The sequence below is a fragment of the Chiloscyllium plagiosum genome, unplaced genomic scaffold, assembly GCF_037043375.1.
Source record: "Chiloscyllium plagiosum isolate Xiang-an unplaced genomic scaffold, Cpla_swu_hap1 HiC_scaffold_21, whole genome shotgun sequence".
NCBI classification, from domain to species: Eukaryota; Metazoa; Chordata; class Chondrichthyes; order Orectolobiformes; family Hemiscylliidae; genus Chiloscyllium; species Chiloscyllium plagiosum.
The window spans coordinates 89,692,389-89,764,477 of NW_028270159.1; the positions used below are offsets into that span (position 1 = coordinate 89,692,389).

The 72,089-nt window shown below is 46.2% G+C and overlaps 1 long non-coding RNA gene across 3 annotated transcripts; it reads right to left on the minus strand.

The window, feature by feature from the left end:
• Nucleotides 1-6,039: 6,039 nt before the first annotated feature.
• LOC148146491 (uncharacterized) lies at nucleotides 6,040-49,861 on the minus strand. 3 transcript variants are annotated; one of them, XR_015760839.1, is made up of 8 exons: nucleotides 49,754-49,861; nucleotides 46,969-47,051; nucleotides 45,154-45,245; nucleotides 44,165-44,251; nucleotides 40,327-40,431; nucleotides 30,269-30,367; nucleotides 26,628-26,736; nucleotides 6,040-6,771 (listed from the first exon to the last, which is right to left on the minus strand). It is a non-coding gene; the product is annotated as an uncharacterized LOC148146491 (long non-coding RNA). The 3 variants fall into 3 exon arrangements; XR_015760841.1 differs by lacking the exon at nucleotides 6,040-6,771 and adding an exon at nucleotides 13,518-13,566; XR_015760840.1 differs by lacking the exons at nucleotides 40,327-40,431; nucleotides 44,165-44,251.
• Between the last annotated feature and the right edge of the window lie 22,228 nt (nucleotides 49,862-72,089).

Consider the following 72,089-nt stretch of genomic DNA (forward strand, 5'->3'; position numbering starts at 1 on the left):
GCTGCAGCTCTATGGATCAGTGGTGAGATTACACTTAGAATATTGTGTTCGGTTCTGGTCACCTCATTATATATAGGATGCGGAAGCCTTAGAGAAGGTGCAGATGAGATTTATCAAGATGTTGCCTGGACTGGAAGGCATGTCTTCTGAAGAAATATTGAGGGAGCTGGGGCTTTGCTCATTGCAGTGAAAGAGGGTGAGAGCTTACTTGATAGCTTTGTGTAAGATGATGAGAGGCATAGATAGAGTGGATGATGAAAGACTTTTCCCAACAAAGTGGCATAATTTTAAGGTGAATTGGGAAAGTTGTGTGGAGATGTCAGAGATAGTTTCTTTATAGATAGTGGTGGGTGTGTGGAATGTACTGCCAGTGGTGGTAGTAGATTCAGATCCATCAGGGACATCTAAGCGACTCTTGGATAGGCACATGGATGATAGTAACTGAAGGGCATGTTGGTTCGTTTGATCTTAGAGTAGGATAAAGGATCGGAACAACATCGTGGCCAAAGGGCCTGTACTGTGCTGTATTGTTCTATATTCTATGGACTGAAATGAACAATTATTACATATTAGCAACATATAGATTTTCAAAACTCTATTAGCATACTTAAGAATAATGATAAATTTCATCTTGCTATTTGACTGTGCTATCTGCAAAAATGACCAGGAATTATTGTAGGGAAAAGTAATTAGGCTTTTCTAAATTTATAAGGCTGGGATTACACAGATCATTCAAATGAGCAAAAGTCATATTTTTAACAGTGCGAGTTGCAGCAGAAATAATGGATTCTTTTGTAGGTGCATTGATTGGAAATAAAATTGATTTTTATATTACTGTATAGGTACTGGGGAATATTGGATTAAATTCAGATATAAACTTCACTGCTGTGTTAGCAAGACTAAACTAAAGCATATAATAATTATTATCATGCAAATGCCTTAATAATTACTGTTAGAATTCTGGAAAAAAGATATATTGCACCATTTTTCAAACAGTCAATAAATTAAATTGTGAATCTCAGTATACTTGTTACCCAGACCAATTATTATGCAAATTATTGTAATGGTAATGACTTAATAACTAATGCTAAATCCTAAACAGATACATTGGTTCAATAATTTGTCAGCCTGTTGCTCTGAAATTGATTGTATATTTATTAAGATCCGTAAACTGAGGGACAAAATATAATAGCTCACTTGATAGAATTGAGGGAAAAAATGAGACAGTGTTTATTGAAAAGGATTGTTTTTGTTTAAAAATGCAGTTGATGCAAGAATAATATATTTTCCTCCATTGGTTTTCTTGTAGAGACATGGGTTTTTTTTAATTGTCATGATTCAATGTTGAGACACTTGTGTCAGAGTCTGCAAAGGGGAGAGTGAGAGAGAAAGAAATTTTAAAAAAGCAGAAAGGAAAGGAACTGGCGAGCAGAGGAGCTCCAAATGTAGTGTCTCACCCTGCTATCATCTTATTGGGTGAGCTGGAATGCAGACTAGTCAAGGAACAACCTGACACAGTCATACGCTCAGAATGTTAGCTTACAATGTCCTAGACACCACCGTCAACATCCCTGCATGTCCTGTCCCACCGGCAGGACATGGATGTAACTGAAATGCTGGGACATGCAGGGTTATGGACTAAGATTGGCAGAATGTGATCAGTGTGATTTATTTAACATTTCTCCAGAATATTAAACTCCAGTACAATTTGAAAAGTTATTAGCGTCATCAGACTTGAACTACAAATGTCAGAAAAAAATTATCAGGAAGTTAAAGCACAGATCGAGGCCACTTGGCCCATCCCATATGTGTTGACTGTAATAGAACTCCCTAGGCTTTACAGCTTTTTGTACTCACCATTGAAAGCAACAATTTCAGACTGTGAACTCTGCCAAATATGCTTTTATAATCTGTTTTATAAATGTATTTCTTTGACAGCTGCACACCTTGTTTCCTTGTTTCTTTCCCAGCCCTTACTCCATTCCCTTGGCCTTGCGGGACGACCATTTCTGCTGTTTAATCTCTCCTGCATTCCCCCGTGTGACAGACTGCCTTTTTGTCCTTGTCTCACTCCCACCTTGCTCGCAACTTGTGACATTTCTGATGGTTCCCAGACCTCTGTAACTATCACTGCGCCCCCTGGGTCAATGGCGCGAGTTTTCAATTCTCTTCCTCCTGAGATAATCAGAAATCTTTCCGGTTGCAGTTTCCGCCAGATTTTATTTTGAAAAGCAGAGCATTTGTGTCAGAGTCAAGTATTTGTGAGCCTTCATCCACAATTCCCAGCATTTGGATGTAATTTGTGACCCTCCCACAGATGTGTAACGTTACTGGATTGGCCATGCTGACATGGCCGCAGTGTGCAATTTAGGTGGGTTGGGCTAGCCATTGTTAATGTGGGGTTATGGGGGTAGGGTGGGTGAGCAGGTCATTATGGACTCGATGGGCCAAATAGACTCTTTCTGCACCCACTGGATTCTGTGATTCTAACTAGTTGTGATTGTTGTCATATTTTCCTCATGCCAGGTTCATTCAACTCAGATACATATGATTCTGTGGGTGCTCACTCACTCCTTCCCTTCAGTTTTACATCAATTTCACACTGAATGTGAGGGTGGGAATGGGTGTGTAAATATAAATACTCCAACCGAAACCCCTCACAGGTCAGGACCTGTTTCTGCTACTTTCATCACTCACAAGGAACAGGAAAATAAAGGTTCAGTCACAAATCTTACAGGAACATAGCTGTTATAATGACCAGGAAAGGCTGAACAGCTGAAAACGCTTTTTGCAAGAAAAGGGGAGGCTCAGAGACAGCCTGGTACAAGTAGAAAGCTTTGTGTCTGTGTTTTCAGAGATTTGTGGTTGAAATCATTGGGTTGGAAGCATGTTTCATTGCCCCAGATCATCAAAGGTGCTATCTAAATGTGCATCTTTCTTTCTATCTGTCTGAGTTAACAATCAGATGGACAGGTCAATGTCTGAGTGTCTTACCAAATCCCTGATTGAATGTCTCCCCCCACAAACTCAGGTGCCTCACCACTCACTGGGTCATGGGGAAACTCTGCCGTTACAATGAGAACTGTTTTTGCTGTCGCCTCTCCTCGTGCTTCCGCCTAACCCCGACTTCCCTTCATTAAATCCCAGCTGCCTCTAGCCCACCCACATGGACATGTTGTCGAGCATGACAGGAGATTGGGTTGAAACCGAGAGTTCAATAGCCAGAATGAAATAGAAAGAAGAAAATAAAAGATGATTGTGGATCCCAGGGGATACAGACTCCAGGATTAGTCCTTGTGGGAATTCCTGCAGTAATACAAGACAGCATTCCATGATGAGTTAAACCTGGGTTGCAAGACAGGGAGACACTGAACATGGGCAGGTTTAGTTCAAACACAGGAGGTTTGTTCAGTCAGTAACAGTGTGTTCGACATGGATGTGAAGTGAACAGTGAGGGGAAATGTTACCACAAGCTGCCGATGGATAACTTGCATTGGAACAGGAGGAGGCCATTCAGCCCCTCAACCCTGCTCTGCCATTCATGATGATCATAGCTGATGTGTGACCTAACGTACAACTTTCAAAACCCTCTAATTTCATCAATAAACTCTTCTGCAACACACAAGATGAGTATTGTAAAACTAAACATCTGCAAATGCTGGGACATCAGAAACAAAATCAGAAATTGCTGGAAAAATTCAGTAGTTCTGGCAGCATCGGTGGAGAGTGAACCGTTCGTGTCCAGTGACCAGTCCGGTGACCAGCTACAGCTGTCCATTCTGCTGTTTCTGTAACACTGGAACAGGTTCTGGTGCGAGGGAAATGAGATTGTCAATAACAACTGAGAAAACAAGAGGACGTACTCAATCAGAATTAGGAATTCACTTACCCCTCCCAGTGGGACACACACCGACAAAGTCACACTGCGGAGAGGCCGTTCACCTGCCCCACGTATGGGAAGGGATTTACTCCATCTTACAATCTGCTGAAGCACCAGAGATGACACAGTGGATTTAGACCCGTCACCTCCTCCATGTGTGAGAAAGGATTCATTCAAATCTCTCACCAGCGGAGACATTAGTGCATTCCCACTGGGTAGAGGCCATTCACCTGCTCAGTCCTCTGACCTGCTTAAACACCAGTGAGCTCACACTGGGGAAAGGTCATTCACTTGTTCCCTGTGTGGGGGGAGATTCACTCAAATGCAGCACCTGCGGAGTCCCCAGTGAGCCCACACAGGGGGAGAGGCCATTCAGATGATCAGTGTGTGAGAGAGGATTCAGTGATTCATCCCCCCCCCCCGAGACCCCAGCGATCCCACAAAGGGGGAGGGGCCATTCAGATGGTCAGTGTCTGAGAGGGGATTCAGTAATTCATCCTGCCCCACTGAGAACCCAGTGAGCCCAAACCGCGGGAGAGCTCATTCAGATGCTCAGTATGGGAGAAGCGATTCAGTGATTCATTGCTCCTGCTGAGACTCCCAAGGAGCCCACACCAAGGAGAGGCCATTCAGTTGCTTAGTGTGGGAGAAGGGATTCAGTGATTCATCGCTCCTGCTGAGACTCCAAGGAGCCCATACTGAGGAGAGGCCATTCAGATGCTTAGTGTGGGAGAAGGGATTCAGTGATTATTCCTGCCCCAGAGACTCCAGCGGGTTTACTCTGGGTAGGAGCTGTTCACCCCTCTGTGTGACAAGGGATTTGCTGCATCTTCAACACGATTGAGAGACCAGTGAGTGCTCACAGGGAAGTGGTCATACACCCCTACACCGTGTTGACTGCAGGATTCTCATTCTGATGTTACTGTCCATCAGAGTCAGGAGTGGACCTTGTACATGATGACACTATTGGAGTATTGATGTTGTTGTTGTTAACCACATTAACTGGGCTGGAATTGACTGAACTTACATTGCCACTTTCTGAACCTCAGGATGCCTCTCTGGGAAGTAAGTCTCCACAAACAGCAATGTGACAAGGAGCAGGGATCATCTGTTTTGATTTAAATTGTGATTGCAGCACAGGTGCTTCACAGCATCAGGTACAAGGTTGGAGTCCAGTCTTGGTCAATAGCCTGTGTGGAGTTCCCACATTCTCCCCATGATAGTGTGGGTCCCCTCCAGCTGCTCTGGTTTCCTCCCACAGTCCAAAGATGTGCAGGTTAGATGGATCAGTCGTGCTAAATTGTCCACAGTATCCTGGATTGTGCAGACGAGGTGGATCAGCCATGGGAAATGCAGTGTTACAGTGATAGAGTGCTCTGGGCGTGATGTTCTTCGGATGGTCAGTGGGGTTTGATGGGCCAATGCTCTCCTTCCACACTGTCGGGATTCTATTCTATGATTGAGGATAAAGGCTACACAGCACGGTGTCCTTGGAGAAGGAACATGTGGTGTGTATCAGTGCTCTCGATGCCTTCAGATAGAGGTGGGCATCTCAGGGGATACAGTGCTTTATCTCCACCATTGCCCTCCTCCCCACAACTCTACCTTGATTTTGTCCCTTCTCATTCTGTCACTTGTAATGGTTTGCTTGTCCCGTAATTGGCTTTGTTTATAAATATTCAATTGGTAACACAAATGGTTTACTGCTGGTGTTTTTCTGTCTAGATTAGAGTGGTGCTGGAAAAGCACAGCAGGTCAGGCAGGATCCGAGGAGCCAGAAAATCAATGTCTTGGCAAAAGCCCTTTTCCAGCACCACTCTAACCTAGGCTCTGGTTTCCAGCATCTGCAGTCCTCACTTTTGCACTGCTGGTGATTATATGTTAGCCAAAAGCAAAATGGCGTAATGATGATTTTGATGGTGGGAAGGTTGCTGTGATCACATTTCTGGGTCAGAGAAATGGGGAAAAAGAACGCTTCACAGCTCACTGAACGAGAACTGAAAAGCTTTTAAATCAAACCTCAGACAGGGAGGCAATATTTCCCTGGAGTTTGAGTAACTGGAAAGTGATGGTGTCTGGGAATAGACAGGATTTTGTTTTACAGGAGGTTGAAAGTTTTAAAACTGTTATATTCAGACATTTCAATTTATTTTCTTTAATTTTATTTGCTGTGCAAAAAACTTTTACAACATTTTAAAGCCAAAATGTACAAACCTTGTGTTAAAGATAAATGTTAAATAAAATCCATCAAACCATCCCTCACTGAAAACTGTTGTGGAGGTGCAATCTCCTGGAGAATCCCTGCTCACTTCTTCCTACCCGGGTTTCATGACTACATACATACCTGGGAGATAGCAGCAGGAGGCCATTCAGCCTTTTAATCCTGCTCCACCATTCAATGGGAAACAGCTGACCATCCAGCTCAGTCTCCTGCTCCTGCTGTGCTCCAATCCCCTTTCATGACTTTACCTCGAAGAACTATATCGAAGTCCTCCTTTGGCTTCACTGTCTTTTGTTCCAGTGATGTTGCTGTGTTACTGTGTGGGTGTAGGCAGGGGTAATGTGATTGTGCTGCCTCCTGGAGGATGTACTCAGCATCCCTCATCATCCTGCAGTAACATCAACCGGGGTTCAGCAACGAGAGATAGAGACCATTTCCAGGATATGGGCATCACTGACTCAGCCAGCATTTATTCCTCATCTCTAGTTACCCTTGAGAACACGGTAGTGAGCTGCTGTCTTGAACCACTCGCAGTCCATTTGGTGCAGAGAGACCGACAATGCTGGGAGGGAGAGGGTTGCAGGATTTTGGCCCAGTGATTCTCTATCTTTGGTTCTTCAAATATTGTTAAATTTAATCACCAGTCTGCAAATCTTCACCATCTCGCACCCTGTATAAAGGAATATGTACAGATTAGAAATTCAGAACAGATAATTCTAATTTCTCTGGTATATTTTTCCCCTTTGTTCCCCCAAAGCTGTAACCGTCCAGCCCACTTACTCTCTCCCACCATTCTGACTCTGCTGTCCCCTAATGTACACCCTCCCCATTCTCATGGAGTAACTGATAAACAGATCCATGCCACCACTTTCCGTCCCTGGTTAGACTCTGCACCCTTTCTGGGTTCACTTCCTTTCCCTTCAGTTGCTGCAAGTGAATAATGTAACAGCAGAATGAAACAAAAGGAAACAGACAGGGAGGTGGCAGATCCTGGACAGAAGAGGAATCTTTAGTCTGGGAGAATGGGTCAGATCCTTCTTTGTTTCTCAGATGTCGATTCCCAGCATTACAACAAGTTGGGGATGGAACTTGGTTCCACGTGAGTGTGATGGCACTTTGACCCCACACCCCCTCCAACTGATGAATACTATAAGCAGATGTGCCCCTTCTCCACCCAATCAGTGTGAATGCTTTCTGCTGGTTACCCAAAACACATGCTCCAAAACCCATCCACATTCTGTACATGTACAGTACCAGGTTTCCCTGCACACATGTGATCCCTGCCTCAGGGATTGTGGGAGTTATAGTCCCCATGAAGCCTCTGGAGACCTGTTGCTGGAAAGTGAATGAAAAGTGTGGGGTGGAGGGTGTTGTGTATCCGATCCCCATTCAGACACACAGGACATGTGGGTTGTCACTGGGTTTTACTGAGACATCCGCTTAGAAAACTCGATTTCTGATGTAAGGAATATACATTCAGCCAATTGCGGGGTGGGGAGGTTAATAAGAGGCAGCAAATTTTAAGAGAGGTGGCTCAGTGGCTAGCACTGCTGCCTCACAGCGTCAGAGACCCGGGTTTGATTCCAGCCTTAGACAACTGTGTGGAGTTTACACATTCTCCCTATGTCTGCGTGGGTTCTCTCTGGGTGTTCCGGTTTCTTTCCACAGTCCTTAGATGTGCAAGTTTGATGGATTGGCCATGCTAAATTGCCTACAGGGTCCACGCATGTGCCAGTTAGACAATTAACAACAGGAAATGCAGGGTTACAGGGAATGGATGGGTCTGAATGGGATGCTCACTATAGGGTTGGCGTGGACTCGATGGATGAATACCCTGTTTCTGCACTATAGGAATTCTATTCTATTCTCATGAAGAAGAATGTACCTATCTCAACGTGTTCTGAATTTGTGGAATTCCCTATTCAAAATGCAGTGGATGCCAGGGCAATGAGCAAACTTAATGAAAAGATACAGATGTTTAATTTGCAATGAGTTGAAGGGTGAGAGCGCGCAGGCGGGAAAATCCAGCTGAGAGCAAGGTGAGCTCAATCATCACCGTATTAAATGGTGGAGATGGTTCGAAGGGCTGCATTGACTCTCCTGTGCCCAGTGCTTATCTTCTTACGGTAATAATTGGAAAGCTGAATCCAAACATCACCACCTTCAGAAAATGCAGGATACTCAGATGGATTAGCATTCCAAACTTAGATAGTGAGGAAGCGAGTAGGAGATAATGATTTTGCAATTTTACACTGAGGGGACACAGTGATTTATGGTTTTCGACTGTGTAAGACATTCACACCGTCCAGAATACTCTGTTGTGAATATCTATCCTGTACTTTACTACAAAGCCAAGGTCTCTGACAATGAAACCCAAAACACCGCCTCCCCACGTAATCTGATAAAAGACTTGAGAAGTCTGGTTGAATTTAGAACACAGATGGAAAACGGGAAGATTAAATCCAATCCCAAGATCCTGTGCTTAAACAAAGGAGACGACAATAGGATGAGGCAGGATTTGGCTAATATAGACTGGAAGCAAAGACTTTAGGGTGGGACAGTTGACAGACAGTGGAGGAATATCAAAGAATTTTTCAAACTGCTCAGCGAAAACATATATCAGTGAAAAGGAAGGACTGTAGGAAAAGGAGTAATCTGCCGTGGGTGGGTAAGGAAATAATGGAGTCTGTCAAATTGAAATAGAAGGCATACAAATTGGTAAAAACCAAGGAGAAACCAGGCGATTAGAAAAACTTCAAAGATCAACAGAAAGCTTGATGGGATTCGGGATAAAATGTAATGAGTAGCTATCTCCAGGGACAGAATAGCAGTTTACACTGCTGGAGGGGAACCTATTGTTTGGGGAACATATGACCTCTGTAATTGTTGAAGCACTTAACTGTTACCATAGAGATAATCCTGATCAAGTTAAAAATCACAGCACACTCCAAAAACTTGTATTTACAAATAAACCTGTTGGACTATAACCTAGTGTTGTGTGGTTTTTAACTTTGTTGATCCCACCTCAACCCCGGCTCCTCCAAATCAGAATCCTGATAGACAGCCCCACTGAAACTGAAGCGCCTGTCAGGCACTTGAGGGAGCCAAAGGGGCGTGGGGGGAGGGGTATGTGGTTTAACCACAAAGTGCTGAACAGAACTAGACTTTTTAAACTGCTGTTGCCATGGAGAGATAGTCTCTATTCAAAGTCACAAACCACAAAGGTAGAAGAATGGGAGCCGTACACCGGACAGGCGGGGAGTTACCTGATGCTGTCTGGAGGCATTTTGCACGTAAAATATCCAGGTAACTACCATGTCTCATCAATAAAGACTCAAAGAAGACCTCTCAGAGTTCTGTGCCTATTTATTCCTACTCAGCAGGGTTCAGGAATATGAGGACACAGCAGTCAGACTTCACAGTGGAGGATATGAAGAACATGCCAGGAATTGGCATGAATAAGGAGACTGAGGAAGGTGAGGACCTATAAATAACCGTTATCATGAAAGAGTTAGAGCTGGGCAACCTAATAGAGCTAAAGGTAGTCAAGTCTCTTTGCCCTGATGGAATACATCCCAAGATACCAACAGAGTTAGGGGGAGAAATAGCAAATGCACTTAGTCATAGAATCCTACAGCATAGACAGGCACTTTGGCCCAAACTGGCCCATGCCGATCAGAATGTCCATCCACGCTAACCCTATTTCCATGCACTTAGCTCATCTGCTTCTGAAACTTTCCTATCCATGTATTTGTCCAAATGCCCTTTAGATGTTGTTAACAGACCCGCCTCAACGACTTCCACTGGCAGTTCATTCCATATACATACCACCCTCTGTGTAGAACAGTTGCCCCTCAGGGTACCCTTTTAGTCTTTCTCCTCTAACCTTAAACTGATACCCTTCAGTCCTTATTCCCTGGGAAAAAGACTGAGTGCATTCACCTTACCCATGCCTCTCATGATCTTATACACATCGTTAATGTATTCCCCCTCGGTTTCCTCTGCTCTAAACAAAAAAGTCCTCGCTTGTCTAACCTCTCCCTGTAACTCAGACGCCTGAGATCTGGCATCATCCTTGTAAATTTCTTCTGCACCCTTCCAGTTTCATAACTGAAACCTACACTGCATCCATCACATTTCCAGTGTTTCCCCATGGCACTGGAACCGACGTGACAACACCAATGGATTATAATCCATGATCGATAATTAACTCCGTTACAACAATTCCATTTTCACAGCTTTTTCCATGATGCAGGAATCCTTTTGTCTTTCTGGTTTCATGGTAAATTGTCCTCATACAAAACCAATCTGGGGCTTAACTGTTCCTGGGAAATGTGCCATGATTTTTTAGACTTTCAAAAACCAAATGAAATTTCTCTCCACAGTCCCCACGCTAACATGGACTTCGCTGTCTCAGTACTTTTTCCAGTCACGCTGACATTTGTGCTATTCGTCCACAGGCAGAATGCACACCTTTCGTTCCAGATGAAAAGGCCAATGATATCCAGATCGGCACGGATCAAGTAATTATCAAAACTGAACATGAAATTCAATGTGAATTTCTCAACTACAAATTCCCCCTTTCAGTACTCTACAACAGAGAAAACAAAAAGTGCTGGAGATACTCAGCAGGTCTGGCAGCATCTGAAATGGTGACAGATGCAGGAAACATTGCAGCCTGGAAGAAGTGTTTAGATGATCACACCAGGCATGTGTGCTTGATGACCGGTATGGAGAAGATGGGGGCATTGTGATGAACAGTTTTATACCAGAGACTCTGACCCCATTTTATTCCGTGTTTCTCTGAGATTCCCTCTTTTCAGAAGCAGGTAGGAGTGGGAAGCAGTGGAGAATGTAAATGATGTGTGACCTTCCTAGTGAGAGGATTCGAGTACCGGAGCAGGGATCCCTTTCTGGAAGAGCCTTGGCGAGACCACACCTGGAGTACTGTGTGTACCTTTGTTCCCCTTTCCCAAGGAGAGCTATCCTGGTTACTGAGAGAGAGTAAAGGAGGGTCACCAGCCTGAGTCCTGGGAAGTGGAGATAGTTAAGGGCTGCAGATGCTGGAAGTCAGAGTTTATACAATGTTGATCTGGGGAAGTGCAGCAGGTCAGGCAGCATCAGAGGGGCAGGAAAGTTGATGCTTTGGGTCAGGACAGTTTGTCAGTCCGGATGACTAGTCCTGACCCGAAACATCAATTTTCCAGCCCCATCGTATCCATGCTGGTCATCAAACGCCTATTTATTCTAGTCCCACGTTCTTGCACTCAGTGTAACATCTTGGTGTGATCATCTAAACACTTCTTCAAGGCTGCAATGTTTCCTGCATCTGTCACCATTTCAGATGCTGACAGACTTGCTGAGGATGTCCAGCAATTTATGTTCTTATTGCAGATTTCCACCATTTTGCTGAAGCACATAGAGTCATAGACATGTATACAGCTCCATATTTTGTTAACTCACATTTCTGAGATGGCAGGACTGATGGCTGAAGAGGGACTCAATCCTCGTTTAATCCTCCTTTTCTTTGGCTTTCTGAGCTGCTGACTACATCACTAATATTCTACCTCCCATTCCCTGACCTGAATCTGACCCATCTAAGCCGACACTTTAGTTCCCAACCCCCTGCCAGACTAGTTAAAACCTCACCAATGGAACTGCAAAAGCCCCCATCAGATTTGTCTCAGCTCTGCCCAGGGGTAACCGGTCAGGCTGGTATAGGACCCACCCAGAAACAGTCCCAGTGCCTGAAGAATCTAAACCTTTCTCTGGTACACCATTTCCCCAGCCACATATCCAGCGGATCTACCCTCTTATTCCTGCTCTCACGAGCACATGGCACTGGGAGTAAGTCTGACCTTATTACATTTCAGGATCTACATTTTAATGCATCTCTGCTCTCCCTATATCTAGCTTTCCGGCCCTCATCCCCCTGTTTAGCGATGTCGTTGGTATCTGTGTGTTCCACCACCATGGGCTGTTTAACTCCAGCTCCAGAAAGTCCTGCAGCCGCCCCATGATATTGCGGATCCTAGCTTTATGGAGGTAACATACCATCCTGGATTCATGTCTGTGGTCACAGCAGTGCCCGCCCTAACCCTGAGCATTGAATCCCCTGTCACTATAGCCGTGTTTCCTCTCTTTCCTCCCACTCTGTGCAGCGGAGCTCTCTGTGGTGGCATGACCCTGACTGGTGCTGATTTCCCGAGAAGCTACCCCACCCATTCCCACCCTTACAGAATCCCAAGCGGGATACAGTATCTGTATGAGAAGGGGATGACCACTGGGGACTCGTGCACCCCCTTCCTGAGCCTTTTACTTGATCTGATGGTCACCCATTCCCTTTCTGCTTGTGTAGCCCTCACCTGCAGTGTGACTAACTCACTAAACATGCTGTCCATAACATTCTCAGATTCTCCGCAGTGAGTCCACTCACAGCTCCAGGTCTGAAAAGCAGTTTCCCAGTAACTGCAGATGAACACACTTGCAGCACACATAGCCGTCAGGGACACTGGAAGCGTCCCTTATTTCCCACACTGTACAAGAGGACCACACCACGGGTCTGAGGTGCCCTATCACAACATCTCTCTACATTCATCTCGTTACTCCCATTAAGAAAATTTAAATGAGTGAGCAACCTTCCTTCACTTCAAACATGTACATTATAATAAAAAAAATCTTCACTTCAGCAGATATGTCATACTTTAAAAACTTAAATACTCCACAGGTATCACTGAGAAATTGGCTGTTCCCATTGGGACCACGTGAATTACTGAACGGCCTGGACTAAACTTGAGTTTCAGCTTCACCTTCTCCCAGTCTCACCTCACTCTGTTTACACCCAACTCCAAAACACTCTCATTGAGCCAAGCAGCACTCTCAGTACAGCCTTGTCATTTTCAATATCTGCTCATACCTACACTGCCCTCAGCCTCCTGTACTGTTCTAATGCATCTCAATGGGAGCTCAGGAACAGCATCTCATCTTTCAGTTCAGCCCTTTGTAACCCCAGAGTCAACATGGACTTCAGCAGTTTCTGGATGAACAGACAGTTGTCAGAATCTGGAATGTTCCACCTGAAATGGTGCTGGAATTTGAGTCCACAAGGAAATTCAATGAGAAGCTTGCAGGGAATTGGAAGTAGAGGGTTTACAGGTTAACATCATGAAATGGGTGACTGGGACTAAAACTGGCATTTGGATAAATCTGTGCTCTCTCTCAGGCCAATATCTCCTTCCACAGCTGCAGGGCCAAGAATTGAACACATACCCAAAGGGTGATCTGACCATGAACTTGAACATCTTTCTGCTTTTTGCTTGACAAAACTATTGGTGATATTTTCCCAGACTGAACAAACCTTTCTCGTTCCACAGTTATATGCCAATGATATTCAGATCGTGATGACTCCGTGGACTGTAGAAACTTGTTTTTGAGATCCCAGTCTCAATTATTCTCAATTAATATCCTATAAAATGAATTCGCAAAACAAAGCTCACAATCAGTGCAAGATGAATAGTGAAGGCGAACACTTCTCTTGGAATGTGTTTGATGTGTAAACACTCCTCTTGAAATCACCCCGCCCCCCAAAAAGAGGACATGTGCATGCGCCTTGCTGTACCTTGCCCCAAATAAAGATGGCGACCATAACCCAGGACCTCTCACTGCCTGAGGCCCACAGCTGTTTTCCCCTTTGCTGCAAATGTGGGACCAAGATTTTCTAATTCAGATTAACAACCTGCACAGAGTATGACTAAACCCTCCCAGTCTACATGGATACATCTCATCCGGTTTCTGCTCCCACTCTCCCCTTTCTGCCTCCTGCAAACACCAAGGGTCATCACGGGTTCTGTGACCCTTCATTAGAACCGAAAACAGCTGGGAAAAGTAGAATCCCTATAGCGTGGAAACGGGCTCTTCGGCCCAACAATTACACACCCACCTTCCGAAGTTCATTTCACCCAGACCCATTCCCCTCCCTATTACTCTCCATTTCCCCAGACTAATGCACATCCCTGAACACTACGGGAAATTTAGCTGGGCCAATTCACTGAACCTGCACATCTTTGGACTACAGGAGATAGGGGTTAAAGAGTAAATAATAGGTGGGGACAGAGTGCAAAGAGAGACAGGAACATTTGTAAAGACAAAGGAGTGAATAACGATCTGGTGGGAGGGTGGAAAGCTGTTAGTGGAGGAGACAGGAACCTGGTAGCATCTGAGTGGCGGTGGTGGAAATGGTGACTGAGGAGTTACATTGTGCCTGCAAAAAGGTCCCGGAGCTTCAAGTTGCCTGTCACTTTAACACACAAGACTGTTCCCTGTCCAACATCTCTGTCTCATGCTTACTGCGGTGTTCCAGTGAAGCTTGATACAAGCTGGCAGAACACTCCAGAACATACCAAATGGCCTCCTATTTCAAGGACTGCAATTTCCCCTCCCATGTGGTCAACAATGCCCTCCAGTGTATCTCCTCCCCTTCCCACACCACTGCCCTTGAACCCCACCCTTCCAACCCCAACAAGGATGGGATCCCCCCACTCCTCACCTTCCACCCAGATACAACACATCATCCTCTGCCATTTCCACCACCTACAATCAGACCCCACTAGAGATAGGTTTCCCTCCCCTCCCCTTTCAGCATTCCACAGAGACCATTCCCTCTGTGACTTCCTCGTTAGGTCCACGCTCCCCAGAACCCATCCTCCACACCCAGCACCTTCGCTTGCCACTGCAAGTAGTGTAAAACCTGTGCCCACACCTCCCCCTCACCTCCATCCAAGGCACCAAAGGATACTCCCACATCCAGCAGAGAATTCCCTGCCCACCCAAACACCTCAACTATGGTGTCCTTTGCTCTCAACGTGGTCTCCTCTACACTGGGGAGTCAGGACCCCAACTTGTGGAATATTTCAGGGAATATTTCTGGGGCACATGCACCAACCAACCCCACCACCTTGTGGCCGACCACTTCAGCTACATCCCCTCCGCCGCCACACTGCCAAGGACATGCAAGTCCTGGGTGTCCTCCACCCCCAAATCCAAGCCACCCCACGCCTGGAGGAAGAACACCTCATCCTCGACCTTGGAACCTTTCAACCACACGGCATCAAGGTTTCCTCATCTCCTCTCCCCCACCTTATCACAGATTCAACCCTCCAACTCGGCACTGGCCTCCTGAACTGTCCCACCTGTCCATCTTCCTTCCCAATTATCCATTCCACCCTCTCACCACTACCCCATCTACATCTACCTAGTCTCTTCGTAGCTCCCTTCCCCCCCAACCCCAAACACCCCTCCCTATTTATCTCTCAGCCCTCTTCTCCCACCTCCCACATTTCTGATGAAGTGCTTACATGCCCAATATGTCAATTCTCCTGCTCCTTGGATGCTGCCTGACCTGCTGTGCTTTTCCAGCACCACAAGCTGGAAGAACAACACCTCATCTCGCAGTCGGGGACCCTACAATCCTCTGGTTTCAACATCAAATTCAATAATTTTAGGTCCTGAACTCTCCCACGTCCTAGTGTCTTTGCCCCTTACTCCACACACCAGGCCTTGTTATTACATAGCCTGGCATTACACACTACCTATGGTTAGCCACTAACAGTCCCCATAAACAGCTATTCACCCTCCCCCTCAGATCGTTATCCACTCTTTTTGTCCAATTGTTCTTATCTCTCTCTTTGGACTCTATTCCCCCCCTATATTTACTCCTTAACCCCTTCTGCATAAAAAACAACATTTTTTCTCAGTAGCATCAGTTCCTGAGGATGTGTCACCGAATCCAAATTGCGAACAGATTTCAATTCACAGATGCTGCCAGATCTGCTGAGCTTTTCCAGTACTTTCAGTTGTTGTGTGTGATTTACAGCATCCACAGTTCTTTCAATTTACCCGGAGTATCTAATTCAGGTCTAGCAGACTGAAACAGTGTTTATCAACCTTCCCAGTCCACACCACCTCCATCTCTCTCCCAGTCTCTGCTGTCTCTCCCACTCCTTCACATTCAGTTCCCCCTCACAGTGACACTGCGCCTGCAAAGCTGATGGTCATGTGTTGGCCTGCTGGACCCACCCCTCATTCACTCCCATTGGCTGGAGGATCACGCCAACTCTCCTATTGGTCTGAAGCTGTGTCAATCAGCCAGGCCCCATTGTGACCTGAGTGGTGGGATCCTCCCAGGTGCATCAGAGGCTGAGGGGTGACCTCACAGAGGTTTATAAAATCAGGAGGGGCATGGGTAGGATAAATAGACAAGGTCGTTTCCCTGGGGTGGGTGAGTCCAGAATGAGAGGGCATGGGTTTAAGATGAGAGGGGAAGAATTTAAAATGGATCAGAGGGGCAATTTTTTTTCCCACCGAGGTTGGTGCGTGTATGGAATCTTCTGTCGGGAAGTGGAGGATGTTGGTACAATTATACCATTTGGCATCTGGATGGGTATATGAATAGGAAGGGTGTATGTGCCAAGTGCTGGCAAATGGGACTTAGATTAGGTTGGGATATCTGGTCAGCATGGACCAGTTTAACCAAAGGGTGTATTTTCATGCTGTACATCTCTACGGCTCTGCCCTGTGATGAGCTTCATCATTCACAGTGAATGAGGCAGTATCACAGAGCACAGGGGCTGGGAGCTATTCAGCCCATTGGGGCTGTACTCTCTCCCTCTGGAGATAGTGCCAGTCAGTTCCAACTCACCTCCCATTTGGACATAGCCTTCCAAATCCTTCCTTAAAAAGTTAAATTTCAAATTTGTTTTGACAATAGCTACTGAATCTGCATTCAGCTGTCTTTCAAACTGTTCCAGATGCTCAGAACTTAGTGAGTAAAATAATCTTCACATCGTTAACCTGCATTATTTGCCAGTTACCTGAAAGTAGTTACTAAAAATTGTGACGTTAAAAATTTCTCACTCTGTCTCTCTATAAATGAAATATCCTGGAAACAAATCAACTCCTGGTCAAAATCACTGCTTAACCTTCTCAGCTCCAAGGAGAATTGTCTGACCTTCTGCTAACGCTCCATAAAAGAGAAACCCATCTTAATTTTAATTTATTAGTGTCGAAGAGATGGACAACACAGAAACAAACCCTTCAGTCCAAATTGTCCATGCCGACCAGATATCCTAAATTAATCTCGTCCCATATGCCAGTACTTGGCCCATAACCTTCTAAACCTTTCCCAATCACATATCCAATGAGATGCCTTTTAAATGTTGGAACTATACCAGCCTCCACACTTTCTCTGGCAGCTTATTCCATACACGTATCACGTTCAGCTTGAAACTTTGCCCCTAATATCCCTTTTCAATCTTTTCCCTCACGCCTGTGCTTTCTAGTTTTGGACTCACTTAAACAGGAATAAGACCCGAGCTGTTTACCTTATCCATGCCCCTCACGATTTTATCAACCTCTATGGTCACCCCTCAGCATCCGATTCTCCAGTGAAAACAGCCTCAGCCTATTCAGCCTCTCCCTATAGCTCAATCCCTCAACCCTGGAAACATCTTTGCACATCTTTTCTGAATCCTTTCAAGTTTCACAATATCATTCCGATAGTGGGGAGACCAGGACTGAAAGCAGAATTCCAGAAGTGACTGAATCAATGTCCTGTACAGCCGCAAAATGACATCACAACTCCTGTACTCAATGCACTGACCGATAAAGGCAAGAATACTAAACACTTCTTCACTACCCTGCCTATGATTCCACTTTCAAGGAACTATGAACCTGCACTCCAAGATCTCTTAGTTCAGCAACACTGCCCAGGACCTTCCCATTAAGTGTAGAAGTCCGGCCCTGATTTGCTTTTCCAAAATGCAGAACCTCACATTTATCAAAATTAAACTTCATTTGCCACTCCTCAGCCCATTTGATCGGAGTCTCATTGTACTCTGAGGTACTTTACTGTCCACTGCACCTCATATTTTGGTGTCTACTGTAAACCTACTAACCATAGCTCCTATATTCACATGGAAATCATTGATATAAATGACAAAAAGCAATGGACCCAACACCCAGCCTGACAGCATTTTGCTCACCACAGGCTTCCAGTCCTAAAAGCACCCTCCACCAAGACACTGACTGCTCAGCAAGGTTAGAGCTCATGGAATACAGGGAGAACTAGCCAATTGGGATCCAGAACTCGCTCAAAGGCAGAAGACAGAGGGTGGTGGTGGAAGGTTGTTTTTCAGACTGGAGGCCTGTGACCAGTGGAGTGCCACAAGGGTCGGTGCTGGATCCACTACTTTTCGTCATTTATATGAATGACTTGGATGTGAACATAGCAGGCATAGTTAGTGAGATGACACCAAAGTTGGAGATGTAGTGGACAGTGAAAACAATCACCTCAGAGTACAACGGGATCTTGATCAGATGAGTGAATGAGCTGAGGAGTGGCATTTGGGGAAATCAAATCTTAGCAGGACTTATACACTTAATGGTAAGGTCCTGAGGAGTGTTACTGAACAAAGAGACCTTGGAGTGCGGGTTCATCGCTCCTTGAAAGTGTAGCCACAGGTAGATAGGATAGTGAAGGCGGCATATGGTTAGAACATTAAGTACAGGAGTTGGGAGGTCATGTTGTGGCTGTACAGGGCATTGGTGAGGCCACTATTGGAATATTGCGTACAAATCTGGTCTCCTTCCTATCGGAAGGATGTTGTGAAACTTGAAAGGGTTCAGAAAAGATTTACAAGAAAGTTACCAGGATTGGAGGATTTCAGCATAGCTGGGGGTTGAATAGATTTTGAATAGACTGGGGCTATTTTCCCTGGAGCGTCGGAAGCTGAGAGGTGAGTTTATAGAGGTATATAAAATCATGAGGGGCATGGATAGGATAAATAGACAAAGTCTCTTCCCTGGGGTGGTGGAGCCCAGCACTAGAGGGCATAGGTTTAGGGTGAGAGGGGAAAGACTTTAAAGAGACTTGTGGGGCAACGTTTTCACAGAGGGTGGTACGTGTATGGAATGAGCTGCCAGAGGAAGTGGTGGAGGTTGGACGAATGCAACATTTATAAGGCATCTTATTGGGTATATGAATAGGAAGGATATGGGCCGGGTGCAGGCAGGTGGGTCTACATTGCGTTGGGATATCTGGTCAGCATGTACTGGTTGGACCGAAGGGTCTCTGCTTCTGTGTTGTACATCTATGACTCTTTGATCTTCCAAACAATTTTGTATCCAAATAGCTAGTTCCGCCTGTATTCTATGGTGTTGAACTTGCTAACCAGCCTGTTATGTGGAACTTTGTGTCTTTCTCAAGTCCAAGTTAATGACTTCCATGCACAAAGCCATGCTGACTATCCCTAATCTTTTCTTGCCTTTCCAATGACATGTAAATCCTGTCCCTGAGAATCCCTTCCAACAACTTGCCTGCCACTGACTTCAGGCTCACCGGTCTATAGTTCCCTGGCTTTTCCTTACTACCTTTCTCAAATAATGATTTGGAGATGCCAGTGTTGGACTGGGGTGTACAAAGTTAGAAATCACACAACACCAGGTTATAGTCCAAACGGTTTAAATGGAAGCACACTTCCAAATAAACCTGTTTGACTATAACCTGGTGTGTGATTTTTAACTTTCTCAAATAATGGCACCCATCTTCCAGCACCTTGTCTGTGGCAATTGATGATACAAATATCTCAGCGAGGGGCCCAGCAATCACTTCCCTGGCTTCCCACAAAGTTCTGGGATACGCCTGCTCAGATTCCTGGGATTTATCCACCTTTCTGCTTTTTAAGACATCCAGTAGCTCCTCCACTGTAATATGAACAATTGCCAAATTATCACTATTTATTTCTCCAAACTCTCTAGCTTCCATATCATTTTTCAGTAAAAACTGATGTGAAATACTTACAGAATCTCTCCCACCGCCTGCGGTTCCATAGACAGCCTTACTGATTTTTGAGGGTTGCTATTCTCTGCCTGGTTACTCTTTTGTCCAGCCATCCCTTTCCCTGGAAATAACCTCCCGCAAACAAATTTTGCAAGTTCTTACTTACCTTGTGCCATCGAAATTGTCCAATTTAGAAGGCTACCTATTAGATCTGGTCTATTATTTTCTGTAACTATTTTAAAGCTAGTAGAATTATCAGAGAATCCAGACAGCGTGGAAGCGGGCCATTCAGCCCATCACATCCACACTGAACATCAGAGCCTTCTACCCTACCCCTATAACGTTGCAATTCCAATGAGCAATCCACCTGGCCAGCACATCCCTGAACACTATGGGCAATTCAGCCTGGATAACCCACCCATCCTACACATCTTTGGGAGGAAACCAGAGCAACCAGACGAAACCCAAGCAGACAACCACAACAAGGTGATCATCCCTTTCTTATTTCCCAATTCTATCCAAGTAACTTCACTGGAAATACTCCCAATATCCTCCCTGAGCACAACTATAAAGGTATCCCTAATCCAAAACGCCATTCTGCCTCCTCTCGTCCCCCTTTCTATCCTTCCCATTGCACCCTAGAACATTAAGCTGCCAGTCCTATCCATCACTGAGCCACGTTTCTGTAATATCCATGATATCCCCGTCCCATGTTCAAAACCATATCCTCAGCTCATCTGCCTTCCCTGACGGGCCTCTTGCACTGAAATAAATGCAGTGAAACTGCTCTGTCCCACCTCGTTCTGTGCCTTGCCCTTGCCTGCCTTGACTGTCTAACTTCTCAACTGTATCAGCCTCAGACATACCTCTTCTCTCACTATCTCTTTAGGTTTACCCCCCACTCCCTCACTGGTTTAATGCCTCCTGAGTAGCACTAGCAAATCTCCCTTCCTGGGTATTAGACACCTTCGAATTCAGGTACAATCCATCCTTCTTATGCACGTCAATTCTACCCCAGCAGAGATTCCAATGATCCAAACATGGCAATCCTTCTCCCCTGCACCAGATCCTTACCCACACATTCATCTGCTCTATCCTGCTGTTCCTACTCTCACTAGCATGCGGCACAAAGAGTAATCCAGATATTACTACCCACGAAGACCTACTTTTTATCCTCCAGGATAATTTGCTATATTCTCTCGTCAGAACCTCATCCTTTCCTCTTCCGATGTCATTGGTACTAATGTATAATGAGCTCCCACTGATCATACTCCCTTTTGAGAATACTCTGCTCCCTCTCCGAGACATCCTTGTCCCTGGCACCAGGGAGGTACCACCCATTCTGATGTCTCACTGTCAGCTGCAGAAACGGCAGTCTGTGCCTTATACCAGAAAATCTCCTATCACCATCGATCACCAGGAACCTCATATACCTCACATTACATTGGAGCCAGTCTCTGTACCAGTACCTTGCTTGTCAGTGCGATATGCCCCTGAGAGGGTGACCTCCGACGCTTTCCGAAACAGTGTACTTGTTTGAGATCAATCAGCCGGGCCCCATTGTGAGGTAAGTGGTGGGATCCTCTCTCTCTCTGCCCTGTGATGAGCTTCATCATTCACAGTGAATGGGGCAGTATCACAGAGCACAGGGGCTGGGGGCTATTCAGCCCATTGGGACTGCACTCTCTCCCTCTGGAGATGCTGCAAATCTGTCCCAACTCCCCTCTCACTTGCCCAAAGCCCACTAAGTCCTTCCTTAAAAAGTAAAATTATAAATCTGTTTGCGAACACCTGCTGAATCTGTGTCCAGCTGCCGTTCAGCCTATTCCAGGTGCGCAGAACTTACTGAGTGAAATAATGTTCCCATTTTCACTCTGCATTATTTGCCAGTTACCTGAAAGTAGTTACGAAAAATTGTGATCGTGCTAACAATTCCTCTCTCTCTGCAAATTAATTGTTTGGAAACAAATCTGCACCTGGTCCAAATCACTGCTTAACCGTCTCAGCTCCAAGGACAATTATCTGTGCTTCTGCTCGCTCTCCACAAAAGAGGAACACATCTTAATTTATTAGTGTCATAGAGATGGACAGCACAGAAACAGACCTTCGGTCCAATTCGTTCATGCCAACTCGGGATCCTAAACTACTGGAGTCCCATTTGCCAGCTATTGGGCCCTATCCCTCAAAACCCATCCCATTCATGGATGCCTTTCAAATGTTGTAATGGTATCAGTCTCCACTACTTCATCTGGCAGCTCATTCCACACACACACACCACACCACTTGCCCCTTAGATCCCTTTTAAATCTTTGCCCTCTCAACTTAAGCCCATGTGCTCTTGTTTTGGGCCCACCTCACCTGGGGGGGAAAGACCCCGGCTGTTCACCGTATCCATGCCCCTCATGATTTATAAATCTCCATAAAGTCACCTCTGTCTTTGACTCTTCAGGGAAAATAGCCCCAGTCTCTCCCTGTAGCCCAAATCCTTCAACCCTGGCAATGTTTTTGCAAATCTTGTCTGACTCCTTTCAAATTTCATAACATCCTTCCCAGAACAGGGATATTCGAACTGAAAGCAGAATTCCTGAAATGGCTTAATCAATGTCCTGTGAAGCCACAATATGACGTCCCAGCTTCCATATTCAATGCATTGACTAATAAATATAAGCATACCATACACCACCTTCACTAGTCTGCCTACCTGCGACTCTACTTTCAAGGAACAATGAACCTGAACTCCAAGGTCTCTTTGTTCAGCAACACTCCCCAGGACTTTACCATTAAGTGCATAAGTCCTGTCCTGATTTGCCTTTCCAAAATACAACAGCTCACATTTATCTAAATTGAACTCAGTCTACCACTTTTCGTTCCAATGGCCCATCTGATCAAGATCCTGTTGTATTCTGAACTAACTTTCTACACTGCCCACTACCCATCCAATTTTGGTGCCTTCTGACCATATCTCATATATTCACATCCAAGTCATTTATTGAAGGCCCCAATATCCATTGCTGCAGCACACTGCTGCTCACAGGCCTCCAGTCCACAAAACAACCCTACATCACCACTCTCTGTCTCCTACCTTCAAGCCAGTTTTGTATCCAAATGGCTCGTTCTCCCAGCATTCCATGTTATCTAACCTTGCTAACCAGTCTGCTTTGTGGAACCTTGTTCAATGCCCATGGAGACAACGTTCACAGGCTGCCATCATCAATCATCTTTGTCACTTCTTCAAGAAAAAAAAATACTCAAGTTAGTGAGACACGATTTTGCACAAACAAAGCCACTTTAACTCTTCCTAATCATTTCCAAATACACGTATATCCTGTCCCTCAGAATTCCTTCCAACAACCTTGCCTGCCACTGACTTCAGGCTCACTGTTCTCTTGTTCCATGGCCTTTCCTTACCACCTTTTTAAAAATAATGGCACCTCACCTGTCGCTATCAATGATACAAATATCTCAGGAGAGGCCCAACAATCTTAAAGGAGGACAGAGGGGGTTAGGGAGGATATTCCAGAGGTTTGTGTCCTTGGCAGCTCCAATTGTGGAGTGATGGAGGTGGGGGATAGCTGTCAACGGAGACAATTAGTGGTTAATCGTGGGTAGTGTGTAATGGCAGGCAATGTGATAACAATGTGTGTGAGTTAAGGGTTGGAGGGGTGGGGTTCAAGGGCAGTGGTGTCGGAAGTGGAGGAGATACACTGGAGGGCATTGGGGTTGACCACATGAGAGGGGAAATTGCAGTCCTTGAAATATGGTCCATTTGGGATGTTCTGGAGTGTTCTGCCAGCTTGCATCAAGCTTCACTGGAACACTGCACCTAAGCATGAGACAGATGTTGGCCAGGGAACACGCTCGTGTGTTAAAGTGGAAGGCAACCGGGAGCTCAGGGTCTTTTTTGGCCTGAGAGGGAGCACAGATTGATCCAAATTGCACTTCATTTCTTTGTAGGAACTGTCAGATTTAGTTCCAATCACCCAATTCATAATGTTAACATGTAAACTCCTTATGGACTCAAATCCTAGCAGCTTTTCAGGTGGAATGTTCCAGATTCTGATAACTCTGTTCATTGAGAAAAAGATGCCTTAAGATCCCTTTTAAATCTTTTCCCTCTCATCTTAAGCCTGTGTCCTCTAGTTCTGAACCCACAGAACCTGGGAAAAAGTCCCTGACTGCTCACCTTATCCAGATCCATCATGATTTTATAAACATTTATAAGGTCACCTCTCAGTCTCTAACTCTCCAGGAAAATAGTCCCAGCCTATTCAGCATTTCCCAATAGCTCAACCCGTCCAACCCTGGCAAAGTCCTTGCAAACCTTTTCTGAAACCTTTGAAGTTTCACAACATCATTCCGAGAACAGGGAGATTGGAACTGAAAACAGAATCGCAGAAGAGCATTAATCAATGTCCTATACAACCACAATATGACGTCACAACAGCTGCATTCAATGCATTGACCAATAACGGGGAGTGTACCAAACACTGCATTCACTACCCCGCCTACCTGTGACTCGACTTTCAAGGAACTATGAACCTGGACTCCAAGGTCTCTTTATTCAGCAATGCTCCCCAGACTTTACCATTAAGTGCACAAGTCCTGCCCTGATTTGCCTTTCCGAAATCCAACAGCTCACATTTATCTAAATTGTACTCCGTCTGCCATTCCTTGCTCCATTGGCCCATCTGGTCAAGATCCTGTTGAATTCTGAACTAACCTTCTTCACTGTCCACTACACCTCCAATTTTGGTGCCATCTGTAAACCTACTGACCATACCTTACACATTCACATCCAAGTCAATTATTTAAGGACCCAATATCGTTCCTTGTAACACATTGCTGCCCACAGGCCTCCAGTCCGCAAAGCAACCCTCCATCATTCTCTGTCTCCTACCTTCAAGGCAGTTTTGTAATGGCTTGCTCTCCCTGCATTCCATGTTATCTAACCCTGCTAACCAGTCTGCTTTGTGGAACCTTGTTGAATGTCCATATAAACAACATTCACCGCCTGGATTAATCAATTTTCTTTGTCACTTCAAAACATTCAGTCACGTTAGTGAGACACAATTGGGCACGTACAAAGCCACATTGACTCTCCCTGATCATTCATTCCTTACCTTTCCTAATAGATGGATATCCTGTCCCTCAGAATCCCTTCCAACAACTTGCCTGCCACTGACTTCAGGCTCACTGTTCTCTTGTTCCATGGCCTCTCCTTACCATCTTTTTAAAATAATGGCACCTCACCTGTCGCTATCAACGATACAATTACCTGGGGAGAGGCCCAACAATCACTTCTCAATTTCCAGAAAGTTCTGGGATACACCTGATCAGGTCCCAGGACTTTATCAACCTTGATGCCATTTAAGACATCCAGTACCACCTCCTCTGTAACATGGACACTTTTCAAGTTATCTCTGTTTATTTCTCCAAACTCTCGAGTTTCCATATCCTTCTCCAGTAAAAAATGACATGAAATATTTGCATACCTTTCCCACTCCCTGTGGTTCCATAGACAGCCTTGTTGATCTTTAAGGGGTCCTATTCTCTGGTCCAGTTAATCTTTTGTCTGTGATATATTTGTTTAATGTCTTTGGATTCTACTTAAACCAGTGCCTGAAGCTATTTCATGTCTTTTTTTTGCTCTCCTGATTTCCCTCAAGTATAAAAGCGTGATCCTGTACTCCCAATTCCTCTGCTTCTGCCATATCTGCTCCCAGGAGGAGCAATTCCACCCCAGGACATCCCAGAAATGCCTCCTACTTCAAGGACCACAATTTCCCTCTCACTTGATCAACAATGCCCTCCAATGCGTACCCTCCACTTCCTGCACCTTTATCCCACCTCTTCAACCACAAAAGATTATAACCCTGCAATCTTCACCTTCCACCCCACTAATCTCCAGATACAGTGCATTAACCTCTGTTATTTATGCTACCTAAAGTTGGATCCCACCACCACAGACATATCTCCCTCTTCACCCCTATCTGCGTTCCACAGAGACCATTCCCTCGGCAACACCCTTGTTAGGTCCACTCCCTACCACCAACCCATGCTCCACACCCTTGACCCTCCCTTGCCGCCACGGGAGATATAAAACATGCGGTCACACCTCCCTCTGACCTCTGTCCAAGACCTGAAAAGGATCTTTTCACATCAGGCAGAGATTTCTCTGCACATCCCAAAACCTCATCTACTGCATCTGGACACTATGGGAAATTTAACATGGTTCATCCAACTAACCTACACATCTTTGGACTGTGGGAGCAAACTGGAACACCCGAAGGAAACCCTCACAGACACTGGGGAGAACGTGCCAACTCCAACACAGAGTCGCCCGAGGCTGGAATCAAACCCAGGTCCCTGGTGCTAAGGAAGCAGCGCTAACCACTAAGCCACAAGATCTTTGGTGCTGATGTGCTGCCCCACTGATAACTCAGTCACTCACCCTGCCTCATTTTCGAAGTGGCAGTGATGAGGGAGTGAAATTATCGCTAGACTGTTAATCCCGAGAACCAGATAACGCTCTGGGGACGTGGGTTTGAATCCCATCACGGCAGATTTTGGAACGTGAATTCAATAAATATCTGGAAAAATTAATTTTGTGACGACAATGAATCCATTGTCAATTGTTGGGAATCCCATCTGGTTCACTCATGACCTGTAGGGAAGGAAAATGCCATCCTTACCTGGTCTGGTCTGCATGTGACTCCAGACCTATAGCAACGTGGTTGATTCTTAACTGCCCTCTGGTTAAACGAAGCAATAAATGCTGGCCGAGCCAGTGACAGCCTCATCCTGTGAATGAATAAAGAAAACAGGTCAAGTTTTGTTCCTTCTCTAGTAGTACATCCTACAAACTGAATCTGAAACGTTCTCGTACACACTGAACAAATACCTTTTCATCCAAGCCCTTAACACTACCAACATGGCCTCGGAGTGCTGTAAAGTTAAAACCCCTTATCATTGCATCCATATTATTCTTACAGATAACTGAGGTCTCCTGGTAAAATTGTGTCTCAATTCCCCGCTGACTATTGGGAGAGAGTCTATAATACAATCCCAGTAAGACGGTCATCCCTTCCTTATTTCTCAGTACCACCCAAGTAACTTGCCTGGATGTACTCTCAGGAATATCCTCCCGAAGCCCAGCTGTAATGTTATCCCTAATCAAAGACGCCACTCCCCCTGTACTGTTGCCCCCTTTCTATCGCATCTACACCCTGGAATATTAAGCTGCTAGTCCTATCCATCCCTGAGTGATGCCTCTGTAATTGCTATAATATCCCAGTGCCATGTTCAAAACCATACCCTGAGCCCATCAGCCTGACCTGTCAGGCCTCTTGTACTGAAATGAATTCAGTGTAATTGGTCCGTCCCGCTTTGTTCTGTGGCTTGCTCTTGCCTGCCTTGACAGTCTAATCTGAACAGTACCAGCCTCGGACATACCTCTTTTCTCACTATCTCTTTAGGTTTACCCCAACTCCCTCCCGAGTGGAACTAGCAAATCTCCCTGCTCATCAGGACCCCATGCTTTCCCCTTCCTATGCCATTGGTACCAATGTACAATGTCCTCCCACTGGCTATTCTCCCCTTTGAGAATATTCTGCACCCTCTCCGAGGCATCACTGACCCTAGCATCAGGGAGGCACCACCCCATTCTGATGTCTCACTGTCAGCTGCAGAAATGGCAGACTGTGCCCCTGACTAGAGTGTCCCCTATCACCATCGTTTGCGTGGAACTGGATATACCTTACATTATGTTAGAGCCAGTCTCAGTTGCAGTAACTTGGCAGTCAGTGCTATATTCCCCTGAAAATCTATTACCCCCTACATTTTCCAAAACAGTACACTTGTTTGAGCTGGGGATAACCACTCAGGGGATATTCCTGCAGTACTTGCCTACCCCTCCTAGCTTTCCTGGAGGTAACCCACCTACCTGACTGTATCTGCAGTATCCTGCAATCCTGAGACTGCCACCTCTCACACCCCTGACCCCTGTCAATTCCTCACTGCCTTTAATCACTCCTTCACCAATCCATGTGATTTGATAGGATTTGCAAAGACACTTCCTGCAGACACAATCATCAGGATCATTGAAACTCTCTCTAGACTCCAACATCCGACAGGAACAGCACACCACTCTACAACAGGCCATCTCTCCGCCTTAACAATCTACAGACCAAGACAAAGGCACAGTCTTACTGCTCGAAAAATACTGCCTGAGAATAACTTAATGCTTACGCTTTATATTTTAAACATTTTAACAACAGACCGAAAGACATGAAAAAGAAACCCTCACCTTTCTCACTATTAATATAATAAAACCGTCTAAAATTGATGTTTCAAGAGACTGAAACCCACTGAGCTGATCCCGGCTGTGAGCAGCTCACAGAGCGAGGTCTCTCTGAAGGCAGCTGTGAAATGTCACTGTTTGTTTCTCTTTTCTCCAAGCTGCATTTCCAGAGAGGTTCATACCTTCACAAGAAGTCAGCTGGGAGAGGTCACTGCTCGGTTTTATTCACTGGAGGTTGTCTTTGCTGCCCAGACCAGAATTTATTGGCCACCTTTATGTGTCTTGGAGAAATGGTGGTGAACGGCCTCCGTGAAATGTTGCAGTCCATGTACACCACAGTGATGTTTGGACAACAATCCCCCACTAGACCCACATCCCTCCCTGTCTCTGTAATCCCCCTCCAGCTTCAGAAATTGCGTGTGTGTAATTTTACCTCAAATTGTACACGGAGAATGATGGAGCTTTTTTTAAAAAATACATTGCTAAAAAGGGAGGCAAAGGCCAGATGATATTCTTGCTAGACGAGTAATATGAGCAATCTTCCGAGGATTACGGTTAGATGGTAGCATCATGGCTGATGGTGGCATCTGATATCAGTAAATTCTCTAATGAAAAGGCTCATGATGACCATGAAACTATTGTCGACTGTTAGGAAAAAACCCATCTGGTTCACTAATGCCCTTTAGGGAAGCAAACTGTCATCCTCACCCGGTCTGGCCAACATGTGACTCCAGACCCACAGCAATGTGGTTAGATCTCAACTGCCCTCAGGGTAAACATCCACATCTGAGTGAATAAACAAAAAGAGATTTATATTTAAATCGCAGAGGAAAGCTTTTTTAAAAACAAAATTGTGTTTTCAAACTTTAAAAAAAATCACCTTGGTCAGATGGCACTATAGACGCTGCAATAATCAGGGAGAATATAAGGAACAAATATACAGAGAGATCTCCGGTATACAGTCACAACAATAAGGTTATAGTAGTAGGTGATTACGATAGTGTGAAAGGTTTGGTTGGTAAAGAATGTGTTAAATGAGTTCAAGAAATGTTCTTTATCAATATTTAAATGTTCCTAACAGGAAGCAAGCAACACCTGACCTTTTCTTGTCTGATCAGACAGGGCAAGTGACGGAAGTGATAGGACGGGAACAGTTTGGGTGAGAGGTAATTGTGGGCACCATGGAGAAATATTTGTATAATCGATAACTACAGGTGAGCTGCCTGATGACTGGAGAGTGGCTAATGTTGTACCTTTGTTAATGAAGGGGTATAAGGAGCAGCCCAGGAACTGTAGACCTCAGTGGTGGGTAAGCCGTAGGAGGCGATTCAGAAGGATAGGATTTGCATGTATTTGGAGAGTTAAGGAATGATTATGGACACTCAACATGGTTACTTAACAGGGTGTCTCACAGACCTGATTGAGATTTTTAAGGTAGTCACCAAGAAGATCGATGAGGGCAGAGCGGCAGACATTGTTTATTTGGACTTTAGTAAAGCCTTTAAAAAGGTTGTGCAGGGGAGACGAAGTTGTAAAGTTCGATCCCATGGGATTCAGCAAGAGCTTGCCAACTGGATACAAAATTAGCTTAACAATAGGAGACAGTAATAGTGGAGGGTTGTTTTTCACACTGGAGGCCCGTGACCAGCAGTGTTCTCCAGGAATCGGTGCTGGGTCCATTTTTGTTTGTCATGTGTGTAGATGGTTTGAATTAGAATATACAAAGCATGGTTTGTTGTGGGTGACATCAAAAACTGTTAAGGTAGACAGTAACAAAAGGTTATCCATGAATACAGAGGGATCCTGATCAATTGGGTGAATGGGCTGAAATGTGGCAGATGGAATTTAATTTGAATAAATGTAAGATATTATATTTAATAAAACAAACATCTCCTTTAGCCTTATTAATTAATTACACTAATTAAAAGTAAGGCCTTGAGTAGTGATGTGGAACAAAGAGACCGAGGGGTTCAGGTCTTTGCAGTTTGTGTCACATGTAGACAGGGTGGTTAAGTGGGTGTTTAGCACGCTTACCTTCATTGCTCAGACCTTTAGGTATAGGAGTTGGGACACTGTCATGAGGTTATACATGATGTTGGTGAGGCCTCTTCACTGTGTTCAGTTCTGGTCCCCCTGTTAGAGGAAGGATGTTATTAAATTGGAGAAGGTTCAGAAGATGTTTCCCAGGATGTTGCCATGAATGCAGGGATTGTTTTAGAAGGAGAGGATGGATAGGCTGGGATGTCTGTCACTGGAGATTAGGAGGTTGAGGGGTGACCTTTTTTGAGGTTTATAAAAGCATGGAGTGTGTAGATAAGATGAATGGCTGCATGGGAGGGAGATTCAAGACACCGGTGCATACAGTTTGAGAAGAGATGACAAAGATTTTAAAAAGACATGAGTTTTTCTATTTTTGCACTTATGGGTTGAACTTCCAGAGGAAGTGGTAGCTGTGAATACAATTACAATACTTAAAAAGATATTTGGATAAGTACATAAATAGGAAATATTTGGAGGGATATAGGCCAAGCAGAGGCAGGTGTGATTAGTTTAGGTGGAATTATAGTCGACATGGATTGGTTAGACCACAGGGTCCGTTTCCATGATATATACCTTTCAAACTCTAACTCTCGGTGTCTTCGTGTTCACAACTCTCCCTATCACTGTCACCTCATGAAGCTTCACAACTCTTCCTTATCTCTGCTATCATAAGCATCTCTGTAACATCCTCCAATCACACAATCCTCCCTATCTCTGTAATCTCGATCCCCACAAATCTCTCTGCTAAGTGCCTTTCTGTAATTCCAGCCTTGAGGATAGCCCATTTTTAACTCAGATTCCTGCACCCTGAGCTCCAGAATTTCCTACTAAACCTCTCTGCTCATTTGCCTTCCCAAAACATTAACCAATCATCTATCATCTATTCTAATATCAAAAAGGTATTAGATGATCGCAGCGGGCATGTGTGCTTGATGACCAATATGGAGAAGATGGGGGCATTGTGTTCAACAGTTTAATATCAGAGACTCTGACCCCATTTTATTCCGTGTTTCTAGTGATTCCCTTTTTTTGAAGCAGACATGAGTGAGAAGCAGTGGAGAATGTAAATGATACACAGTCTGCATCGTGAGAGGATTCCACCACCACTGGCTGTTTACCCTCCAGCTCCACAATGTCCAATAACCAATCCATGCTATCACGGATCCTGGCACCAGGGAGGTAACATACTATCCTGGATTCATGTCTGTGGCCACAGAAGTGCCTGTCTGTACCCCTGACTATTGAATCCCCGTCACTCTCTTTCCTCCTGTTCTTTGCAGAATCCGAAGCTGGATACAGTATCTGTTTGATAACGGGATGATCACTGGGAACTCCTGCATTTCCTTCCTGAGCCTTTTACTTGATCTGATAGTCATCCATTCCCTTTCCTAACTCACTGAACGTGGTGTCCATAACATCCTCAGTATTGCAGATGAGCTACAGTGAGTCCACTCGCAGCTTCAGATCTGAAAAGCAGTTTCCCAGTAACTGCAGATGGGCACACTTCCTGCACATATTGTCGCCAGGGACACTGGAAGCATCCCTTATTTCCCACATTGTACAAGAGAAGAATACCGTGGATATGAGGTCTCCTGTAACAATGTCTCTCTAGATTCAGCTAGTTCTCCCATCGCGAGAACTTAAATGAGCTAGCAACCTTTCTTCACTTCAAGCATGTCCATTATAATCTAAATCCCCGACCGTTACTTAAGCTGACATGTTATACTTTAAAATCTGTTACAAAATATTCAGCAGGTATCTCATAAAAATTGGCTATTCCCATTGGGGCCATGTGAATTTCTGAATGGCCTGAACTAAACCTGAGTTTCAGCTTCACCTTCTCCCTGTCTCATCTCATTGTTTTCACCCAACTCCAAAACACACTCACTGAGCCAAGCAGCATTCTCAGTACAGCCCTGTCATTTTCAGTTGTCAGAATCTGGAACATTCCACCTGAAAAGATGCTGGAATTTTAGTCCATAGGAATTTTAATGGGTAGTTTGCAGAGAACTGAAAATAAAGAATTTACAGGTTAACATTACGAAGTGGGTGATTGGGGACTAAATCTGACAGTTCCTGCAAAGAGATGAGGTGCAATTTGGATAAATCTGTGCTCCCTTTCAGGGCAATATCCCCTTCCTCAGCTGCAGGGCCCAGAACAGAGCACACACCCAAAGGGTGATCCAGCCACAAATTTGTCCATTTCTCTGATTTTTGCTTTACAAAAGTATTGAAGATTAGATTTAGATTACTTTACAGTGTGGAAACAGGCCCTTCTGCCCAACAAGTCCACACCGACCCGCCGAAGTGAAACCCACCCATACCCCTACATTTACCCCTTACCTAACACTACGGGCAATTTAGTATGGCCAATTCACCTGACACTACACATCTTTGGACTGTGGGAGGAAACCGGAGCACCCGGAGGGAACCCACGCAGACACGGGGAGAACGTGCAAACTCCACACAGTCAGTCGCCTGAGGCAGGAATTGAACCCAGGTCTCAGGCACTGTGAGGCAGCAGTGCTAACCACTGTGCCACCGTGCCGCCCACTAAATGATATTTTCTCACAGACAGAACAGAACAGAAAAACCTTTCTGTTTCCACAGTTAAATGCCAATTATATTCAGGTCCTGATGTCTCTGCCGACTGTAAAAACCTGTTTTTGAGATCCCAGTCTCAATTAATATCCCATAAAATGAATTCACACAACAAAACTCACAGTCAGTGCAGGATGAATAGTAAAGACAAATATTTATCTTGCATCTAACCTACACGTCTCTGAAAACTATGGGCAATTTAGCTCCCAGTGCAATGGCAAAGGAGATAGGGGTTAAAGAGTGAATAATAGGTGGGGACAGAGCCCAAAGGAACATTTGGAAAGAAAAAGGACTGGATAGCGATTTGGCTGGGAGAGTGCATAGCTGTTAATGGAGGGAACAGGAACTGGTGTCTGGCAGCATCTCAGTGGATGTGATGGAAATGGTGGCTGATGAACGTTCTGCCGCAAAAAGGACCCTGACATTCCAGTTGCCTGCCACTTCAACACACGAGCCTGTTCCCTGGGCAACATCCCGGTCTCATACTTACTGCAATGTTCCAGTGAAGCTTGATACAAACTGGCAGAACACTCCAGAACATACCAAATTGCTCCGTATTTCAATTACAGCAATTTCCCCTCCCATGTGGTCAACAATACCCTCCACCATATCTCCTCTACTTCCCACACCTCCGCCCTTGAACCCAACTCCTTCAACTGCAACAAGGATAGAATCCCCCAAGTCCTCACATTCCACCCAGGTACAACACATCGTCCTCCACCATTTCCACCACCTACAATCAGACCCCATCAGAGATATATTTCCCTCCCCAGTCCTTTCAGCATTCATCGGAGACCATTCTCTCTGTGACTTCCTTGTTAGATCCACGCTCCCCACCAACCCATCCTCTACTCCCAGCACCTTCGCTCGCCATAGCAAGAGGTGGAAAACCTGTGCCCACACCTTCCCCTCACCTCCATCCAAGGCACCACAGGATCCTTCCACATTCAGCAGAGATAGTTCTTACATTCAAACATTTCACCTATTGAGTCCTTTGCTCTCGATGTGGTCTCCTCTACAGTGGGGAGACAGGACGCCAACTTGCGGAATATTTCAGGGAACATTTCTGGGACACGTACCAACCAACCACACTGCCCTGTGACCGACAACTTCAACGGCCCCTCCCACTCCGCCAAGGACATGCAGATTCTGGGCTGCCTCCATCGCCAAATCGACCCATCCGAAGCCTGGAGGAATAACACCTCATTGTCCGTCTTGGGACCCTTCAACCACACAGCATCAATGTTTCCTCATCTCCCCTCACCCCACCTTATCCTAGCTCCAACCCTCCAACTCGGCACTGGCCTCTTGAACTGACCCATCTGTCCATCTTCCTTCCCCATTATCCACTCCACCCTCTCACCATTACCTCCCATCTGCATCTACCTATTGCCTTCCTAGCTCCCTTCCCCCCCAACCTACACACCCCCTCCTATTTATTTCTCAGCACTCTTTCCCACACCGCACATTCCTGATGAAGGGCATATACCTAAAATGTCGATTCTCCAGCTACTTGGATGCTGCCTGACCTGCTGTGCGTTTCCAGTGCCACATGTTAATGAAGCTGGAAGAAGAAAACCTCATCACCGGGGACCCTTCAGCCCTTTGGCCTCAATATCAAATTCAATAATTTCAGATGCTGAACTCTCCCACGTCCTAGCATCCTAGCCCCCTACCCCACACACCAGGCCTTGTTATTATATAGCCTGCTATTACACACTATCTGTGATTAGCCACTAACAGTCCCCATAAACAGCTATTCACCCTCCCCCAGCCAGATCGATATACACTCCTTTGTCCAATTTCTCCTCTCTCTCTCTTTGGGCTCTATTCCCAATCATTTACTCTTTAACCTATACCTTCTGCATATAAACCAACATTTTTTCCTCAGTCACATCAGTTCTGAGGAAGGTTCATAGGATCAGAAATGTTAACTATGACTTGTCTTCACAGATGCTGCCAGACCTGCTGAGCTTTTCCAGCACTTTCTGGTTGTTGTTTATCATTTCCATCATCCACAGTTTTTTCTGGTTTTTATTTAGCGGGAGCTTGTAATTCATGTCAAGCAGCCTACATCGTGTGTTTATAAACCGCCCCAGTACCCACAAAATCCATTTTTCTCCCAGTCTATGCCACTCCCTTCACACTCACTGAGTCCCCCCCCTCACAGTGACACTGCGCCTGCACAGCTCATGGTCACGTGTTGGCCTGCTGGCCACACCCCTCATTCACTTATATTGGCTGGAGGATCACGCCAACTCTCCTATTGGTCTGCAGCTGCTGTCAATCACCTGGGCCCCATTGTGTCATGTTGGTGGGATCCTCCCATAAGTGTTGTAGGCTGAAGGGTGACCTCATTGAGTTTTATAAAACCATGAGGGGCATGAATGGGATAAATAGACAGGTCCAGAACGAGAGGGCATAGGTTTAAGTTGACAGGGAAAATATTTAAAAGGGACCTAAGGGGCAACTTCTGTCAATCAGAGGATGCTGCATGCATGGAATTTTCGGTCAGGACAAGTGGTGGAGCCTGGTACAATTACACCATCTGAAACGCATCTGAATGGGTATATAAATAGGAAGGGTATAGAGGGATATATGCCAAGTGCTGGCAAATAGGACTTGATTAGGTTAAGACATCTGGTCAGCATGGACGAGTTTGACCGAAGGGTCTGTTTCTGTGCAGTACATCTCTATGGCTCGATGGCTCTGCGGTGGGATGAGCTTCATCATTCACAGTGAATGGGGCATTATCACAGAGTATAAGGGCTGGGGGCTATTCAGCCCATTTGAGCTGTACTTTCTCCCTCTGCAGATGCTGCAAATCTGTCCCAACTCCCCTCCCATCTGTCCATAGCCCTCCAAATCTTTCCTTAAAAAGTTGAATTCCAAATTTGTTTTGACAGTAACTGTTGAATCTGCATTCAGCTGTTGTTCAACTGTTCCAGATGCTCAGAACTGACTCAGTAAAATAATCTTCACATTTTTACCTTGCATTATTTGCCAGTTACATGAATGCAGTTACTAAAAATTGTGACAAACTTTCTACTTTCCCTCTCTGTCAACTAAATATCCTGGAGACAAATCTGCTCCTGGTCGAAATCACGACAAGGGGAGGTTGAATAGGCTGGGGCTGTTTTCCCTGGAGTGTCGGAGGCTGAGGGGTGACCTCACAGAGGTACATAAAATCATGAGCGGCATGGACAGGATAAATAAGATAAATAGACAAAGTCTCCCCCCTGGAGTGGGGGCTTCCAGAACTAGAGGGCATTGGTTTAGGGTGGGAGGGGAAAGATATAAAAGAGCCCTGAGGGGCAACGCTTACACGCAGAGGGTGGTACGTGTGTGGAATGAGTTTCCAGAGGAAGTGGTGGAGGCTAGTACAATTGCAACATTTAAAAGGCATCTAGATACGTATATGAATAGGAAAGATTTGGAGGGATATGGGCCGGGTGCTGGAAGGTGGTATAGATTGGGCTGGAATATCTGGTTGGCATGGATGGGTTGGACCGAAGGGTCTGTTTCTGTGCTGTATATCTCTGTGATGAATTTTATCCAAATAGCTAGTTCTCCCCGTATTCTATGATGTTGAACTTGCTAACCAGTCTGTTGTTATGTGGAACATTGTGTCTTCCTGAAGTCCAAGTTAACGATGTCCATGCACAAAGCCATGCTGATTCTCCCCAATTATTTGCCTTTCCAATTACATGCAAATCCTGTCCCTTAGAATCCCTTCCAACAACTTGCCTGCCACTGACTTCAGGCTCACCGGTCTATAGTTCCCTGGCTTTTCCTTACCACCTTTCTCAAATAATGGCACACATCTTCCAGCACCTCACCTGTGGTTATTGATGACACAAATATCTCAGGGAGGGGCCCAACAATAACTTCCCTAGCTTCCCACAAATTTCTGGGATACATCTGATCAGGTCCCAGGGATTTATCCACCTTTATCCATTTTAAGACATTCAGAGTATCCTCCTCTGTAACATGGACACTTGCCAAGTTATCACTATTTATTTGTGCAAATTCTCTAGCTTCCATATCGTTTTTCAGTAAAAAACCAATGTGTAATATTCATATAGAATCTTTCCAACCTCCTGCGGTTCCATAGTCAGTCTTGTTGATCTTTGAGGATCCCTATTCTCTGCCTGGTCACTCTTTGTCCTTAGTGTATTTCTAGAATCTCTTTGGATTCTCCTTAAACCTATTTCCCAAAGCCATCGCTTGTCCCCTTTTTGCCCTCCTGGTTTCCCTCAAGTATTCTCCTACTGTCTCTATACTCCTCCAGGGATCCACTAAAACCCAGCTGTCTGTACCTGCCATATCCCTCCTTCATTTTCTTGACCAGAGCCTCAATTTCTCTCGACAGGCAGCATTCTCTACGCCTCCCAGCCTTGCCCTTAACAGGAACATACTGTCTGTGTACTCTCATTGTCTCATTTTTACAGGTCTATGGAGGCAATAGCAGATATGGACAGAGAATCAATCATTCTCAGTAAAGAGGAAGTGTTGGGAAAGGTAACAGCCCAAAGGTAAAAGGGGTGCCTGGCCGTGATGGAATGCATCCCAGGGGCTAAAAGAGATGGCCGGGAAAATAGCAAATGTGTTCAAGATAATTCGCGAAAATTTGCTGGACTCTGGGACGTATCTGACAGATTGGAAAGCTGCAAATGTGTTGCCACTATTTAAAAAAAAACACCCATTAGTTTAACTTCTGTAGTGGGGAAAATGCTTGAACCTCTCAAGGAAGTAGTAGCGAGTTATCTGGGCAGAAACTATCCCATTGAGCAGACAAAGCATGGATTCATGAAAGGCAGCTCATGTTTAACGCATTTACTTGAACTATTTGAGGACATCACAAATGCGTTGGACAAGGGGGACCCAGTGGATGTGGTGTATCTGAATTTCCAGAAAGTAATCGACAAGTTGCCACATGAAAGGCTGCTGTATAAGATAAAGGCTGCACGGCGTTACGGGTAATGTATTAGCATGGATATAGGATGGGTTAACCAACAAAAAGTAAAGAATGGGGATAAACGGGTGTTTGGATTAGTGTTGGCACTACAACTGTTTACAATTTACACAAATGTTTTGGAGTTGAGGACCAAGTGTACGGTGTCAGAGTTCAGATTTGATACAAAGATGAGGTAGAGCAATGTGTGCAGAGGCCACCGTAAGTCTGCACAAGGATACAGATCAGTTATGTGAGTGGGTAAGGATCTGGCAGATGGAGGACAATGTTGGGAAATGTGGGGTCATCCATTTTGGTCGAACTCACAGCAAACTGGATGATGAAATGGTGAAAACTTGCAGCATGCTGCTGTACAGAGGGAGCTGGGTGTCCTTGTGCATGAATCACAGGAAGTTGGTTTGCAGGTGCAGCAGGTAATTAAGGCAGTGAAGGGAATATTGTGCTTCCTTGCTAGAGGGATGGTTATGCTGCAGCTGTACAGAGTGCTGGGGAGGCCACACCTGGAGTCCTGTGTACAGGTTTGATCTCCTTACTTCAGCAAGGATGTACTAGCACTGGAGGGGGTGCAGAGGAGGGTCACTAGTTTGGGCCTGGAGTTGAGAGGGTTGGTGTATGTGGAGAGATTGAGAAAACTGGTTCTATACTCATTGTAATTTAGAAGAATGGGAGGTTGGATGGGGTAAAAAAACAAAATTATGAAGGGAGTAAGTAAGATAGAAGCAGGGAGTTTATTTTCACCAGGCGTGGGTGAAACTAGAGAACATAGCGTCAAAATAAGGTGGAGCAGATTTAGGACTGAGTTTAGGAGTAACTTCTTCAGCTAAAGGGTTGTGAATCTGTGGAATTCCCTGCTGAGTGAAGCAGTTGAGCTATCAACTTTATTTGCCTTTAAGGCAAAAGGTAGATTTGTGAACAGGAAAGGATTAAGGATTATGGTGAGAGAGCAGGAATGTGGAGCTGAGGCCATGAAAAGATCAACCCTGATCTTATTGAATGGCAGAGCAGGTTTGAGGGGTCAGATGAAAGTTTTTGCCTTGTGCCATCAAAATTGACCTTTGAAAAGTTAAGTTTCTAAATTGGACAATCTGGTCTATTATTTTCTGTAACTATTTTAAAACTAGTAGAATTATCAGAGAATCCCAGAATCCCAACAGTGTGGAATGAGACCATTCAGCCCATCACATCGATACTGACGCTCAGAGCCTCCTAACCTCCCCCTGTAACGTTGCATTTTCCAGGGCCACCCAACCTACACATCCCCGAACACTACGGGAAATTCAGCCTGGATAATCCAATCTACCCTGCACATTGTTGCACTGTGGGAGGAAACCAGAGAACCCGGATGAAATCCACGCAGACAACCCCAATAAGGTGATCATCCCTTTCTTATTTCCCAGTTCCACCCAAATAACTTCACTGGGCGTACTCCCATGAATATATTCCCTAAGCACAAACATAATGCTATCCCTAATAAAAAACGCTACTCCCCCTCCTCTCTTGGCCCCGTTTCTATTCTTCCTATAGCATCTATACTCTGAAACATTAAGCTGCCAGTCCTATCCATCCCTGAGCCACGTTTCTGTAATACCCATAATATCCCAGTGCCATGTTCAAAACCATACCCTAAGCCCATCTGCCTTCCCTGTCAGGCCTCTTGCATTGAAATAAATGCAGTGTAACTGCTCAGTCTGACCTCATCCTCTGCTTTGCCCTTGCCTGCCTTGACTATTTGACCTCAGAACTGCACCAGCCTCAGACATACCTCTTTTCTCACTATCTATTTGCAATCACACCCACTCCCTCACTGGTTTAATGCCTCCTGAGTGGCATTAACAAATCTCCCTGCCCAGATATTAGACACCTTCCAAATCAGATACAATCCATCCTTCTTATGCAGGTCAACTCTACTCCAGAGGAGATCACAATGATCCAAAAATGTGAATCATTTTCCCCTGCACCAGCTCCTTAGCAACTCATCCAGCACCTCCTCCTCTGTAATATGGACATTTTTCAAGATGTCACCATTTATTTCCCCACATTCTATATCGCCCATGTACTTCTTCACAGTAAACACTAATGCAAAGTACTTGTTTCCCTATCTCGCCCATCACCTGAAGCCCCACACAAAGACTGCCTTGCTGATCTCTATTTTCTCCTAGTTAGCCTTTTGTTCTTAATGTATTTATAAAAGCCCTTTGGATTATCCTTAACCCTATTCGCCAAAGCTATCTCACGTCCCCTTTTTGCCTCCTGATTTCCCTCTTAATTATACTCCTACTGCCTTTATACTTGAAGGACTTTTGGATTGGAATAAATGCAAAATATTACATCCTGACAAAACAAACGAGGGTAGTACTGACACTCAATAAAAGTAGGGCCTTGAGTAGTGATATGGGAACGAAGAGACCGAGGGCTTCACATCTTGGAAGTTTGTGTCACATGTAGACAGGGTGGTTAAGGTGCTTAGCACACTTACCTTCATTGTTCAGACCTTTGAGTACAGGAGTTGGGACGTTATGTTGAGGATGTACAGGACGTTGGAAAGGCCTCTTCTGGAATACTCTGTCCAGTTCTGGTTGTGCTGTTATAGGAAGGATATTATTAAATTGGAGCAGGTTCAGAAGAGATTTACCAGCATGTTGCCATGAATGGAGGGATTGTGTTCTAAGGAGAGGCTGGATAGGCTGGGAATTTTTTTCACTGGCATGCACAAGGTTGAGGGGTGACCTTATTAGAGGTTTATAAAATCAGAAAAAAAGAGTGTAGATAAGGTGGGAGAGGGGGATTCAAAACTCGGGTGCATCCATTTTGAGAAGAAATGAGAAAGGTTTGAGAAAAGACATGAGGGTTTTAAAAAAATATATACATGTGGAATGAATTTTCAGAGGAAGTGGTAGCTGTGAATACAATTACAATATTTAAAAGACATTCAGATAAGTACATAAATAGGAAATATTTGGATGGATGTGGACCAAGCGGAGGCAGGTACAATTCGTTCAGTTTGTAATTATGGTTGGCATGGACTGGTTGGACCTCAGGGCCTGTTTCCTTGCTGTATAACATGATGACTCTAACCCTTACTAACTCTAAATTCCTCCATCCTCAACTCTCCCGATCACTGTCACCTCATCCAGCCTCACAACTCTTCCTTATTTATATAATTCCTCACCAGCCACAGAACGCTCCCTATCTCATGTCCTCCAGTTTCTCAAATCTCTGCGATATGTGCCTTTCTTTAGTTCCAGCCTTGAGGATGCCCTCATTCACTCCGATTGGTTGGAAGACAAACTGGTACGACCTGGTCCTCCAGTACGGCCCTCTGCCCCCTATTGGCCTGCGCTGACATCAATCACACGAGACCCATTGTGAGGTGAGTAGTGGGATCCTCCCTCTATCTGCCATGGGATGAGGTTCATCATTCAGTGAATGGTGCAGTATCACAGAGCACAGGGGCTGGGGGCTATTCAGCCCGTTGGGACTGTACTCTCTCCCTCTGGAGATGCTGCACATCTGTCCCAATTCCCTTCCCATTTGCCCATAGCCCCCCAAATCTTCCCCTAAAAAGTAAAATTCCAAATCTGTTTATGAATAACTGCTGAGTCTGTGTCCAGCTGCCAATCAGACTGTTCCAGATGCTCAGACCTTACTGAATAAAATAATGTTCACATGTTCACATATTATTTGCCAATTACCTGAAAATAGTTACAAACATTGTGACATTGTTAACAATTCCCTTCTCTCTGCAAATTAAATATCCTGGACACAAATTTGCAGCTGGTCAAACTCACTGCTTAACCTTCTCAGCTCCAAATACAATTATCTGTGCTTCTGCTAGCTTTCTACAAAAGAGGAACACATCTTATTTTCATTTATTCGTGTCATAGAGATGTACAGCACAGAAACAGACCTTTGGTCCAATTTGTCCATGCCAACTAGGAATCCTAAACTAATGGAATCCTATTCCCAGCTATTGATCCCTATCCCTCGAAACCCTTCCTATTCATTACCCAATCAGATGCCTTTCAAATGTTGTAATTGTATCAGCCTCCACTACTTCATCTGGCAGCTCATCCAATACACACACCACACCCAGCTTGAAAACTTTGCTCCTCAGATCCCTTTTAAATCTTTGCTCTCTTGACTTAAGCCCATGTGATCTTGTTTTGGAACCACCTAACCTGGGGGGGGGGAAAGACCCTGGCTGTTCACCTTATCCATGCCCCTCATGATTTTACAAATCTACATGAAGTCACCTCTCAGTCTTTGACTCTCCAGGGAAATTACCCCCAGCCTCTCCTTGTAGCCCAAATCCTCCAACCCTGGCAAAGTCTTTGTCAATCTTGTCTGAACTCTTTCAAGATTCAGAACATCCTTCCCAGAACAGGGGATTTTGAACTTAAAACAGAATTCCTGAAATGGCTTAATCAATGTCCTGTCCAGCCACAATATGATGCCCCAGCTTCTGTATTCAATGCATCGACCAATAAATATAAGCATACCAAACACCACCTTCACTAGTCTGCCTATCTGCGACTCTACTTACAACGAACAATGAATCTGAACTCCATGGTCTCTTTGTTCAGCAACACTCCGAAGGACTTTACCATTAAGTGTATAAATCCTGCCCTGATTTGCCTTTCCAAAATGCAGCACCTCGCATTTGTCTAAATTGAACTCCGTCTGCCATTCTTTGCTCCAATGGCCCATCTGATCAAGATCCTGTTGTATTCTGAACTAACCTTCTTCGCTGTCCACTACACCTCCAATGTTGGTGTCTTCTGTAAAACCACTGACTATATCTCATATATTCACATCCAAGTCATTTATTTGAGGACCGAATATCCATTCCTGCAGCACACTGCTGCTGACACGCCTCCAGTCCGCAAAGCAACCCTCCATCACCACCCTCTGCCTCCTACCTTCAAGCCAGTTTTGTATCCAAATGGCTAGTTCTCCCAACATTCCATGTTATCTAACCTTGCTAACCAGTCTGCTTTGTGGAACATCGTTCAGTGTCCATATAGACAGCGTCCACAGTCTGCCTTCATCAATCATCTTTGTCACATCTTCAAAAAAACTCAATCAAGTTAGAAAGAGAGAATTACTCACACAAAGTCATGTTGACTATCCTTAATCTTTCCTGGTCTTTCCAAATACATGTAAATCCTATCCCTCAGAATCCCTTCCAACAACTTGCCTACCACTGACTTCAGGCTGCCTGTTCTGTTGTTCCCTGGCCTTTCCTTACCACCTTTTTAAAATAACGACACCTGTCTTCCAGCACCTCACCTGTCACAAACGATGATATAAATACCTCAGGGAGGGGCACTGCTTTCCTAGCTTTCCACAAATTTCTGGGATACACCTGATCAGGACCCAGAGATTTATCCACCTTGATGCCATTTAAGACATCCAGTACCACCTCCTCTGTAACATGGACACTTTTCAAGTTATCACTGTTGTTAACTATCAAGTTCTCCAAACTCTCCAGAAAAGAGTAGCATAGTATCTCTCCCAACTCCTGTTGTTCCACAGATGGCCTTCTTGGTCTTTAAGAAGTTGTATTCTTTGTCTGTTTTTTCTTTTATCCTTGATATATTTGTAGAATCGCTTTGGATTCTACTTAAACCATTTCCTAGAGATATTTCATGTTCCCTTTTTGCTCATCTGATTTCCCTTGAGTATATTCCTGTAAAAACATGAACCTGTACTCCCAATTCCTCCGCCTCTGCCATATCTGCTCACAGTAGAAGCAATTCTACTCCAGGACATCCCAGAAAGGATTCCTATTTCAAGGACTGCATTTCCCTCCCACGTTATCAAAAATTCCCTCCAATGCATATCCTCCATTTCCCGTACCTCCACCTTCCCCCCACCCCTCCAACCACAATAAGAATATAACCCACCGGTCCTCACCTGCCACCCCACGAATCTCCTACAGCGCATTAACCTCTGCAATTTCCGCTACCTACAGTCTGACCCCACCACCAGGGATATATTTCCCTCCCCAGCCCTTTCTATGTTCCACAGAGACCATGGGATATTTGGTGCTGATGTGCTGCCCCACTGATACCTCAGTCACTCACGCTGCCCAATGGTCTAGTGATACTATCACTAGATGGATAATCCAGACACCCAGATAACGTTCTGGGGTTCAGAGTTTGGATCCCGTCACAGCAGACAGTGGAATGTGAATTCAATAAAAATTTGGAAGTAAGAATCTATTAAAGACCATGAATCCATTGTTGATTGTTGCAAAAAGAAAACCATGATATTCACTAATATCCTTCAGGGAAGGAATCTGCCATCCTTACCTGGTCTGGCCTACATGTGACTCCAGACCCACAGCAACGTGGTTGAATCTTAACTGCCCTTGAGGCCGAGCCAGTGACACCCTCATCCTGTGAATGAATTAAAAAAAGGTCAAGTCTTGTATACAATCATACTATTCTTACAGATAAGTGATCTGTTAGTAAATTTGCTTCTCAATTCCCGGCTGACTATTTATTTCTCAGTTCCACCTGTACAACTTGCCTGGATGTATTCCAGGATTATCCTCCTGAAGCCCAGCCATAATGTTATCCCTCATCAAAACCATCTCACCCCCCTGCTCTGTTGCCCCCTTTCTATCCTTGCTATAGCATCTATACCTTGGAACATTAAGCTGCTGGTCCTAACCATTCCTAAGTCATACCTCTGTAATTGCTGTAATATCCCAGTGCCATGTTCAAAACCATACCCTGAGCTCCTCTGCCTGACCTATCGGGCCTCCTGCATTGAAATAAATGCAGTGTAACTGCTCAGTCCTACCTCATTCTGTGCCTTGCCCTTGCCTGCCTTGACTGTTTGACGCCTGAACTGTACCAGCCTCAGACTTGGCTCTTTCCTCACTCTTTTGAGTTTACCTCCATTCCTTCACTGGTTTAATGCCTCCTGAATAGCACTAGCAACTCTTCCCTTTCAGTGCAGGTACAATCCATCCTTCTGATGAAGGTCAATTCTACCCCACAAGAGATTCGAATGATCCAACAATGTGAACTCTTCTATTCCTATGTCATTGATACCAATAAACAACAGCCTCCCCTCAAAATGGTTACTCTCCCCTTTAAAAATATTCTGCTCTCTCTCTGAGGCATCCTTGTACAAAAATTACACATTCGAATAATAAACCTTACACTCATCACATCATTATAAAAGGATTACATAACACATGATGGTTTGGGGAGACCTTTTGAGAGAATGTGATGATTCAAAGGAGAATTTTTAAGCAGCAAAAGGGATTGATCTGGAACGCAATACTCACAATGCGAATATCCAGGTCCTGATGTACTGAGTAATTCAGAGTTTGGCAGAACATTTACTGAGATTACCATCTGAATGTCCACCTGTAATATCCTGTAATACAAGTTTATAAAATCTGTCACTCTCAGTTCAAGTTAGAAACCCACACCATCCCCTCCTCCTGGTGCAGGATTACTGTACATAGTTACAACAGGTCATCAGGAAGGGGAATGGAATGTTTTGTTTAGAGGGTTTTCAGTATGAGAGTTTGGAGTATATACCCGAGAGTAACGTGAGGAAGTGGTGGTGAGACCACCATATCTGGAGTAAAGTGAGCAGTTTTGGTCCCTTTAGATAAGGAAATGTGTCACTTTATTGGAGGCATTTCAGGGAAGATTCACTAGTAGAAAGTGCGGACTGCAGATGCTGGAAATCAGAGCTGAAAAATGTGTTGCTGGAAAAGCGCAGCAGGTCAGGCAGCATCCAAGCAGAAGGAGAATCAACGTTTTGGGCATAAGCTGAAGAAGGGCTTATGCCCGAAACATTGATTCTCCTGCTCCTTGGATGCTGCCTGACCTGCTGTGCTTTTCCAGCAACACATTTTTCAGCAGGGAAGATTCACTGGGATGATCCCTGGTTTGGAGGGATTATCTTTTAAATAAAGGCTGAACAGGTTGAGACTCTACTCACTGGATTTTGGAGAAAGAGAGGTGATCTCATTGAGACAGATGGGATTCTTAAGGGGTTTGACAGGATAAATAGTGAGTGGATGTTTCCGAGTGTTAATGCTGAAAAGGGAGTCTGGAACCAGATTCTGGGTCAGTCGCGGAATCAAGGGTTCTGCTTCAGATTTGTCAAGTTTAAGGCGACACAGAGGCGGGTAAGGGGTTTCAGTAGCAATGGAGCTGGGGTGAGGAGGAGACAAACAATGTTTAAGAGATTGGAATTCCCTGGTGTTTGGATTGTGCAGATGTCTGATCAGAAGGTCACCTTGGGGTCAGATATAACAGCAATATTGTGAAGAACGTATTTCTGCCTCAGACAGTTACCAGGGAGAGGGAGAGGCTCAGCAGTAAGAGAAAGGAATTTGGAATAACAACTGAAGGCAATGGGTTTAACCGTTACAATGTTTCATTGGAGGAAACTGCAGCTAATCGAGTAGTGGGAATGTGATAAGCAGTTTGGTAACTGAGTAACAGTGGAACAATGGAGAGGGATGGTGGGGAGGGAGAGCTGGACAGTGTCAGTGTACATGTGAAACCTAACATGGTGCTTTTTCACAATGTCAACTCCTGGCAGTATGTAGGTGAGATACAGGAGAGAGCAAGGATAGATACTAGAGGGACACCAAATGCAAGGAATTCAGAAAGGAAAGAGAGAGTGGAAATGGAGCAGGATTTTCCAAAAACCAGGAGGTCAAAAGGAAGTTTTTCAAAGAAGGGGAGAGAAGGGCATAACCAGAAAAGACAGACAGACAGAACAAGGAACAAGATCTGTGAATCGGTGAGGAGGAGGAGGAGACAGAGTGTTGGAAAGTCTGTGATTTAGCAAGCTTTGGGTAAATTGTAAAGATGAGCTCTGATAAGGCTTAACAAGAGACTGGAGAACGATGTCGGTTTAGGACAAAAACCAGGAACACCACGTGAGGCAGTTTGGCTCAGTGGGCTAGTGGGAGGGAGGGAAGCAGCAGATCGGATTATCTCAGTCATGGTGACAGAGAAACTCCATGTGTTCCTCACTCATGTTTTTGGAGGGGAGGATAGAGGAGACAGGATGATGGACAATGTTTACAAGAAACAAATCCAGGGTTAGTGATATTTAAAATGAGTGAACAAACCTGATGTATTTAGCTTTTATCCAGAATATTAAAACAAATGACTGAAGTCCTGGTTCGAATCCCATCTTGGCAGATGGTAGAATCTGAATTCACGAAAAAATAACTGGAATTAGGAATCTCCTGATTTCCATGAAACCATTGTCAATGGTAAAAAAAATCCTGCCAACCTGACAGCAGCCCATCCAGCTACTCACTGTACTAATCACTGCAAAGTCTCAACACAGGAATGAAACTGGATGGACCATGTGGCATCTAACAAGGCACCAGAAATTACAACCACAGAATCAGCCCTCTCGATGGTGCAACGTCCTCCTCACTAACATCTAGTTTTTGATGCCAAAATGTGGAGAGCTGTACCTCAGACTAGTCAAGGAACAGCCTGACATAGTCATATTCACGGAATCATCCCTTACAGACAATGACCAGACACCACCATCACCATCCTAGATATCGAGAGTGTGGTGCTGGAAAAGCACAACAGTCAGGCAGCATCAGAGGAGCAGGAGAATCGATGTTTTGAGCCTCAGCCCTTCATCAGTCTGATCTGGTGTGCTTTTCCAGCACCACACTCTCGACTCTGACCTCCAGCATCTGCAGTCTTCAATTTCTCCTAAAATCTCTGGATATGTCCTGTCCCACCAGACCAGACAGAGGTGGTGGCACAGTGGTGTACAGACAGGGAGGATTCGCCCTGGGAGTCTCATGGCTCCTGCTGATTACCACGTCCCGTCCTCCCTTGGCTGATTAATCACTTCTCCTTCATGTTGAACAATATTTGGAGGAAGCACTGAGGCAACAAAATGGTGTCAAACATACTCTGGGTACAGGATTTCAATGTCCACAATCGAGACTAGCTCTGCAACAGAATTACTGACTGAGCTGGCCAGGTCCTAAAGGACATAGCTGCTCAACTGAGTCTGCAGCGGGTGGTGAGGGAACCAACAAGAAGGAAAAACATACTTGATCTCATTGTTATGAATTGACCAGCTGCAGATACATCTGGCCATGACAGTATCGGTAAGAGCGACCATCACACATTCCTTTTGGAGACAATGCCTTGCCTTAAAGTTGAGAAAACCTCCACTGTGTTGAGTGCATTATCACCGTTCTAAATAAGACAGACTTCAAAGAGATGTAGGATCTCAAACAGGGTATCTATGGAGGTACTGTGGGACATCAACAGCAGCAGAACTGTACTCCAGCACAATCTGTAATCTCATGGGTTTGTAAATCCCGGTCTCACCCATCACAATGGACAGGAAAGGAGGGCATACCATGAGCAGCACCAGGCATACCTAAAAATGAAGTGCTAATCTGGTGAAGCTATCAAACAGAACTACCTGCATATCAAACAGCATCAGCAGCAAGCAATAGAGCTAAGTGATCCTACATCCAATGGAACAGATCGGAGCTCTGCAGTTCTGCAACACCCAGTTGTGAACGGTGATGGACAATTAAACAACTCACTGGAGGAAGCATCACAGAAATCCCCACCCTTACTGATGGAGGGGCCTCACACATCCATGCACCAGATAAGATGACAGCATTTGCAGCAATCTTCAGCCAGAACTGCAAAGTGGGATGATCCATCTCAGCCTTCTCCAGTGGTTTCTAACATCACAGATGTGAGTTTTAAGCCAGTTCGATTCAGTTTGAATAACATCAAGAAATGGTTAAGTAGTGCAAAGGTTACGGGCCCTGCCAATATTCTGGCAATAATACTGATGGCTTGTGCTCCAGAACTTGCCACCCACCAAGCCATGTACCGCTCCAGCACTGGCATCTACCGACAATGTGGAACATTGCCCAGGGATGTTCAACACAAAAGCACAGGGCAATCCAGCCCAGGCAATTTCCCTCTATCAGTCCACACTCGATCAGCAGTAAAGTGATGGAAGATGTCATCACCAGGGCTATCAAGCAGCAGCTGCTCTGCAACAGCCAGCTGAGCGACACTCACTTTAGGCTCCACCAGGGCCACTCAGCTCCCGATTGTGTTACAGCCCTGATTCACAACCTGACAACCAGCTGAATCCCAGAGGTGAGGTGAGGGTGATAGCTCAGTACCACTCCAAGATCACTATTTCTAGCTGATTTCACCCTTGTCTCAGCTCATATACTTTCATCCACCTTGTGTTATCTCTAGACTTCATTATCCAAATTCACTCCCTGGCCAGCTTCCCACATTCAACCTCCCTGTAATCTCAAGAACATCTAAATATCTGCTTGTTGATTCATCAAAAGTCTCCTATTCATAAGCAACAACACAGAGTCATAGAGATGTACAGCATGGAAACAGACCCTTCGGTCCAATCCATCCATGCCAACCAGATATCCCAACCCAATCTAGTCTCACCTGCCAGCATGTGGCCAATATCCCTCAATTTAAATTTCTCACACTTGATTTAATTCCTGGCTGTGATAATCCCTAGCTCCCTGCACCACACACACTTTGAGACCTCGAAAACCCATTTTCTTTGAGACTCCCAACCATTTGTTAATTCATTACTTCATCTGTGTGGCTGTTTCTACAGTTGCTGAAGCAGCATTGTCTGAAATTCGCAACCAAAATCTCACAGGTCTGCTTTCCACCTTTAAGACATCCCTCAAAACCTGCTTTTGGTCACCTGACCTAATATCTCCAACTCTGGCCTTATGTCTAAAGTTCTCAATAGTATTTTTGTGAAATTATAAGCATGATAATAAAAATACAAACTGTTGTTGATTTGACATTATTTTCAAATCATCACTGTTGCTGTAATGAATAATCTATAATGTCTCTTACCCAACCACATTGTAGGAGCACCTTCACCACACAAACTGCAGCTGTACAAGTAAGTCAAACATCACCCTCTCCACAAGCAACAGGGCTTTGGCATTAATCACTGGTATCTGTGGAAGGAGAAACACAGTTGATGTTTCAGGGAATGCAAAATGGATTACAGGGAATGAAAATGGTGCAGAATTTGATAGGTCAGAAATGGAAGGAAAATACACTTGCTTGTTGGAAAAAAGAATTCTTGACTGTCAAAAATATTCAAGAAAAAAGTAATCTGATAATCGAGCAGCACATAGTCAGGGGCTGGGCCGCAGTGAAAAACTCATTTGCAAAGGGTCAATAAAATAATAATACAGTAGTAAACAGACCAAAAATAGACCCATGGTTCGAGACTGAGGAAGCTAGACATTGACAAAGTGGCCATGAGGGAGCCCAGAGGTGAATCAGAACAGTATTGGCTGCTATGATCCCAAAGACTCTATACTGGAGAAAGGCTGCACATGCGCCTGGCTGCACCTTGCCCCCTACAAAGATGGCGGCTCCGCACGTGTCCAGTGAATCGTTGTCCCGAATAAAGATGGCGGCGCTCACTCAGGCCTGCAGCCGCACTGAGGCAATTCCCCATTTACTGCAAACACGGGACTAGGACGTTCAAATTTGTGTTTTCCGACGTGCACAATTTGTTTGTAAAACCTCTCCGCTCATAGCAACACAGTTTTTCTCCCGTTTCCCTGTTTATTTCTTTCCTTACCGTATCCTTTCTCTCCATAACTTCCCGAACATTCATTACAGCGACTCTGCGCCGCGCGCGAGTGATCACATGGTTTAGTTTAGCTCCGCCCTTCATTCACGTTGATTGGTTGGAGGACCAACCGCCCGTTAGGTCATCCAGCTCCGCCCACCGTCCTTTCATTGGTCCGGTGCTGACATCAATCACCCGGAGTCCCTTTGTTGGCTAGAGCATGTGCAGTGTGTCCTGCTTTAGCTGATATGTTGGGTAATGTGATGGGAGAGTTTACTGAGGGTAAGGATTCCCTTTGTGTGAGCTCTGCAGTAGATTTCCTTTATTCATGGAGGGGATTGCCTTCCTACTCATGACTGTATAGCTGTGATTGATGAACCAATGCCATCTGAATCAGTACATAAACACCACTTTTTCACAACATCTGAGATCTTTAGCACATTGTATCACGCTCTTCTTTGGAAACAAAAAAAACATGAAATGGAGCCTCAAGGAATCGGAGCAGGAGTAGGGCATTCATTCCCTTCAGCTTGTTCCCCCATTCTATCAGATCATGGCTTGGCCAACCTAGACCTCAACACCTCTTTTATGCTTGATCCACATAGCCCTCAACTGCTCAATATTTCAAAAATCTATCTGCCCTCTTTTAAAATAATTTGAGATAGTATCATAGATTCCCTACTATGTGGAAACAGGCCCTTCAGCCCAACAAGCCAGAACAACCCTCTGAAGAGTAAGCCAACCATTCCCCTCCCACACTTAACTTTCACAATTGTTTGGGCGAGAAAATTCTAGCCATTCACTGAGAGAAAAAAAATCTTTACTTTTTCTAAAATGAATGTTCCCTTATGTAATGTCCCCTGATTTGAGACTTCACTAGTGCTAGATCTAGTCAACATCTACCCTTTCAAGCTCCTCAGAATCTTGTTTCCGTAAGATCACCCCTGCTTATCTATTCTTGATAGGTCAACCCTTTCGTCCTCGAAGCAGCTAAGTGAATCTTTTTTGAATGGTCTCCGATGTGGTTTATCCTTTATTGAATATGGGAGCTATCATTGTATACAGCACTGCAAGTGAGGACTCAGCAACAGCCAGTGTGCTTAACCAATCCCCAATCCATGCTAATACATTACCCCGATACCATGAGCTCCTAAATTGTGCAATTAACTTTTATGTAGCACCTTATCATTTGCATTTTTAAAATCCAAACACAGAACATCATTGGATTACCCTTTATCAGCCCTGCTTGTTATCTCCTCAATGAACTGTCGCAAATTTGTCAAATATAGTTTCTCTTTCACAAACCCCAGTCTATGTATAATGATAAACTTTTCTAAATGTCCTGCAATTTCTTACTTTAATATTCGACTCTGTAGGTTTTTTCAGTAGATTTGCTAAGTATGATTCCCCTCTCTTAAATCCATGCGGACTCTGTCCAATCCTGTCACTGTTCAGTAAGAAACTTGATTGTACTCCAATATAGTTAGTAAATGTATCTGTATTTATTTTTAAAAATAGATTACTTATAAATGCTGGACCCATGCAATAATCAATGAATTTGTGACTCTGAATTTGGGTTATAATGTTTTTTTTCTGTTAATTCCTTTTCATACTGTGTTATGCAGACAGCACCGAATGATCGCTCTTAATTGTGAGTAACTTTGAAAATAATATATTTTAAAAATGACATCCCAAAATGCTGCCTCATTATTGTGCAAGGAGGATTTTGCATTCAATAATTTGCAGATAAAATTGAACAGCTTTTTGCTGCAATTTGGCCAGACTGAAGATTACACCAAAGTGGCAACTCTGCTCTCAAATTCTTACTTGACACTGCCCAAGGCGATACTGATGGGATTTTACTTTGCCATTCTTGTTCACCAGCTTTATTTCAGGTTTAATCCTATAATCATTCTAGAGCTTGTAATTTTAGACAACTTCTCTTTTAGGTACATATAGAAATATCATACTGAAATGTTGCACTGAATGGTACCAAATCTGAAATTAATCTCTAATCTGATAGTAACATGTTCTGACCCTTCTACGTATGTATTGGCATAAGTCTATGCCAGTTATTTTTCTGAAGCCTGTGTTTCCTGAAGGGATTATGCCCGAAACATTAACTCTCCTGCTTCTCGGATGCGGTCTGACTTGCTGTGCTTTTCCAGCATGACACTTTTCGATTCTGATGTCCAGCTTCTTTGGTCATCACTTTCTTCTTTGAGTAGATTAAACCAAGAATATTTTTTGTTGATGAAAGTGCAATAGGAACCAATTCATGAAATTCAGATATCTCACATTTACCTTAGCCTTCACATAGTTAAGACATTACTAAATTATTGTCAGTAATTGAAACCGTGCTGACAAACTTGTGCAGTATCAGTGCCTCACCTTTAGCGTGTTCCCAGATATCGCGCAGCTGCAGTATTTTGTTTTGCACTCAGCTATATGTTGTTCTCACTTGTTTCTTTGTGAAAGATTACAAAACTAACTTGAATGAATGATTTCTTTAACCAATGTTGGGAGAAAAAATGTCAGTATTTCATATGCTGATAAAGAAAAATAAACTGATAATCAGTAGAAAGGGTTTAAGATGGATATGGAACAAATGCTGGCAAATAGGACTAGATTAATTTTGGATATCTGATCAGCATGGACAAGTTGGACTGAAGGGTCTGATTGTGTGTTGTACAACTGTGACTTCATTCTCTCAATTATTCAAGACATTAAATACTTCAAGGAGAAAAGGAGAATTTATGCAGAGAATGCACTTGAAATGATGATTGAGGTATATCAAACTCACATTGTTTCATGACCTTTTCCTCTGGGTTCTTCAATGAACAAACTTGTTTTGTTATCTGAATAACTATGTATCATGTGATTTGTTTTGCACAAAATATTTCGTTATGATCTAGTGAACTATTAAGAAGTGTTCATTTTACAATTTAGGCAGCTTGATTATTAAGCAAGAAAAGGTTAGCATTTTACTTCCACTGAATCATTGCTCTATAAAAGGTAACAAGCTTTTTATCTGCTCTGGGCACTGAATATATGGAAGTCAATGCTGAAGGAAAAAATCCTCGTCAGTAATGTTACCACATATGTGGAGTAATTGCTTCTGGTCACTCTTCAGGTTATAGAGGCGAGGAAAGAAATGAGTTGGCCAAAGTTAGCAACATCATTTGGATGGACTATGCTCATTGGGGAAACTTGCAGGATCTGTAGAAGGAACACGTGTTTCAGAGTGTATGCAATAAACCTGAACATTGTTATTTTTTTCACAGAGCTTGGGACCCGACTGTTTTTTAAATTTCCGAGCTTGCCAAATTATTGTTGGTAAATGCAGGTGACTTTATCAAAGCACATTTCACATGCCCCAGCTAGGAATTTGGTCCCAATTCTGTCAGTCCATCCATTCCTATGGATAACAGGTATTTTAAATGTGAGCACTCCATTTAACTATTTGAATTGAATACTTCAGTGGTTAAGTCCTCTTGGATTCTTAATTTCAAATTACTCAAATGTGATTTTTGTCCCCCCTGAATTTGCCAAGCACTGGGCAGTTCTGAAATATTCCAAATATTTACAATAGATGCATTCACACTATTAAAGGAAACCTGGCAGATTTAAATACCATTCGGGTAGTCACCAACAATGCATAAGTAACTTTTTGAATTGCTTACTGTACACCAACACAAGCCAAGTACTACTGAAACCACATATTGTCTCCCAAGGATTCCCAAATCTCAACGGTGCAATCCAGATATGCTCACTATCACCATCTGGGAGCAGTTTCCCAAAGTGCTCCCAGAATTTAGAAAGCACACACACTGCCTTCCAAAACTAAATCTGCTGTCACAGGCTTCACTCTTATTGCATACAATGACATTTATTGTCCAGTTCTTTAATGTAACATGATTTTACAAACAATTTGTAGAAGTGAATGGAAAGTGTGATGTTTATTTGACCTTTGGCTCTATGTATCAGACTGAACTGAACCTTTAGTAAGATGTGGGATCTTTCCCAGAAACTTCGTTTAAAAAAAGCAAAAATTATGCTCTGAGAGTTAAATGTTCAATCAGGTTTAATAAAAATCCTTCCAAAAATTGAGTTTGACTTCAGTTCCTTTAAAGAGACATGCTCTTGGCCTTCAATTTTGTGACATGTGATCATTCTTTGGTAAAGGTGGCTGTGTGCAACACTGCAGGATGTTGTGCTGAAGTGCCTCATTGGGTTGATGAGCTTTATTACTGGTGTAACTCGGCTAATTTTGAGATGGAATGTCACTTTGAGTTAAATCTTGTTTTTAAACTGAGGTGTGCTTCTGTAACTCAAGTGTAGACACAATGCTCATGTTTACAATGAACTTTTCACTTTTGCAGATTAGTATTTTTCCGATCTGTTTTGTAAATAAAGTTCAATATAAAAAGCACAATGTTGGAGAACCGCAGGTCCAGCAGCATATCTGAGGGGAATAAAACATTGTAAGTTCAAAGTCTCATGACCTTTTGTCCTTTCAGATGAAGAGTCAGTGAAGTTGAAATGTAACATTTTTTCTCTTCACCGAAGCCCTCAGAACTGCTAAGTTTCTCCAGCACTTTGTTTCTGGGGTTCAGATCTCCAGCACCTGCCGTTTATTGTTTTATTATACATCCTATGATTTGACTTGAGGAGCGAGAGGCAGCAATTGTGATCAACAAGGATAAAACTCCCCAACCATGAAAAAAAACACAGTTCTTTATACTTTGCAAAACACGACTGTAAATAAGAAATGCAATTAAGGTAAGTGCAAGATGGCATCCCACCTGCCTTGTCTCAAACTTGCTACTCATCCTTGAGGACTAATCTGTCAGAATTGTGTTTGCTCCCTTCCTTTGAGATCACAGTCCACAAATGTCCCAGTTCCAGTTCCTGGGCCGGGCCCAGTTACCACATTGCAGTGGGGTGGGGAGCTTTGTGTCAGCCTGAAGTTTTTGTTAATAACAACATTGCAGGTTGGAGGTGACGGTTTTGACTAATATTGTGTCATCAAACTTGGAGGAAATCCTTCCGAATGTATTGATTAACTGGACTGAGCCTGTTTACATGCAGCCCTGGTATTAGTGCTGTAATATTCTAAGAATCACACAACACCAGGTTATAGTCCACCAGGTGTAATTGGAAGTACACTAGCTATCGGAGCGCCGCTCCTTCATCAGGTGATTGTGGAGGGCACAGTTATAAGGCACAGAATGTATAGCAAAAATTTATAGTGTGATGTAACTGAAAATTTCCATTGAAAAATACCTTGATTGTCTGTTGAGTCTTTCATCTGTTTGAATACCATGATAGTTTCATTTCTTTCATGTGTAAATCACAAAACTTTATTTTAAAAGTTGCATTCCTGACAACACTCAACACTCCCACCAAATCACTCACTGTATTAATCACTGCACAGTCTCAACAAAGGAATGAAACTTGATGGACCACATTACATCTACCAATGCACTGGAAAATACAACACAAACAGCCCTCTTGACCCTGCAACTTCCCCCTCACTGTGGGCCAAAAACAGCAGCAGAACTGTACTCCAGCCCAATCTGAAATCTCATGGCCTGGTATAACCCACACTCAACCATTAACATCAAGCCAGGGGATCAACCCTAGTTCAATGGAGAGTTCCACAGAGCATGCCAGGAGCAATACCAGGCATACCTAAAAATGTGGTGCCAACCTGGTGAAGCTACCCAACCTACATGCCAAACAGCACAAGCAACACCAAATAGAACTATGTGATCCAACAACCAATGGATCAGATCTGAGCTCTGCAGTTCTGCCGCAACTAGTCAGGAATGATGATGGGCAATTAAACAACTCACTGCAGGAAGCATCACAGATATCCCCACCCTTACTGATGGAGGGGCCTCACACATCCATGCAACAGACAAGACAACAGCATTTGCAGCAATCTTCTGCTAGCAGTGCCAAGTGGATGAGCCTTCTACATTGGTCCCTGACATCGCAGATGTGAATCAAATTGGTTCAAAACATATTTCAAATCAGATCAAGAAATGGAGAAGTAGTGTAAAGGCTGTCGGCCCTGCCAACATTGTGGCAATAATACTGATGGCTCTGCTCCAGAAATTGCTGCCCACCAAGACAAGTACTGCTCCAGCACTGGCACCTACTGACATTGTGAAACATTTCCCAGGGATGTTCAACACAAAAACTCAGGACAGAGCCAACCCAGCCAATTTCCCTCCATCAGTCGACACTCGCTCAGCAGTGAAGTGATGGAAGGTGTCATCAACAGTACTGTCACACAGTTGCTCAGCAATAACCTTCTGTGACACCCAGTTTGGGTTCTGCCAGGGCCACTCAGCTCCTGATCTTGTTACAGACTTGATTCACAAACTGACAAACAGGTGAATTCCAGAGGTGAGGGGAGGGTGATAGCCCAATCCCACTCCAAGACCATTATTTCGACTTCAGTGATATCACCTGACCTCACCACAGTCTCAGCTCATTTACTGAAACTCTCATTCATTCATTCATTTTGTTAACTCTAGATTTCATTATCTAAACCCACTCCTGGCCAACATCCCACAATCACCCTCCCTATAATCTCTAGAATATTGAAAACTCTACCGCCCAAGTGCTCGCTTGTACCAGAACTTGCTGATCCATCAAAAGGCTCCCATTTATAAGCAACAACAATTTACTTTCACACCCTTGACTTAATTCCTGGCTGTAATCATTCCTATCTCCATGCACCAGACACACTTTCACATCACAATAACTCATTTTAGTTTAGACTCCCAATGATGTGTTTATTTTTGAGTTCAGCTGTGTGACTGTTTCTATAGATTCCAAGACAACACGGTCTGGAATTCCCACCCTCAAAGATCTGCTTTCTTCCTTTAAGTCATTCCTGAAAAATTGCTTATTTCGCAAAGTTTTGGTCACCGGACATAATATTCTCCATCTGTGGCCTTATGTCAAAAGTTCTCAATATTTTTGTGAAATTAAAAATGTGTTGATTTGTACAGATATCTTCTACTCGTCACTATCGCTGAGTGAATAATCTGTAATGTCTCCTACCCAACCACGTTGTGGGAGAACCTTCACTGTACCAACTGCAGCAGTACAAGGAAGTCAAACATCACCTTCTCAACAGGCAACAGAGCTTTGGCCTTGATCACTGGTATCTGTGGAAGGAGAAGTACACATCATGTTTCAGAGAGTGCAATATGATTTATAGGGAATGAAAATGGTGCAGAATTTGACTGTCAGAAATGGAAGGAAAATCCACTCAATTACTGGAAAAAAGAACTCTTGGCTGTCAAAGATATTGTGGAAAAAATAAATTGATAATGGAGCATATGGTCAGGACCTGGGCAGCAGTGAAGACTTCATTTACAGAAAGATCTGTGAATATAATAGTAAAATACTATACAGAACAAAAATACACACGAGAGACTGAGGAAGCTGGATAACAAACAAGTGGACATCAAGGAGCCCAGAGATGAATCAGAGCAATGTTCACTTTTATGCTCCCACACTCAGAGATGTCTAGCACAGAAACAGATCTTCGGTCCAACCCATCTATGCCAACCAGATATTCTAACATAATCTATTCCCATTTGCCAGCACTTGGCCAACATCACTCTGAACCCTTCCTATTCAAATGCCTTTGAAATGTTACAATTTTAGTTGCCCTTTAAGCTCCTTTTGAATTTCCCACCCGCTCCCCGCCCCCCACCCTAAACCTATATCCTCTAGTTCCGGGCTCCACCAACCCTTGTCTATTTACGCTATCCATGTCCCTCACGATTTTATAAACCTCTATAACATCACACCTTAGCCTATGACACTCCAGGGAAAATGACCTCAGCCTATTATGCCTCTCCCTGCAACTCAAGTCCTGCAACCCCTTGAAAATCAATTCTCGAACCTTTCAAGTTTCTGTGCCTCCCTCTGATAGGAGGGAGACCAGAACTGCACACAATATTCCAAAAGTGACCTAACCAATGTCCTGTCCAGCTCCTTTACCCAATGCTCTGAACAATAAAGGGAAGCATACCAAATGCCTTCTTCACTGTCCTATCTACCAGCGACTGATTTTGCTGGAGTGCTGTGGGTTTGAAGCAGTGGACGTGCGCTTCTCGGCCTTTTGGCTCGGAATATGTGTAGTTCCTGAGGACCGGAGGAAGAGATTCTGCTCGAGTGCTGTCGGTTCGACGCAGCGGACGTGTGCTGGCGGGGGAGAAACTACGGGGATCGTGTTGCGAGTCGTCGGAGCTGCTGGAGACCATCGCTGGATCGTGATTGGACGTTGGAGGATCGTTTGGTTGTGCTGACCTGCTCTTGGTGGATCTTTATGCTGGCTTCGGCCTAACGCCAATTCAGGTACCAGCCAACCTCAGAGCTATGGCCTCAGCAGCCGCTCGCAGCCCTGGCCAGGGCATTCGCAACACAGTCAGGGTGACTGTGAAGAAGGTGGAGGAGCGCACACCGGTCGATCGGACGGTGTTTGTGAAGAAGATTTTGCTGGAGTGCTGCGGGTTCGAAGCAGCGGACGTGTACTGCCTGCTTCACCGTCAGGACCGACCACCTGAAGGTGCTGGGTATTTGGTTCGGGGGGGGCTGGGGTGTGCACCAAGTCTTTGGAGGAGCGTATCAGCAAAGTGAGGCAGAAACTGGGCAGATGGAAGCTACGGTCGCTCTCCATCGCGGGAAAAAACCTGGTCATCAGGTGTGAGGCACTGTCATTGCTGTTATACGTTGCACAGGTCTGGTCTATTCCCAGAACCTGTGCCGCTGCAGTCACCCGGGCCATCTTCCAGTTTATATGGAGGTCAAAGATGGACCGGGTCCGAAGGGACTCACTGTATAAAGATCTGGGCAACGGGGGAAAAAATACACCCAATGCCACCCTCACCCTGATGGCCACCTTTGTGTGTGGCTGCATCAAGCTGTGCGTGGATCCCCAGTACGCAAACACTGAGTGTCATTACGTACTGAGGTTCTACCTGTCCCCGGTGTTGCGAAGGATGGGCCTGGCCTCGCTGCTGCAGAACGCTCCGAGTAGTTGGACTGTTCCGTATCACCTGTCCTTCCTGGAGAGGTTTATGAAGAAAAACACCTTTGACCACAAGTCCATCAGGAAGTGGTCAGCACGTAGTGTCCTTGAGACCCTTCGGGAAAAGGAGAGGGCGGATCCTATCGAGTGGTTCCCTGAGCAGACTGTCAAAGCCATTTGGCAGAATGCCTCATCGCCATAACTTTCCAACAAGCACCAAGACATGGCTTGGCTGGTGGTGAGAAGGGCTCTGCCTGTGAGATCCTTTGTGCATGCCCGGACACTCAGCCGCACCGCACGCTGCCCTCGAAGTGGCTGCGGGGGGGGGGGGGGGGGGACGAGACTGTCACACACCTCCTTCTGGAATGTGCCTATGCAGAGAAAGTCTGGAGAGGAATGCAGTGGTGTTTGTCGAGGTTCGTCCCGAACAGCGCCGTGACGTGGGACACCGTGCTCTACGGCCTGTTCCCCGGGATGCACACCGAGACGAACATCAACTGTGCCTGGAGGATCATCAACTCGGTGAAGGACGCTCTCTGGGTGGTCCGAAACCTGCTGATCTTCCAGCTGAAGGAGTTGACCCCGACTGAGTGTTGCAGACTGGCACATTCCAAGGTCCAGGACGACGTGTTGAGGGATGCGCTGAAGCTTGGGGCAGCTGCTGCCAATGCGCGGTGGGGAAAGACCACCGTGTAACATCTGCCTGCCTAACGAAGAACAGGGGGCCCATGCAGTCATTTGGGCTCTGCTGGCGCCTCAGCTAATTATATGGGCATATGATCAAAAAAATGTACAGACCTGTATAAAAATGATAAGTTTTGATCTCTGTATGTACATGTTTACATATGTATGGCATGACCAATTGTACAGACCATCAAATTATTTTATGAATAAAGTATATTTTTTGAAATAAAAAAAAAACGTGTATTGCCTGCAGGATTTCCCTGCGGCAGGCTATTTCGATGTGACCTTCAGGAGCGTGAAGAATTACGAGCAGCTCCTGAAGGTCTTCAAGGAGAAGGAAGGAGAAACTCTGTTCTCCATCTTGTCGGCGGTCCCGTTGTGTGTGCTTCCTGTGCAGAGGGGTCGGGTTGTAACAATCCAGATGTACAACCCTCACGTCCCAGCAGCAGATGTCCTGACCTTCTTGAGGAGATACGTTAAGGTCGAGGGAGAGAGTACCGACGTGGTCGATCCTTTCGGGATCTGGACCAGCAAACGACAGGTCAGGGTAACCCTGAGGGTCGATGCCAGTGGGAACATCCTTCACCCACCCTCCAGCTTTGCCATCGGAGGAAGCAGAGGTTACCTGACATTCGCAGGGCAGCCAAAAGTGTGCCGAACCTTCGGGAGATCAGGCCACATGGCGGCGGATTGCAAGGTGACCGTCTGCCGAAATTGCAAGCAGGAAGGCCACCCGACCAAGGAATGTAAGGAGGCCAAGAACTGTAATCTGTGCGGAGAGGCGGGCCACATGTACAAGGCCTGCCCAAGACGAGGGGCTGCCATCTACGCACGTGGCCGGAGGTGGCAACGCGAGCCGTGGAGCGCCCAAGACCAGCAAGGTACCACAAAACAGCACGGGATCGGTGTCTGGAGGCACCCAGAAGGAAGGGCGGGTTGTAGCGGAGCAGACGGCAGACAGCGGGGAGGTGCAACAGCCGATCCAAGCTCCTGCAAGACAGACGGAGGAAATGGAAGGGAAGGGATCAAAGGAGGCAGAGGATTGGATTACTGTCAAAAGCAGGAAGAGGAAACCTCCCAAAGCCACCCAGCGAAGGGGGAAGTGACACCTACACGGTGAGAATACAGGCAGCTCTTCCGACGGTGAGGACGGGCGCAAGGAGGGTCGTCACCAGAGGAAGAGACAGAGCGCTGTGGGGAAAAAGGAGGGCAGCACCACCCAAGCAGGAAAAGACTATCCCTCTGAGGGGACGGGTAAAGGCCTCCCCCCACCCGGTGAGAACCAAGAGGTACCCACCGGCCCACAGCTCCAGGTAACTGGGAGCAGCGGTCCTGTGACAGCCCCACTGTCAGATGGAAAACTGAACTATACGGACCCTGGGCCCTAACCCGAAGACACCAGAGCGGGGAAATGGCTCCAGCGTGGAGCCGGACAGCTACCTCAGCCCTGGGAGGGTCCAGCAGTTTGCCGTCACCATGGGGATGCACACAGCTACCCCAGAGGGGCAAGACCAGCAGCAAATGGACAGTGTCAACCTTGTAAACTGTTAAAATGTGGTTAAAAATTGCCAGCATCAATGTGCGTAGCATCAAATCGGCTACGCAATGTGTTTCTACGATGGCCTTCCTGGCCAACGTTAAAGCCGACGTCCTGTTCCTGCAGGAGTGTGGGATACCGCACCTCAGCAGCTACAGGAGATGGTCGAGCTTGTGGGCCCATGGGCCGTCAGTTTGGTCGGGGGGCAACGATAGCCGCGCCTCCGGCCTGGGTATCCTGTTGAGAGGAGGCAACTTCACCATCTCCGAGGTTAAGGAGGTGGTGGGCGGGCGCCTCCTCATCGCCGACGTCATGTAGAGGAATGCTCCCCTGAGACTGATTAATGTGTACGCCCCAGTGGGTAAGGTGAACGGTTGGCCGTCCTGCAGCACGCTTCCACTGTTGCTGGCTACGTCCAGGCCGGTCATTCTGGCCGGAGACTTCAACTGTATCATTGATGCAGATGGACGATCCGGCGGGGGGAAACAGTAAACTGGACACCACGTCCAGAGCCCTGATGGACACGGTAAAAGATGTCAAGCTGCATGACGTCTTCAGCGCCCCTGCAGACGGAGCGCAGCGTAGATACACCTGGTCACGGGCAGACGGGTCTATCCGCTCAAGGATAGATTACCTGTTTGTGTCCCGAACGCTCTCGGTCAGATCCACCGACGTCAAGCCAGTGTTCTTCTTTGACCACTGCCTCCTGCTGGCCGACTATCACCTACAGGACGACCAGCGGGCTGGTAAGGCAGTGTGGAAACTGAACACAAAGCTGTTGACCCGGGAAACATTGAGGAGCGCAAGAGGGACTACACAGGTTGGAGAACCGTGAAGCCCCTCTTTGAGTCCCCAGCGGACTGGTGGGAAACAGTAAAAGGGCACATCAAGAGGTTGTTCATCCTCAAAGGTGTTCAGGAGGCGAGAGAGAGGCGGGGAAAACTGTCCCAGCTCCAGAAAAGTATGCAGAACCTGCTCCTGCTGCAGACGTTGGGGGTCGATGTCACGGAGGACCTCAAGGAGGTGAAGGCCCAGCAAGCCTCGCTCTTTGCTTTGGAAGCCTCCAAGATAATCTTCCGGTCCAGGGTCCGCTCGGTGGAGCAGGACGAGACGTGCTCACGTTTCTTCTTCCAGAAGGTGCACAAAGAGAGCTCCGTGCTCAGCAGCCTGAAGGAAGAAGATGGCTCGGTAACTTCATCTCAGGCTGACATCATGAGGATCAGTAAATCCTTCTATGCCAGTCTGTATGACGCGAAGCCGACCGACAGCGCGGCCTCTCAGTCGTTCCTGTCCTCTATCACGGAGGTCTTAGACGACAGAACACGGGAGAGGCTGGACCAGCCGCTATCTCTGGACGAGCTGACCAAGGCCCTCGAGTCCTTCGAAAAGAATAAAACTCCCGGAAGCGACGGCTTACCGGTCGAGCTCTATTCCACTCTGTGGGACTTGATTGGCCGGGACCTGCTGGAGGTGTATGTCAGCATGCTTCTGGCAGGTACCATGAGTGAATCCATGAGGAAAGGCATCATCACCCACATCTACAAGCGGAAGGGGGAGAGGGAGGAACTCAAAAATTGGAGACCAATCTCACTGTTGAATGCGGATTAAAAAATTCTGTCAAAGGTAATCGCCAACCGGGTCAGGTCTGCTCTGGGGTCGGTGATTCACCCTGACCAAACCTGTGCTGTGCCGGGCAGGAAGATCGCTGAGAGTCTCTCACTCCTCAGGGATACAATCGCCTACGTGCAGGACAGAGGGTTGGACACCTGCCTGATCAGCCAGGACCAGGAGAAAGCCTTTGACAGGATATCACACAGGTATATGAGAGATGTTCTCTCCCAAATGGGCTTTGGGGAGGGAATCTGCAATTGGACCAGACTGCTCTACGCCAACATTGTCAGTGCAGTCTCAATCAATGGGTGGGAATCAGATAGCTTCCCAGTCAGATCTGGAGTCAGGCAGGGCTGCCCTCTCTCTCTTGCCTTGTTTATGTGCTGCATAGAGCCATTTGGCGAGTCCATCAGGAAGGATGCGAGCCTGAGAGGGGTGACTGTTCCTGGCAGTGGGGGCCTGCAGGTTAAGGCCTCCCTGTACATGGATGACGTCGCCGTTTTCTGCTCGGATCCGCTGTCCATGCGCAGACCCATGCGCATATGTGACCAGTTCGAACGGGCCTCGGGGGCCAAGGTAAACCGAGGCAAGAGCGAGGCCATGCTCTTCGGGAACTGGGCCGACCAATCCTCGATCCCCTTCACCGTCAGGACCGACCACCTGAAGGTGCTGGGTATTTGGTTCGGGGGGGGGGGGGGGGGGGGGGGCTGGGGCGTGCGCCAAGTCTTGGGAGGAGCGTATCAGCAAAGTGAGGCAGAAACTGGGCATATGGACGCTATGGTCGCTCTCCATCGCGGGAAAAAACCTGGTCATCAGGTGTGAGGCACTGTCATTGCTGTTATACGTGGCACAGGTCTGGCCTATTCCCAGAACCTGTGCCGCTGCAGTCACCCGGGCCATCTTCCAGTTTATATGGAGGTCAAAGATGGACCGGGTCCAAAGGGACTGGCTGTACAAAGATCTGGGCAACGGGGGAAAAAATACACCCAATGCCACTCTCACCCTGATGGCCACCTTTGTGTGTGGCTGCATCAAGCTGTGCATGGATCCCCAGTACGCAAACACCAAGTGTCACTACGTACTGAGGTTCTACCTGTCCCCGGTGTTGCGAAGGATGGGCCTGGCCTCGCTGCCGCGGAACGCTCCGAGTAGTTGGACCGTTCCATATCACCTGTCCTTCCTGGAGAAGTTTATGAAGAAAAACACCTTTGACCACAAGTCCATCAGGAAGTGGTCAGCACGTAGTGTCCTTGAGACCCTTCGGGAAAAGGAGAGGGCGGACCCTATCGAGTGGTTCCCTGAGCAGAATGTCAAAGCCATTTGGTAGAATGCCTCATCGCCATAACTTTCCAACAAGCACCAAGACATGGCTTGGCTGGTGGTGAGAAGGGCTCTGCCTGTGAGATCCTTTATGCACGCCCGGACTCTCAGCCTCACCACACGCTGCCCTCGAAGCGGCTGCGGGGGGGACGAGACTGTCACACACCTCCTTCTGGAATGTGCCTATGCAGACGAAGTCTGGAGAGGAATGCAGTGGTGTTTGTCGAGGTTCGTCCCGAGCAACACCGTGACGCGGGACTCCGTGCTCTACGGTCTGTTCCCCAGGATGCACACCGAGACGAACATCAACTGTGCCTGGAGGATAATCAATTCGGTGAAGGACGCTCTCTGTGTGGTCCGAAACCTGCTGATCTTCCAGCTGAAGGAGTTGACCCCGACTGAATGTTGCAGACTGGCACCTTCCAAGGTCCAGGACGACGTGTTGAGGGATGCGCTGAAGCTTGGGGCAGGTGCCGCCAAGGCGCGGTGGGGAAAGACCACCGTGTAACATCTGCCTGCCTAAGAAGAACAGGGAGCCCACGCAGTCATTTGGGCTCTGCTGACGCCTCAGCTCAATGTAATCGCACCAACCTGTAAATAAGAATGATTACTCTGTTTCGATACGCAAAGAAATGGAATGTGTACATATGTATGACATGTCCAGTTGTATAGATCAAAATATTTATGAATAAAGTATATTTTTGAAATAAAAAAAATCAGTTTGGCATGGATGTGTTGGACTGAATGATTTGTTTCTGAGCTTATATTGCTCTGAGTGTGTTGAGTTCCAGATTGTATATTTTTGAAGCAGATCATAATGACTGGTACAGAGTTAGACCGAGAAATCCTGCTGATCTCATCAGCTTTATCCTGTTTTCCTGATGCTCCTCCTTCAATCAATGCATTTTTCAGATCCTCATTCAGAATTCCTGGAGCAATGGAACAATGTGCGGAAAGTCCTATTGCAGTGCACACGAGGTACCTTTCCCACTGCCCCGCTCCCACGGCCTGCAATGCTGCAGACTGAGCAGACAACCCGAAACACAATGATGAGCTCCTTCCGGCCCACGGCCCTCCTTCTCACTGAATGAAGACAATCACCAGAAGCAGAATCCAGCTCTTGTTGGAGCCTTGAAGACCTGACTCTGTCTCACTGAGTGAAGATTGGACTCAGAAACAGAAATGAAATCAACTTCCTATCTGCATTGTGTCACTCTTTAAGATCTCTGTGTGTCTGAGTTCAGGTCATTTGATTGGAGACTGCGGATGGCGGGTCCCCAGTGAAATGGAAAGAAGGGTGGAGGAGCTCACTGAGGGACATCTCTCAAAGTGAGAATCAGAAAGATGCTATTCCACATTGGAAGGGTTTAAGGGGAATTGATGGCTCAGAAAAATGTTATACGGATGTTTGTAAAACTTAGGAACTCTGACTGTTTTGAAGCTGGAGTTTATTTTATCCTTGTATAGATTTGACACATTAATCCTCCCTCCCCACCACTACAGAAGCTGTTGGAACTGTTCAGTGTTTCCAGCGGCTTCTGTAATTATTTCAGGTTCCTGACGGGAGCAGTCTCTCACTTTTCAAACAAACTAAACCCATCCTTGTGCTGCAACCAATATTTCAATAAGAAATGGGAAGCAGCAGAGGGGAAAGCTTCCGAGATGTCGAGCAATGCTGCCCGGTTCTACACTGCAATTCACAGAAACCATCGCTAGGAAAAGCAAGGAGCAATCTGACAGATCCAGTTTACCACAAAACGAACCCACAACACTGCGTTGGCCGGGAATCGAACCTGGGTTAACTGCTGGGAAGGCAGCTATGCTCCCCACTATCCCACCATCACCCTGCTAGCAGCCCCCTCCCCATTCCCAACCACACTTAACAAGGCCGTGATCATCACCAACTGGATTGGGGCTGAAATCCAAACAATAAATTGCTGGGGAAGCTCAGCAGGTCTGACAGCATCAGAATCAGAAGCCTTCAGTTCTGAAGAACAATCCCTGGATCTGAAAGGTTCCCTCCCCACAGATGCTGCCAGACCTGCTGAGTTTCCCCAGCAATTTCTGTGCTGTCTCTCAGATCTGTAGCATCTGCAGTTCTTTGTTGGAAACAAAGCAAACGTTGAGCCACCGAAGGGGATATTGGGTCAGGGGATAGTCTCCCTCATCCATAGAGACAGATGGGAAGGAGCATGGAATCATAGACTCCCTACAGTGTGGAAAATGACCATTCGGCCCATCATGCATCCCACCAAGACTCACCCCCGCTACCCTATCGCTATAACCCATGGCTAATCCACCTCACCTACACATCCCTGGACACTATGGATAATTTAGCATGGCCAACCCACCCAAACCTGCACATCTTAGGACTGTGGGAGGAAACCAGAGCACCCGGAGGAAACCCACACTGACCCGGGGAGAATGTGCAAACTCCACACAGAGAACTTTCAATCAGACAGGGATCTGGGTAATTGGAGAGGTTTAGAGAGGGAGTCCAGACGGTTAGACTGGTGTGTGAATGATGGGCCGAACAGCCTGATCTCAGTGCTGTAAAAACTCTACAGTAACATGCCTCCCTACATGCAGCATTCATCACAGTTTGTATTGTGTTTGAATCCGTCCTGTTATTGACCTTATTGTGAATGAAATGGATGGAGAGGGGTTGTTTGTGCACTCAGGGAGCCATGTTACTGGAGAGTTTTGCAGCACTGAAATCAGGCTGTTCGTGGTGGGGAGGGAGGATTAATGTGTCAAATCTATACAAGGATAAACTTCAGCCTGAAAACAGTCAGAGTTCCTAAGTATTACAAACATCCATATAACTCTTTTCCTTGGGGAATTTCTCCAGTGCATCTTGTCTATGGTGCACACTGCTGCTACTGAGTGTCTGTGGGATATAGGTAAATTAATGTTACTTCTGCAATTCTGCAATTATAATTTCTGATACAAGGTAAATGAACTCACACCAATGTGTAATTGTTTTAGCCAAGAGCTGAGTCAACAAGAAGGGAAACGATGTGGAGGAAATATATAATTGAAAATGTATTTGCTAAAAGTGTATGCCAGAATGAAACGTGACAGCAAAACAATGGTAGATATTACGGGCAAATAGATAAGATGTTGTAAGGGGGTGAAGTTAAGCTAGATACGCCTGTACAAACAGTAGGTGTAAACATATGTTTCCCACTTTTACAGAGACACAGGAACAAACCCCAATTAAAAGGGTCATAAGGATCAGGGGAAGGTACAAATGGAGGGAGTAGATAATGATGAAGAAAGAATATGCCTAACAATGACCTAGAGCGGGATGGAGTCAAACGGCCTTGTGAGGCCAGAAGAAAGCATTTTGTCACAGACAAGGCCGGATAAGGCAAGAGATAAACAGGAGTAATGGGGCCAGTCTTAGGGAAGTGGAGGATGTAAATAGGGGAGGAGCAATGTAAAACAAAAGAAACCAAATTATATATTATTTTGTATGAATTGAATTTGGGTTGTGTATGTCCTCTGCCTTATAGGCACTGGACATCACACCCAATTGCAAGTGTGAAATAAATGACACTACTGATTCAGATCTTGTCTCGGACTGAAATTATTGAAGTGAGTGAGCTTTGTTTCTCACAATTGGGGGCTGTCCGCGATTTTCTTCCATCACCGGGGGGAGTGGCTGGCCTTGGACACTGTGAAGACGCATCCCGTTCCTCATTGAGGAGCGGTCTCTTGCCCTGGTTTGGTCCGCTCCCTTGGGCGACTGGTACGAATCTCTCTTTCTCTCTCTCGCCCTGTCTCGTCCTTTCGCCCTCTCTCCCTCTCTCGCCCTCTCTCGCACTCTCACCCACTCTCGCTCTCTCACCCTCTCTCCCTCTCTCCCTCTCGCCCACTCACTGACTCTCTCGCCGTCTAAACCACCTTCGCCCTCTCGCTATCTCTCACCCTCACGCCCTCTCTCACCTTCTCTCTATCTCTCTCGCCCTCTCTGCATCTCTCGCCCTCTCTCACCCTCACTCCCTCTCTCGCCCTCTCTCCCTCTCTTTCACCCTCTCTCCCTCTCTCGCCCTCTGCCCTCTCTCACCCTCTCTTCCTCTCTCGCCCTCTCTCCTTCTCTCGCCCTCTCGCCCTCTCTTCCTCCCTCGTCCGCTCTCACACTCTCTCTCTCTTTCGCCCTCTCGCCCACTTTCGCCCTCTCTCCCTCTCTCGCCCTGTCTCGCCCTCTCTCCCTCTCTCGCTCTGTCTCGCCCTCTCTCCCTCTCTCGCCCTCTCTCGCACTCTAGCCCATTCTCGCTCGCTCGCCCTCTCTCCCTCTCGCCCTCTCACTGACTCTCTCGCCGTCTCAACCACCCTCGCCCTCTCGCTATCTCTCACCCTCACGCCCTCTCTCACCTTCTCTCTATCTCTCTCGCCCTCTTTAACTCTCTCTCGTTCTCTCTCCTTCTCGCCCTCTCTTCCTCTCTCGCCCTCTCATCCTCTCTTGCCCTCTCTCTTTCCCCCACTTTCTCTCTCTCTCTCTCTCTTGCCCTGTCTCGTCTTTTCACGCTCTATCCGTCTCTCGCCCTCTCTCGTGCGCTCGCCCACTCTCGCTCTCTCGCCCTCTCTCCCTCTTGACCTCTCACTGACTTTCTCGCCGTCTCAACCACCCTCGCCCTCTCGCTATCTCTCAGCCTCACGCCCTCTCTCACCTTCTCTCTATCTCTCTCGCCCTCTTTAACTCTCTCTCGTTCTCTCTCCTTCTCGCCCTCTCTTCCTCTCTCGCCCTCTCATCCTCTCTCGCCGTCTCTCGCCCTCTCTCTCCCTCTCTCCCTCTCTCGCCCTCTCTGCCTCTCTCGCCGTCTCTCACGCTCACTCCCTCTCTCACCTCTCTCTCTCTCGCCCTCCGCCTTCTCTCACTCTCTCTCCCTCTCTTGCCCTCTGTCACTCTCTCTCGCCCACTCTCCCACTTTCGTCCTCTCTCCCTCTCTCCCGCTCTCCCGCTCCTGCCATTTCTCCCTCTTTCGCCCTCTCGCCCACTTTCGCCCTCTCTCCCTCTCTCGCCCTGTCTCACCCTCTCTCCCTCTCTCGCTCTCTCGTCCCCCCTGCCTCTCTCGCCCTCCCTCTCTCCCCCACTTTCTCTCTTTCTCTCTCTCGCCCTCTCTTGACCTTTCGCCCTCTCTCCCTCTCTCGCCCTGTCTCGCCCTCTCTCCCTCTCTCGCCCTCTCTCGCACTCTCGCCCACTCTCGCTCTCTCGCCCTCTCTCCCTCTCGCCCTCTCACTGACTCTCTCGCCATCTAAACCACCTTCACCCTCTCGCCCTCTCTCTCCCTCACTCCCTCTCTCACCTTCTCTCCCTCTCTCGCTCACTCTCTCTCTCGACCTCTCTCTCTCTCGCCCTCTCTCCCTCTCGCCCTTTCACCCTCTCTGCCTCTCTCATCCTCTCTCACCCTCTCTCGCCCACTCTTTCCCTTTCTCTCCCTCTCTTCTATCGCTCTCTCTCTCTTCCTCTCGCCCTCTCGGGCCCTCTCTCCCACTTTCTCACACTCTCTCCATCTTTCACCCTCTCTCACTCTCGCGCCCTCTCTCATTCTGTCGCCCTCTTTCACTCCTTCGCCCTCTCGGCCTCTCGCCCTCTCGCAGCCTCTTTCCCTCTCCTGCCTTCTCTCGCCCTCTCTCATTCTCTTGCACTCTCTCCCTCTCTTTCGCCCTCTCTTTCCCTCTCACACACTTGCTCGACCTCTCACCCTCTCTCCCCCTCTCTCCCTCTCTCGGCCTCTCTCCCTCTCTCGCCCTCTCTCCCTCTTTTGCCCTCACTCCCTCTATCATCCTCACTCCCTCTCTGGCCCACTTCAACTCTCTCGGTCTCACTCTCTCCCTCTCTCGCCCAATACCTTTCTCTCGCCCTCTCTCCCTCTCTCCCCCTCTTTCCCTCTCTTCTGCTCTCACCGTCTCTCACCCTCTTGCCTTCTCTCCCTCTCTGACCCACGCCCCCTGTCTCGCCCTCTCTTCCTCTCTCACCCACTCTCGTCCTCTCGCCTGCTCTCCCTCTCTCCCTCTCTCTCTATTTTGCCCTCTCTCCCTCCCTCACCCCCTCTCCCTCTCTCACTCTCTCTCTCTCCCCCACTTTCTCTCTCTCACCCTCTCTCGCCCTCTCTCACCGTCTCAACCTCCCTCGCCCTCTCACTCTCTCTCGCCCTCACACACTCTCTCGCCTTCTCTCTCTCTCACCCTCTCTCCCTCTCTCGCCTTCGCTTGCCCTCTCTCTCTGTCACACCCTCTCCCTTTCTTTCGCCCTCTCTCTCTCTCTTGCCCTCTCTCCCTCTCCCTCTCTCTCGCACTTGCTCACCCCCTCTCCATCTCTGCCCTCTCTCCCACTCTCGGCCTCTCTGTCTCTCTCGCCCTCTTGCTCTCTCTTGCCCTCTCTCCCTCTCTCGCCCTCTCTCCCTCTCTCTTGCCACCTCTCCTTCTTTTCCCCTCTTGCCCTCTCTCGCCCTCTCTCCCTCTCTCGCCCTCTCTCAACCTCTCTCCCTCTCTCGCCCTCTCTCCCTCTTTCGTACTCTCTCACCGTCTCTCGCCTACTCTCTCCCTCTCTTCTATCGCCCCCTCTCTCTCTCTCTCTCTCTCCCTCTCGCCCTCTCTCTCCCACTCTCCCTCTCTCTTCCTCTCTCCCTCTCTCCCTGTCTTGCCCTCTCGCTCTCTCTCCCTCTTTGGCCCTCTCTCACTCTCTCGCCCTCTCTCTTTCTGTTGCCCACTCTCACTCCTTCGCCCTCTCGGCCTCTCGCCCTCTCTCAGCCTCTCTCCCTCATTCCCTCTCTCACCCTCTCTCACCCTCTCTCACCCACACTCTCCCTCTCTCCTATCGCCCTCTCTCCCTCTCTCTCCCACTCTCCCTCTCTCTCTCCCTCTCTCCCTCTCTCACCCTCTCTCCCCCTCTCGGCCTCTCTCCCTCTCTCCCTCTCTCGCCCTCTCTCCCTCTTTTGCCCTCACTCCCTCTATCACCCTCACTCCCTCTCTGGCCCACATCCACTCTCTCGGTCTCACTCTCTCCCTCTCTCGCCCTACCCCTTTCTCTCTCCCTCTCTCCCACTCTCACCCTCTCTCCCTCTCTCGCCCTCTTGCCTACTTTCCCTCTGTCGCCCACACCCCCTCTCTCGCCCTCTCTTCCTCTCTCACCTTCTCGCCTGCTCTCCCTCTCTCCCTCTCTCTGCCTCTCTCGCCCCCTCTCCCTCTCTTACCCTCTCTCTCTCTACCCCCCACTTTCTCTCTCTCTCTCAACCTGACTCACCCATTCGCCCTCTCGCCTTCTCTCGTTCTCTCTCGCACACTAGCTTTCTCGCGCTCTCTCGCCCTCTCTCCCTCTCGCCCTCTCTCTGCCTCTCGCACCGTCTCATCCACCTCACCCTCTCACTCTCTCTCGTCC